Source organism: Pinus tabuliformis, chromosome 5_2 (assembly GCF_031772625.1).
Source record: "Pinus tabuliformis cultivar Carrire ecotype Pingquan chromosome 5_2, CPIR1, whole genome shotgun sequence".
Taxonomy (NCBI): Eukaryota; Viridiplantae; Streptophyta; class Pinopsida; order Pinales; family Pinaceae; genus Pinus; species Pinus tabuliformis.
The window spans coordinates 1013356387-1013428475 of record NC_142306.1 but is presented as its reverse complement, the minus strand read 5'-3'; the positions used below and the strand labels follow the sequence as shown (position 1 = coordinate 1013428475).

The following is a 72089-nucleotide window of genomic DNA, read 5'->3' as shown; positions in this document are numbered from 1 at the left end:
TGTTTTCTGATAGACTTGGGCTCTGTATCCTTATGAACATGTAGAGGAGTTTTACATTCCTCTGTTTCTTGGGTATTTGTGGCTTTAGGAGTGCCTTGAAATTTTTGATTAAACTGATCCCACTCCTGCAACAAACTACTGCATGTGACCTCTCAACTGACCTCTGTAGTCAGGGTTCTCATCACTCGTTTCTTAGCTGACTTCCTATTGGAATCAGTCATGTTGTCTGCATCTTGGGGCTTCCTTATGTCTAGTGTCTTCGTAGTGTTTACATGAGAGTCTACTTGAGAACTAGGACCTCCACTATCAACAATGATACTTGGTGTAGGCTTATCCTTGGGCTCTAATAGATGCATTGGGATCACCTGGAGCCTTTCATTTCTGAATTCCTGGAGTATTTAAAAATATTCAGGTTTCAGATTCGCTTTGCCCATTCGAACGCTTGTTCGAAGGATACAGCTGACTGTAACAAGTCTTCAAAATAATTATCTTCATGGTTGTATGGCTTGAGCTTTACTCTAGTAGTGACATTATATGCCACTTTGTTTGGATCAAATTGCCTCTTAGGCAATGTATGAAGCTTGAGGGCTTCCATATGTGTTGATTCCTTAGTAGCATGAACAAAATTCACTAAAGCAAAAGAACCACATTTGACAGGGAAAGGGGGCCATAATGACTTCTTGTCGTCTTTGAGAACTTTACATCAAGCCTCTTCCCATTATTTGATAGGAAATATCTCTTGCTAATAATTTATTAGAAACATATAAGGGAAGGACATGTGGATCAACTGTGCTACCAAAAGTCCTGATGTAGGTGAACCATTCTTCAATGAGATATTTGCCGTCAGTAACCAAGTCTGTTCCGGATTCTTGGGAAAACCTAGGGGATTTCTTATTGAAAATTCTTTGATGTAGGGGTAACACAAAAACATGCAATATCTTATAGAAGTGAGGTATGTAATGTGATTCCCATATTTGTTTATGACTAAGATGGATTGGGTAGGGGTACTGTAAGGTCCATTTCCAACCCATGGTTGGAAATGTTGTGCAAAAACAAATAGCATCCATAATGTAGGCACTAAAATAGAACAGAGGGAGGTTATTTGAAGAGGAGGCCTTCTTCTGTCAATATTCAGTAATGGTGGTGGCTAGGTTGTCAGATATGATGGAGGGCTAATTCATGATATGGGAATTAACACAAGCATGAATTAGAGGTATCCATTCTATTGAAAACTTAGTATTATTGGGTAGCCCATACAATCTACATAACATGGTTGTTGCATAGTAGTAGAGGTTTTCCAAAGAGGCTATAGCATACATACATGATTTGTCATATTTGAATTTGTTGTCCAAGACTCTCCAACCCTGAATTAGCTTGAAGGGGTCTGGGTTCTTCTTTGCAAAGTTAGCCACAAATGTGTTGTTGTAGATATCCTGCGGGTTAGGTATGTGGTACATTTTCTTCAAGCCCTATATTCTCAACGAGACTATGATCTCCATTATTGAATTCTTGAATTGCCTATCTTCAATGATAAGGTTTTCAATCACCCACCTGATCATATCTGTGTATTGGAGGATTTTAGCTCTTACTCCTATCCTATGAAGGAAAGAACAGGAAGCATCTCTGCATTGAAGTCTTGAAGGCCTTGTTGAGTCAGTTGTTGCTCTCATTTTCCTCCACCCTATTGTAAATCACTTCCCAAGCTGTTGCGCCTCCGGCAACATCACAAACTGTATCAGCGAAGATGGGAGCCATCTTTGTAAACTCGGATTCAACAATGGTCTATTTGCTCTGTTTCTGCATCACCTTTCTTAGTGACATGTCTTTTGTAGCTTGCTTGAAATAGACAAGGTATATTAGCGCAAACAATATCAGGTAATTAAGGCTGAAAGCTTCTCTAAAATGTCTTTGGATCATGAGAAAGGTTTAAGGAGATACTTGATGGGAACTACCCATAACCTAGAAAATGATTATCCTTCCTCGAGCCGTTAAATATTTATTAACCTATCAATTCATTTGTTTTGGTATTTAAAACGTAATTATTTCATACCTTTTACACTCTTAATCATGCATCACAATATTTAAAGGGATACAATATAGTGCTACGAGATCCATCAAGCGAAATGCGATTGCGGATATCACAATATCGCATTTCGCAAATCGCTAATAGTCATTCTAATGGCATGGTTAAGTTTCTTGCGAGCTCTGCGAAGTGAAAAATGCGATTGCAAAATGACAAGGTGTTGTTATTGGGTTATCGCAACGGGAGACCTAATTGAAGATCACAATTTTTAAAGGTGTTTTAAGATAGTCATGCGGAAAAGTGCGATTTGTTATTTGCAATGTGGATTTCATCCTTAGTTCATTTTGCAAGGTTTTGCTAGGTATTTTCTTAGAGTTAGGTATTATTATCCTAAGCCTAAAAATTTAAAAGGGTCCCCATTTATAACTCTAGCCTTAGCTATTGTTCTTTATGTTGGAATTATGATGAATGTGTTGTACTTGATGGCAACCTTCTTGTAGAAGAACAACTCACTTATACATGGTAACTAGTTGAATCTACAGAAGAGATATCAGATGTGACAGTATGTATGACAGTAGTATTTATAGATGTGATGAAATGCAGGGCAGCTTCAAGGAATTAGTTTAGAAGGCAACTCTCTTAGATGAAAGATCACAGTTTAGAATCACGGAATGAAGAAAGAAAGGTATATGCAAGTTCACTATATACCAAGTAGTGTATACACGCAAGTCCACTATATACAAAAGTGTGTATATCGTATACACGCACTTTCATAGAAGGAAATGTGCGTACATGTCGGAAAACTAAGTTTTGGATTGTGGTATTTGGACCATGGTATTTTGGCATTGGTCCATGGTATTTTGTCCGAGGTATTGACCCCAAGTATTGGGTCCAAGGTATTGGTCCTACGTGGTTTTGGACCATGATATTGAGTAAGGCCTAAGACTAGAAAAGGAGGAGAAGATCATTAGGTAAAGGGCATTCAGAAAGTCTTGAATATCTGATGAAGTATGAGATCTAGTATGCAGATTATGGGTTCATGATGCTCTACTTGATCAGAGCCAAGGAATCTCAGTGATTGATGGAGGACAAGATCTAAGGATAAATCAGGATCCAATGGCTTGGAATGAATCATCTCTATATGGTTTGATCATGCTTATTCTAGATCTATATACTGACGCATATAATGTTCTGTAAATATTATGATCTGGGTATAACTCAAGTTTAGAATAGCAGCAAATCATGAATGAATATTTACAGATGTATACGCTAGTTGACTATGATAAAATCATGTACATACGCAGGTTAGATACATCTAAATAGTGTATACCATATAAACTATGATGTTTGAAGTTACAGGTGGTTCTGGTTGTTGATACAAAGTTCTGAGTTCTGGTGACTGTTTACTGGTGTCAGTATTCTGCATATTCAGAGTGGTTGATTGTGTTTAGCTTTAGTGTTGATGGATGAGAGCTAATAATGGATCAGGATCATAATGACTCATCTTTATGTGATCTGATGGACTAGATGTTGTTGCTAACACACATATTATCCTTGTATATGTAATGATCTGGATATGTTTGAAGTCAAGAAGTGCAGTGAAGTTATAAGTAAGTAATTGATGACATACACGCTGGTTCGCTTTGGTAAAGTTGTGTTTACACACTGGTTCGGCTCTTCCAAGCAGCGTATCCACTCTGATGCATGATTTTTGATGATACAGTTGGATCTGAATATTGTTGCAGAGTTTTGTGTTTTTCTCTATGTTCTGGTGACTGCATTTTGCTGACAGGGTTTCAATGATTCAGTATTGGGTGATTTAAAGATTGATGATGCAAGTGGTGATTGATTTTGTTCTTCAATGATATTGATGGGTCCAGTATGAAAATTGGATGAAACGTGGCATTCAGATTATGATGTTGTGTTCCATGAGTATCTAGTCTGAAAATTTATGAAACGTGGTACCTAGAGGAAGAAAGAGAAGGTTGTAGCCTTTTGTAGGTCAGCACCTACGTACTAGTACATGAGCTAGTACAAGATCTAAGGGGGTTGTAGCTCCCTTCCAGGAGAGGCTGGAGAATGAGAAAATGTTGTAGCCTTCTATAGGTCAACACCTACATATTAGTACATCAGCTAGTACAAAAGCTAAGGGGGTTGTAGCTCCCTTCCAGGAGAGTCTGGAGAACGAGAGAAGGTTGTAGCCTTTTGTAGGTAGAAGCCTACATACTGGTATAAGACTGCTCCAGTACAGAAATATTGTAAAAAGAAGTTTCTTATTAAAGGAATATAGAGACGAATTGCAGTAGGTGGTTTTCACCCACATTGGGTTTCCACCTTACATCATGGTGTTCCTGTGTGCTTCTTGTGTGTGATGATCTGTTTTATTTTACTGAACCTGTTTACTATTCATATGGTTAATGAAGTTCTGATGCACTAACTAAAGATCAACATTTAATGGATTAATTGAATCATAAGTCTACTGGATATACGCTAGTTGCATTAGACACAGTTGCGTGTACACGCGGGTTCCTTTAACTGAAGTAGCGTATATGAATATGAGTATGGAAATGAAAAAATTATTGATTTGTTGAATTGAGGCTTCTGTGATCCATATCAAGTTTACGACAGCTTTTTCTGCGTAAATCACATGATATATCATTTTTCGATGTGTTTCGAACCAACCAGTGTGGTTCATCGTCGGGACAAGTGTGGTTCCTGATGATGAACCACATTAGTTGGTTCGAAACGCGTCAAAAAATGATATATCATGTGATTTACGCCCAAAAATCTCTCATAAAGTTATTGATTTAATAACACTAATTCACCCCCCCCCTCTCGGTATTATTTCCAACAATTGGTATCAGAGCAGGTCCTTTGATAGAAGCTTGATCGCTTGAAGGAGATCTGTAGAACAATTGGAAAGAAGCTAAAGAAGAAAGCACCTAAGAAGAAGAATAAATCTCAAAGGAACTATGATAGTGGGAGAATCAATTGATGTGGAAGCAACACTTCAAATTCAGAATCACCTCAGAATGAAGATGAACAAGAAAAATAACTATCAGGTATGAGTTTGTTATCCTCTGGTGATACATTTCTCCATCCATTTGAAGATGATGAAAGTGATAGAGAAACAATTGAGCTTTCTCTTATGGGTGAGGATGAAAGATATCAAATAGAGACAAAATTTAAAAGGCTTACGGACAAAATTAAAGATCAACAAGATCTATTGGACAAAAGGGAATGTGCCTCCAAAGAAGAAGCTATCAAACTAAAAGCTCAACTAGAGGAAGGAAACAAGGTAAGGAAGCTATTGAAGGAAAAGGAAGATCAATGTCAAAAGCTACAAGATGAAGTGACATCATCAAGAAATGAAGTAAATGAAAGGAGCACAACAATCAAGAAACTCAGAAAAAGATTCAGTTACTATGAAAGTCTTGAAGCTAAGATCCTCTCACTAAAGGAAGATCTTGAAGAATCAAATAAGTAGAATAAAGAACTACTCCAAGCTCTTGAAAAACAAGAAAAAGAAGTTCTTGAATTAAGACATTAGTTGGAAGAAGGAAGAAAAGCTGAAGGAATCATGAAAAAGCAATATCTTGAAAAGGAAGAGCAACATCAGGTTGAGGTAAATATTCTAAGTGATGAATTAGAAGAAAAGGATAAGCTCTTATGATTTCATGATAGTACTAAGATCTTGGATGATATTCTTAGTAGTCAAAGGTCTCCTGCTATCACAACTGGCCTTGGTTTTTATGAATTTGTTAAAGATGAATCTAGCTTTCAAGGTGAGGCAAGGAACTCTAATGAGAAATCTAAAATGATCAACAAGGAGCCAAGGAAAGAAATTCCTCAAAGAAAATCTTTTTCTCCTAACTGTGGAAGTGATAGACGGTTATTTCCTTTGATGAATAATGTTGAATGTTATGTATGTCATAATCTTGGATATGTTGTAGCCAGATGAAGAAGTAGCTTGGTTCAAGACCGTCACACAGAAATATCATCACGTTCTAGGTACTTTAAGGGATATTGTTTTACTTGCAATATGTTTGGTCACAAAGCCATTGACTGCTATAGAAGGAATATGAACCATATGAGATGTTATGCATGTAACAAACTTGGACATATAGCAAAAGAATGCAGGAACAAAGTACAGGCACCATACCAAAAGGAGAAAACATCATCGCACTTGAAGATATGGAAGAAGAAGGAAGTACCGTTAGAAAGATGTGGCACAGCACAATGTATAGACATAACAAACTGAGAGGGAGATGAAAGTGTGAAACTTCAGTGTTCTAAATCTCATACGCAAGTTTCATGAAGAGAAGTTGCGTATATACGCGATTTAGTCACTACACAATTGCGTATATGTTAGTTTGAGGAAAAGCAGTGGGATAGGCTCAGGAAAAAGGGTATGATATGATTCAGTCCATTATTTGCTCTATTTGATAATGGTTACAATCTGTTGATGATATGTGGAAATGTCTTGATATTCATAAGATTTTTAGAAGTGTTTTTGATCCTAACTTGATGATGATGATGCCTTGATACTTCTTGCTGATATATGCATAATCAGATCTAACAGTAAACAGATGGCACAGGTTCAAGGGGAGTTTATGCTTTGAATAATGCATTGTTGGAATTATGGTTATAAGTCCTTGGTGATGATGCTTATATGGCTAAATGATACATCTTGCTATGATATGGTTATGAGTTGACCATGACAAAATCTCATATGATTCTTGGGGTTACATGGTGTTCAGATCAGATTTGTGGTTGATTCTCTGATAATGCATATATGTTGCTTACATGGTAATCTTCATAAGGATAAGGAGAAATACAAATATTGAATACATAACTTCATGATGAGTCACTCATATGTTGTTGTCGTCATATGCATAAAAATCATATAATACAGTTATGATGTAGGATTCCTATAGTTATTGGCTCTCATACGATTGAGGATTGTTGTTGTTGATGATATCAAGAAGTCTTGACAAAAGATCTTGAGCTCAAGGTTTGCTAGATACATAGTGATATATACAGTATACTAGATACATGAAGTTGCATTGTTGGTTGGCCAAGATCATGGAGATCACATAAAGACATAACTATTTGAAGACATTATGATGATGAGTTATTGCGCATATTGATACTCACATATGTTTATTGATGCTTATCAAATGTGGGATGTTCCTGAGTAATGATGGTATAAAAGATCATGTAGATCTTGATGATGATGTGATGATATAATGTGAATGATTTTGTATGACATATGCAGAATTGATTCATGGAAGGTTATGACAATGCTCAAGATCAAGAGGATGAATTGATGCAGACATACTTTGTCACAGGTTGATGTTATCTACACTAATGGACAAATACAGGTTGCTGGTCTGGATGGTGATTGATAGATGCTGCTGATGATACTTGCTGATGACTATCATAGTCTTGTGTTAGATATTTAGTCTCTATGTCATGTATTTCTTTTATTATCAAGGTCATGTAATGACCTATTTTGTTTTCCTCACTATGCCTGGGATGGATGATGTAATGTTCTTGTTTTATCATGTGTAAAATTTTGGTGTATCCCCACTTGGTTGGGTGGATGAGTCAATCCCCACTTGGTTGGGAGATGGATGTATGTATGAGTCTTTGGTGGCACGAATGTCATTTATGATGTATAGAATCATGTATTTCTTGTAGAACATCTTTTTGCAGGTCTTACTTACAGTCAGGGGGAGCATGAACAACAAACTTCAGAATGTACTCAGAAGGAGCATGGACGGATTGGTACATATTGGCATGTACAAAGGGGGAGCTCAATCAAAGATTTCAGCATTTACTCGGGGGGAGTATGGACAACAGAATGTATATCAAGGGAGAGAATATCTTGGTCTGCCCTTTGCCCTTGATGTCAAAGGGGGAGAGTGACTTGGTGTTGTTGTTGCCATCAAGTCCAAAGGGAGAGATTATTGGCATTATGATGAATGTGTTGTACTTGATGGAAACCCTCTTATAGTAGAACAACTCACTTATACATGGTAACTAGTTGAATCTATATAAGAGATATCAGATGTGACAGAATGCATGTCAGTAGTATGTATAGATGTGATAAAATGCAGGGCAGCTTCAAGGAATCAGTTTAGAAGGCAAATCTCTTAGATGAAAGATCACAATTTAGACTCACAGAATGAAGAAAGAAAGGTATATGCAGGTTCACTATATACCAAGTAGTGTATACACGTAGGTCCACTATATACAAGGGCGCGTATATCATATACACGCACTTTCACAGAAGGAAAGACGCGTACATGTCAGAAAACTAAGTTTTGGACTGTGGTATTTGGACCATGGTATTTTGGCATTGGTTCATGGTATTTGGTCCGAGGTATTGACCCTAGGTATTTGGTTCAAGGTATTGGTCCTACATGGTTTTGGACCATGATATTGAGTAAGGCCTAAGACTATAAAAGGAGGAGAAGATCATTAGGCAAAGGGCATTCAGAAAGTCTTGAATATCTTATGAAGTATGAGATCTAGTATACATGTTATGGGTTCATGATGCTTTGCTTGATCGGAGCCAAGGAATCTCAGCGGTTGATGGAGGACAAGATCTAAGGATAGATCGGGATCTAATGGCTTGGAATGAATCATCTCTATATGGTTTGATCATGCTTATTCTAGATCTATATACTGATGCATGTAATGTTCTGTAAATATTATGATCTGGATATAACTCAAAATTGGAATAGCTGCAAATCATGAATGAATATTTATAGATGTATACGCTAGTTGACTATGATAAAAGAGTGTACATACGCAGGTTAGATACATCTAAATAGTGTATACCATATAAACTATGATGTTTGAAGTTACAGGTGGTTCTGGTTGTTGATGCAAAGTTCTGAGTTCTGGTGATTGTTTACTGGTGTCAGTATTCTTCATATTCAAAGTGGTTGATTGTGTTTAGCGTCAGTGTTGATGGATGAGAGCTAATAATGGATCAGGATCATAATGAATTATCTTTATGTGATCTGATGGACTAGGTCTAGTTTCCAACACACATATTATCCTTGTATATGTAATGATCTGGGTATGTCTGAAGTCAGGAAGTGTAACGAAGTTATAAGTAAGTAATTGATGACATATACGCTGGTTCGCTTGGTAAAGTTGCGTATACACACTGGTTTGACTCTTCCAAGTAGCGTATCCACTCTGATGCATGATTTCTGATGATACAGTTGGCTCTAAATATTGTTGCAGAGTTCTGTGTTCTGGTGACTACATTTTACTAACAGAGTTTCAGTGATTCAGTATTGGGTGATTTAGAGATTGATGATGAAAGTGGTGATTGATTTTGTGCTTCAATGATATTGATGGGTCCAGTATGAAAATTGGATGAAACGTGGCCTTCAGATTATGATGTTGTGTTCCATGAGTATCCAGTTTGAAAATTTATGAAACGTGGTACCTGGAGGAAGAAAGAGAAGGTTGTAGCCTTCTGTAGGTCAGCACCTACGTACTAGTACATCAGCTAGTACAAGAGCTAAGGGGGTTGTAGCTCCCTTCCAGGAGAGGCTGAAGAACGAGAAAAGGTTGTAGCCTTCTGTAGGTCGACACCTACATACTAGTACCTTAGCTAGTACAAGACCTAAGGGGGTTGTAACTCCCTTCCAGGAGAGTCTGGAGAACGAGAGAAGGTTGTAGCCTTCTACAGGTAGAAGCCTGCGTATTGGTATAAGACTGCTCCAGTACAGAAATATTGTAAAAGGAAGTTTCTTATTAAAGGAAGATAGAGACGAATTACAGCAAGTGGTTTTCACCCACATTGGGTTTCCACCTTACATCATGGTGTTCATGTGTGCTTCTTGTGTGTGATGATCTGTTCTGTTTCACTGCACCTTTTTACTATTCATATGGTTAATGAAGTTCTGATGCACTAACTAAAGATCAAGATTTAATGGATTAACTGAATCACAAGTCTACTGGATATACGCTAGTTGCATTAGACACAGTTGCGAGTACACGCGGGTTCCTTTAACTGAAGTAGCGTATATGAATGTGAGTATGGAAATGAAAAAGTTATTGATTTAATAATACTGATTCACCGCCCCCCTCCTTCTCAGTGTTATTTCCAACATTTTTAAATGGGGGGCTTGTTTCATAATACAACAGTTAGTTACATTTTTTGGTTTTATGTTGACTCCATTGCCTAATGATCGAGTTAGGCTACTAGTATGCGGTTTTGTTCTTGGCACCTTGCTAGGAGGCTACCATCCCCATTGGAGCCAATGTTAGGGTCAGTTGTTTTCATTTGTCGAATGTATTTCTAATTCTTTAATTTTCAATTTGAATAAGTCGAACTTATAATCACTGTCATTGTCATAAGTTTGAAAGTCACTATCCAACATCGCCATGAGTTTAGTCATTAAGTGTTCTAGTTAAAGCATGAAATAATATCGATTCATAGGGAGTCATGGTTACAAATTTTTTAATAGTTAGGTCATGGGGTATGTGTCAGTTATGTTTCTATCAGAAAGTTCTTTTGAGTTCATTACAATCGAAGTTATGCTGCTCAAGGAAAATGGTCTTTTTAGAATATCCTATTTCTTTTCCCCTTTCTAATCTACCCTTGTTTCCCTAATTCCATAACCTATATCTCCCAATCTCCCATTTCTCATTCATAAATCCCTTTCCCTGTCCCCTATTCATTAGTCATATGAATTTTATTTTCCCCATCCCATCCTAAACCTATTCCCTCAAAAGACCATAATTACATATTATACATGACATAACCCATATATTCCACCCCCTATCTAAAAAACGTATCTACCCAAGCGTTCTAATGATTCCTATGCACAAATCATCATATCACCCCAAAAAGAGTGCCCTATCACATCATGCTACATGAAAAAATAGGTGCCAATTCAAATCAAACAAAATGACCGCCATATCTCTTGCATAATGTCTACATTGCTGAGTTCAAGTTGGTTAATTATTATGGTTGAAGAAGAAGGATTGATTTTCAGTTAATCCAGTGATTGAGGATAAAGTTACAACCATCACAGAGTCATTTACTGTGCAATGGAGCTACACAGTCATCATTGCACAGAGCGCTACATAGTCACTCCACAACATCCTTCCAAATCCATACAACCTTGACACAACTTGGTTTTAATTTTCTAGAGAGTAAGGACGAGGGCGCAATAGATATTCAAGATCCACATCCTAGATCGTGTTATGAAACTAGATCACAAAAAGATAGAAAAGATAGATCAACGACTTCAAAATCTTCCTCTTCGTGGGGGCAACCTCCTTTACATTACAAAAGTGAACAATTCTTCGATGATATAAATGACAGGACTTCCTTTTTATATATAGGAGTCTAAGGGGTCCCAATACAATGAGAGCCTACATAACAATAATATTGTAGGGGCACAACAATAACAATAGTGGGCTTCTAAGGGGCATAATAATAACAACATGGGGACTATATGGGCACAATAATACAATAAGGGGGTTGCACTAATAAAAATAAGTGGTTACACCAGTAGTATGAGGACCTAACATTCCCCTCTCTTTCAAAAGTGTTTTTCTCAATGCTTGAGTAGTTTTGGATGCTTCTGTATAAAATTATCATCCTCCCATGTGGAATCATCAGCTGGTAAGTTCTTACACTTGATGAGATACTCTAAAATTGATCGATTTCGTAGCTGTAGATTTCTTGTTTTTGTGACTGTTGTAGATTCCAATATGATTTTTCCTTCCTCATCAAGTTCTGACCATATTGTTTGAAGTGAGATCTTCTCACCTATAACCTTCTTTAAGCATGAAACATGGAAAACTGGGTGCACTCTGGAAGATGCAGGAAGCTTCAATTTGTATGCCATAGTACCAATCTTTTGTAACACCTTGTAAGGACCATAATACTTTGGTGATAATTTATTATCCTTCTTATCTTGCTTGAGGTACATTTTTTGTATGGTTGTAGTCATAGAAATACCCAATCACCTACATCAAAACTTCTTTCATTGCGATGTTGATATGCCTGTTGTTTCATTCTATTTTACGCCAAAGTGAGGTTATCCTTTAAGAGTTTGAGAAATTGTTGTTGATGCTCGATGTGATCCTCCATTGCTTGAACCTTAGAATTTTCTTTTAAATATGATGTGATGCATTGTGGATGATATCCATAAAGTGCCATAAATGGGGTCATTTTTGCTGCGGTATGGAAGGAAGTGTTATACCACCATTCAGCCAGAGGAAACCACTTGACCCATTGTGTCTGTTTATCATATACAAAGCAATGAAGATATCTTTACAAACATTTGTTCACTATTGTATTTTGCCCATTAGATTTAGGATGGTAAGATGCGCTATGAGCTAACTGAGTACCCAAATATTCCACCTCTTGTACTCCAAAGAAACAATTGGAGCTTTTGGGATATAATTGTTTCTCCTCCAATAGTTTGAGCACCCTGTCAACATGTTGAACATCATCCTTCCAAGATTTGATGTAGAATAGTATATCATCAAAAAATACTAACACAAATTTTCTAAGGGTTTGAAAATGGAATTCATCAAACCTTGAAATGTAGAAGGTGCATTGGTAAGGCCAAAAGGCATGACCAAAAATTAATAATGACCCACATGAGTTGTAAATATTGTATTTGGAATGCCTTCAATCTTCATTTTGATTTGATGATATCCTAAACAAAGATCCAACTTGGTGAAGTAAACTGCTCCATGTAATTCATCCAATAATTCATCAATGACAGGAATGGGAAATTTATCTTTAATAGTAAGCTTGTTGAGCTTCCTATAATCTAGACACATGCCCCATGATCCATCCTTCTTGTGTACCAATATCACTGGAGTAGAGAAAGAACTTTGACTAGGTTGAATTATACCAACCTCTAGCATTTCTGCAACCATACATTCAATTTCACTCTTTTGGGCATATGGATATCTGTAAGGCTCGATGTTTGGGGGAACACTTCCTAGAATCAAATGAATAGAATGGTTATGATCACCAATAGGTGGGAGGCCTTTAGGAGTCTCAAATACCTTGGAATGATTGTCCTAAACGTTTTGGAGATTTGGAGAAATAAATGATTTCGAAGTGGGTACCTCTAGTGAACATAATTGTGTAATTTCACCTTTTTGTTCTTTCTTTAGAATATTTTTCATGCTATTAGAGCTGATTATATTTTTCGGTTTCCCTGTGATACCCCTTAATTCAACCTCCTTTCCTTCCCAAAAAAATTTCAAGAAAAGTTTTTGAAAATTAAAAGCTATCATACCCAAAGATTGTAGCCATTAAAATTCTAGTACAACATCCACACCACCCATTGGAATGGAAAGAATTGGACTATTCAAGACAGAATCTCCCATGGATAGCTTGATATTATGGCACTTTCCAGAGCAATTTATGGTTCCTCCATTTTCAACCATTACTTGACACGCTGGTGCTGGATATAGGAAGCAATTCAATTCTTTGGCTATCTTACAATGAATAAAATTATGGGTACTACTCGAATCAATAAACATTGTTACATTTTTCTTCTTGATATGCCCTATTAGTGCTGCTACATAGCTTCAGTTTTTGAAGGTCAGAAATGAGCTTGGTCCACTTGGTTATGCTTAAAGAGAAGCTCATAACGGTCACTTTCTCATTTCCCTTTGCACCGCTCATTCTCCCTTCATCAGTCCTAAAAGATGATTAATTCCTTTATCGGGTCCGGGTTTAATCGCTATCGCAAGTTGCATTCATGTGTGTGTGTAAAAGCTACACCCCTTTGGCTTCCACCAGTGTGATATTATGATGCGATCTGATCGCAATCGCATATCGTTATATGTAAAGGCCTAAAAGTTACCATAGAACCTTATCCGTATAGTCCCATGCGCTCATAAAACCTTCTTTAAATCACAACTGTTGATTTCCACCCCTCCCGATCCAATGAATCCCATCGCACATGAAAAAGTGACTTGCTCGATCGTCTCTCCACCGTCCAATCAGCTCTGCTAAGATTTGGCGGCCTTCGCACATTTCGCGCCCACAAAGCGACGGGATGTTAGCGTGCGATGGAGAGCAGTTTTTCTCTTTCTTTCGCTGGTACGTGTCACACGCTGAATGGAATTGTGCGCCCTCACCCTTTTACCGTCTAACGCCCAAAGGCAGTGTGATCGATATCGCTTATTTCTCAATCCTCCATCCCTACCCGATAACTGCCACACGCCTTCGCTCCCCGATCACTGTTGGATCTGTCCACCTGAGATCCAATGGCCCATGATCATCCCGCTCCTGCCTCTTCCAATATCCCTCGTCGAGCCATATCCGTCGTCTATTCTCCCGATCTGATGGCCGATCTTTCTCCCCCTTCCAAATCATCCACTCGTCATGCAATCCATGTCCCTTGACCCTTTCGTGTGCCTGAAGGACGAAGGTGACCGACCTACCAGTACCAGTCGCAGTTGCTCCTCAACAACCACATTTAACAGACAATATGGGCGAAGGGAAAAAGGACAGAACATGCACATGTAACTGCATTTAGCAGTTATGGAACTTCATTGATACGAATACTCCAGCTGCTTGAGAGGACAACAGAGCACCTGAAAATATTAGATTCATCCACTGAGGCAAGAAAATACACTTAGAGACTCCATCAGGCAGTTAAATGCAATTGGTGGTCAATTATGACCCCTCCATACCTAAATTGGCCAAGTGCTTTTGAAATGAAACTCTATATATATCCAAAAAATAGATATAATTAGGGTTGATGGTTGATGTTTTGATGTAAGGTTCAACTTCTGGAGACTACAACTATTTTGATACTTGCAACATCTCATCTTCATTTTTAGCTAATACAAGCTTCTTTTGTTGTTAATTGCTCACTTTCCATTTCTCCGTTGTTCCAAGCTATGCCTGATATGTTGTATGCTTGAACTCTTGATGTTTAGCATTAGAGTAGCTGTCATTCTATATCTATGTTAAAGACTTGTATGTATCATTGCATAAGCTATTCAGGTTTCTATCCATCTAGTGCCAGAGAGTTGTTATCCTGTCTATGTATTAGGAGATTAGATTTGCAGGCTTCTTTACCAGTTGGAGTTGGCCATCACATGGTCTTGTGCATCTGCTGGTGTGGTCAGTATTTTCCATATTCACCCAATCCTTAAATTGTGAGTAGTTGGTGGTTTAAATCCTTGTAGTCTGGGGGTGTTCACACATGTCTGGAGTGAAACAAAATAGAAGTGGTCATCTGGCTTGGACAAGCATCATTCCTTCCATTCATCCATTTGCAACTATAAGTTGAATTTTATATGTTACCAGACATCTTCGAGCTACAACCTAGGAGAGTTTCTTGGAATCCAACATAATTGGTGTCGTTGCCGGGGAGAGGAGATTGAAGCTCAACTTCCCTAGGAGAACAAAACAGATCCAACTTTGATGATAGACAAAGTCTGGACACATTTCGGGTTGTAATCATCTATCTGGCGACTCTACTGGAGGACCAACCTTTGGCGACTACACATTTCAATTTTGGCTTAGTTTGTGAGACATACCTAGAGAAATCCTCAGAAATCACCAGCTGACCCAGTGCCTGAACATGAGAAGATTGTCAAGCAAAGAAAAACATTGTAGAAAGGAGCATCAGGATCAGGTAATCCTAAGCAATTATATGTATCTTTGCAAGAGAGACTTGTAACTGAGCATGTACAGTGTGAAGATATAGAGCCTAGCATTGTTAGCGAAGAAATACCCTTAGAGATTCATAAAGCTCCTTGTCCATTAATTTCCCCTTTGGATCTCAGTCCAAAGAAAACCTCCCACATAGTCCATCATATTACTTTGTCCCTGTCATCCATCCCACAACTCTTTGCCTTTCAAACTGCCAGTACCCTTTCACCTACCCCAGTCATGGAAGGCCCACAAGCTCCTACTAAGATGGAAAGAATCATAGCTGTTAGGTATGGACCTCTGGTCCTACCTGTTCCTTTGAATGCCATGTCTGTAGGAGAATACCATAAATACATGCCTAAATTCGCTGGTACAGAAGGAGTAACAGTTGAAGAACACCTTGAATCTTTTTATAGTTATGTGGATAACCTTGAAATTAGTGAAGATGATGTGTGGATGAGAGTGTTTGTCCAGAGCCTTGATGGAGAGGCTAGAAAGTGGTTCAAAGAGTTGACCCCTAGGTCCATAGCAGAAATTGAAGCATTAGATGATGTGTTTTTAAAGCATTTGGGAGATAAGAAAGACCTGCTATACTACCATACTAAGTTTGGAAACCTTAAGAGAGAGAATGGGGAATTCTTGTCTTATTTTAATAAAAGGTTCAATCGTATGTATAGCAAGATACCAGCTGAGGTAAAGCCTACCTCCAAATTTGCAAAACTCACTTATGCCAATGCATTTGACTTTGATTTTTGCTTGCTGTTGACAGAAAGAAGATGTGCCACGCTATCCAAAATGCAGGATGCAGCCCTTGAGGTAGAATCTAATATCATGGCTATAGAAAAACTCACAAGTCATACTGGCAGAAGAAGGCAGAGAGGTGAAGCTTCCACCTCTTCTTCATCTTCAGAGCCCAAGTTAGGTAAAATGACTAAGGTGATAGATTCATTGGCTGCTGAGATATTTAAGCTGAAGGTTGAGCAGAATGCTAGGAAGGCAAGGCTGCCTAATTCATTTGCTCCTGGAAATCCAAGTTCCTTTAGAAAAGCAAATGATCAATTGCAGATCGTTTAGAGAGGAAAGGAGACTAATGAAGAACAAAGAGTTAGGACTCCTTTTCAGAACGTAGTCATGGAGGAAGAATAGTTCGATGAAGAGGATGAGATTCACTACATGGAAGACAAGGGCAGTGCCCCTTTCTTAACCAAGGCTGCCTACGAGAAGTCATTATCCAAAGGCCCTGCTCATAATTTTGTTGTATCTGCAGAACAACAAGCTTATAAGCAAAAGCAGCCAGTAGTAGACCCCATCATCTTCAAAGTTCCAGCCATAGAGGTAAGAGGCCTTGAAGGTCCCCCTTCTTCTTTAAGTTTTCAATCAGAAATTCAGAAGCCAAGAATACACATGCCTCTAATTGGACCAGTGAAGAATGAGTCCTTCAGGAAATCTATACTTGAAGAGCCTAAGCCTAAATCCAGCCAAGCTTCTAATGACTATGCAAATTTGCAAATTGACCAACCTGCTGTTATCCCCAGCCTAGTGATAAAAAGGGGTGAAGTCAGTTCCCCATTCCTTTGTCTGTTCAATAAACAGTCCCTCATAATTTCCCCATAGGCTTTGAGGCCAGCCACAACTCAATGCCCAAGGTTGATATTGGTAACCTCAGTCTTGATATTCTGAAGCCTACCTAGGTTTGGGACACCTCCATGGATGGGGCTAGTTCTAAGCAAGCTACAGAAGCTAGTGAAATCTTTGTGTCTCACACACAAGAATACATCAATTCACCATTTATATTAATTGTTCAGGCCACAAAGGACACAGTCGAGTACACAACAGCCCTTATTATTCAGCAGGTGTACAAAGGCTCCCACAAAGAACATCCAAGGATGAGAGCATACAGAGAGGGGGTGAAACATAAACCATCTCTACCTGATAAGGTCAAATTCCCTAAACTTTTTGAGGTAGGTGATCAAATCAACCCGATTTTGCAAGTCTTTGATGAATTGGCTGACATGCATATTGACCAAGAGATGGAGATCTTTCATAGAAAGGCAAAGAGGGTCAATCTTCAGTATGGTGATTGTTTTCTCCAATGGGATGCACTGAAGGAAAGGCAGGGAGATCCTGGTAAAATCAATGCTCTATGGACAGGATCATTCGTCATCGCACAAGTCCAGGGGAACAATACTTTCATGCTGCAAAGTATGGGAGAAGAGATAGTTTTGATGGCCCAGTTAATGGGTGATTTTTGAAATTTTATGTTGTCTAAGGTCTCCATGCCTTAATGAAGTAAATACGTTGTTTTTATCAGTTTTTAGTGTGGGCTTACTTAGACTCCATGCCTAATGGAACACTAGGAAATTTTGCTAATTTGGTTTTCACAGGAAAGGCAATGGTCTGCAATTCTTGAAACCTCACAGGGAGGATCTCATCCCTAGAAGGAGCCAATGTTAGCACTGCTACTTATCTTCAGTTTTTGAAGGTTAGAAATGAGCTAGGTCCACTTAGTTATGCTTAAAGAGAGGCTCATAATGGTCACTTTCTCATTTCCCTTTGCACCGCTCATTCTCCCTTCATCAGTCTTAAAAGATGATTAATTCCTTTATCAGGTCCGGGTTTAATTGCTATTGCAAGTCGCATTCATGTGTGTGTAAAGGCTGCGCCCCTTTGGCTTTCACGGGTGCGATATTGTGATGCGATTTGATCATAATCGCATATCGTTATATGTAAAGGCCTAAAAGTTACCATAGAACCTTATTTGTATAGTCCCGCGCGCTCATAAAACCTTCTTTAAATCACAGCCGTCAATTTCCGCCTCTCCCGATCCAATGACTCCTATCGCAAACGACAAAGTGACTTTCCCGATTGTCTCTCTACCATTCGATCAGCTCCGCCAAGATTGGGTGGCCTTCGCAAATTGTGTGCCCACAAAGCGACGGGATGTTAGCGTGCGATGGAGAACGGTTTTTCTCTCTCTTCTGCCGCTATGTGTCACGCACTAAATGGAATCGCACGGCCTCACCCTTTTACCACCTAATGCTCGAAGGCAGTGCGATCGATACCGCTTACCACTCAATCCTCCGTCCCCGCCCAATAACTGCCACTCACCTTTGCCGCCTGATCACCATTGGATCTATCCTCCTAGGATCCAATGGCGCACGATCATCCCGCTCCCGCCTCTTCCGATATCCCCTGCCCAGCCATCTCCGCCATTTATTCTTCCGATCTGATGGCTGATCTTTCTCCCCCTTCCGAATCGTCCACCCACCATGCAGTCCATGTCACTTGACCATTTCGTGTGCCCGAAGGATGAAGGTGACCGGCCTATTAGTACCAGTCGCAGTTGCTCCTCAACAACCACATTTAATAGACAGTATGGTCGAAGGGAAAGAGGACAGAACATGCGCATGTAACTGCATTTAGCAGTTATGGAACTTCATTGATACGAACACTCCAGCTGCCTAAGAGGATAGCAGAGCACCTAAAAAGATCAGATTCATCCACTGAAGCAAGAAAACGCACTCAAAGACTCCATCAGGCAGTTAAATGTAGTTGGTGGTCAATTATGACCCCTCCATACCTAAATTAGCCAAGTGCCTTTGAAATGAAACTCTATATATACCCAAAAAACAGATGTAATCAGGGTTGATAGTTGATGTTTTGATGTAAGGTTCAACTTCTGAAGACTGTAACTATTTTGATACTTGCAGCGTCTCATCTTCATTTTCAGCTAATACAAGCTTCTTTTGCTGTTAATTGCTCACTTTCCATTTCTCTGGTGTTCCAAGCTATGCATAATGTGTTGTATGCTTGAAATCTTGATGTTTAGCATTAGAGTAGCTGTCATCCTATCTCTGTGTTAAAGATTTGTATGTATCATTGCATAAGTTATTCAAGTTTCTATTCATCTAGTACCAGAGAGCTGTCATTCTGTCTGTGTATTAGGAGATTAGATTTGCAGGCTTCTTTACTAGTTGTAGCCGGCCATCACATGGTCTTGTGCATTTGCTGGTGTGGTCAGTATTCTCCATATTCACCCAATCCTTAAACTGTGAGTAGTTGGTGGTCTAAAGCTTTGTAGTCTGGGGGTGTTCACGCATGTCTAGAGTGAAACAAAATAGAAGTGGTTATCTAGCTTGGACAAGCATCATTACTTCCATTCATCCATTTGCATCTATAAGTTGAATTTTATATGTTACCAGGCATCTCTGAGCTACAACCTAGGAGAGTTCTTGAAAATTAAAAGCTATCGTACCCAAAGATTGTAGCCATTGAACTCCTAGTACAACATCCAAACCACCCATTGGAATGGAAAGAATTGGACTATTCAAGACATATTCTCCCATGGATAGCTAGATATTATGGCACTTTCCAGAGCAATTTATGGTTCCTCCATTTTCAACCATTACTTGACACGCTGGTGCTGGATATAGGAAGCAATTCAATTCCTTGGCTATCTTACAATGAATAAAATTTTGGGTACTACCCGAATCAATCAACATTGTTACATTTTTTTTATTGATATTCCCTTCTATCTTAAGAGTTTGAGGAGTGGTAATTCCTGTCAATGCATTACAAGATATGGTCAGATTCATTTCTTGTTTCTTTGGGATTGGTTCCTCATGTATATCCTCTTATTTTGATGTTTCTTGTTCCTTTTCTTGCTCCTCTTCCCCATCTAGGAAAATTAATTTCTTCTTGGTTGAAGGGAAAGTACCCCTAGGGTCCTTTGGGCTAAGACTCTACCAGACTGAAAATTGCTTATTCAAAGAAACACACACACACAACCATTCTTTTTACTTTTAAGCAAATTCTAATGTTAAGGGTACGTACCTAAGGTCCTACGTTCGAGAAGGCCTTTAGGGTCCAAACCCTTCTTGGAGTTCCCTTATTCTTTCTTTGACCTGCAAGACAAACAAATCAAAGAACACAACAGTACATGTACGAATACTTATGTATAAACCATCTTTATGCTATAAAGTTAGTTATAAAAATCTTTAAGTAACTACTTGCATAAGAATTCAAAACAAGAATCTCATAAGCATAAAGAAAGATTGTTTCGGGAACAAAGACGTGTTTCTTTATATATAAAGGCAAATATAGTACATATAACGGAAAGATATCACCTGAACATCTTCAGCAGGCTCCAAGCAAAGCTTCCTCCCGGATTCGTTCCAGCCTCAAGCCTCCAACAAGAGCTCCTTCCAAGTCTTACTCAATGACGATATCAAGGATGAATGATCACCAATACACATGGAAACAAGGGTTTCCTATGCAAAATGGGGGAAGTGCAGAAAGCACCAAGGACTTCAGACCTGGTCTAAGGGGAAAATCTCAGCATAATAATCTTGCTCTCCTTTCTCTCTCCCTTTGGCCTTCCCTTTGATGTCTTTTTATACCATCTCCAAAGTAGTTTTTTAGTTAGGAGTTGGTTGGGAACAGTTGGGCCACGGGCACTAACAGGTGATCCAGCAGGTAAAACCCGCGATCACCGCCCGAAAATAAGGAATTATATTTTTTTTTAAGTGTTTTAATACATACACGCGGGTTGGGTATACACAGACCCGCGTGTACACGCGTTTAACTCAGGGCAATGTCGCGTATAGGGAATAAAACACTGTTTTTTAAATTTTTGGACCAGGTCTGGAACGAGGGGTTGCTCTAGGCCATGAGTGCAGCATCACAAACCATAAGAGTGAGATTTGGAGCTATAACAGATGCCCCCTAATGTATGAGGTCAGAAGGGGAACATGATGGCCGAAATATATTATGTAAGTACAAGGAAAGGAACTCTGTCGAAAAACCGAGGAGGACTGCACCAGAATTCAGCCTGCCAAGCCACCGAAAGGAGATCAGAAAGAAACACTGTCTGAGGCGGGCATACCCATGCTCAGGAAAAGTAAAGCATGTCTGCATATCAAGTACAAGCGGATCCACTAAGTATACAAGTATAAAATGACTGGAAGATACATAATGGATCATCTGATCATAATAAGTAAGTACATGTCTGAATATCACATATAAAACTGTCACTGATGCTGAAAGATGCAATGGATCACTGATATCAAAGACTGATCCCAAAAGGTACCAACTGAACATGATGGAATAGGATGGTACTACACTGCAAACTCAGGTGCCAGCATATAGAATGTCGCCATGACTGACTGCAACATATAAGGTGGAGTGGTATCAACTAGCAGCAACAGGAGCAACTGTCAAGTGAACCAATGAATGCTGATACAACCTGAGGTCTTCACCGACCGCCGTGGTACATTTCTACACCATGGGAATAAATGATCTGAAGTTGACCATGTGAGAAATCGTTTGATTACCGGTCATTGATGTATACCGTTAACAAACGCGAGACTACTCACCGATAATGATAATGAGCGTCAAGGTACCCAGTACAATCTAACAAGTGTGAATAGATTAGCTGAAGTCGAACACCTGTAAGAATCTATCAATCAGGAGACAATGATGGTTTCCCACTGTCGATAGCGAAGGATCTGCCACTAATGACTGCAAACCCCAAGGTACTGCCAAATGGACTCTAGATCTTTGCCCCAGAGCAATGAGTCGGAGTCGATAGGGAAAGATCCGCTAGAAGGAAGGCATTAAGGCATCCTTCATCAATCTAGCACGAGTGTAACTCGTAGACCAATAATGTGGAAGGAATCGGACGAAAAAGATGTAGTAACCCAACCGAAGTACGTTTCCGGCGTACACAAGATGTGGCTAGCGCACGGCAGAAACCCTCTGAACCAACCAATAATGAAAGCCGACACAGAGGCGAGGTATCCACCAATAGGGTCAAATGGAAACCAAGGTACTGCACGAATCCCAATGTGTGATAATGTATGCTGATGTCGAACACAAGGGAAACCACTCAGTCAAAGACCCATGATACTGATCGATGATGAGCACAAGGTGACCTATCAATAATGAAAATAGGGCCAGGGTGCGGCTCTAGGCCTGTCCTCAGAGCAAGGTGTCATCGTCGATAAGGACAAGACCCGCCAGCAAGAAGTCAATGGGGACCTTCTCAAACCGGCACGAGTAAAGGACCAATATAACTGATGTGATGATAGACATGACACTGACAACCAGGGATGGCCGACTGAAAAATGAGTGAAGAGACACCGCAGAAAGGACGACTCAGGCTAACTTCCCTTGAACAAAAGCACGACTCAATGTGACTATGTGGCAGCATATGATGAATCTGTATAAGTTCGTCATGCAGGAGGCACGAACGAACCCCCCATATGATTGGAAGAGATAACCAATCGGGGGAGAACTGACTCGATAACAAGGTTATGGCATACCTAAGTCAAACTAAATCCCACCCATGCGGAGGAGACTTTGCTTTGAGTGCTTTGTTCAAGGGCGACATGACTGACTCTAGCTGCCAACAATAAATGGAAATAATGTCCCTGTTCCCGCTCTTTTTTTGGAATATTTAATTTTTTTGTCTTTTTCTGATAAGCCGGAAAAAGAATAAAAGAATGCTATGGTACAGTGGAAAGAACGAGTGTCGGTGAAACAGATGATCTAGTTCCTGGGAAAGGAACGTTCCTATGCTCAATGCAGGGAGGTGAAAATTGGTCAGTGACACTCAGAGGTGTGTTCCTTCCACGGATCTGGGTATGTCAAGTTGCAGAAGTCAAAGGTATGCAAGGCTGATTTTGCAGACGTCATGGTCAAAAGTTGGCTTAAACACGAGTCCAAGTGAAGCCGGCTCTAGGCCAAAAGGTGAAAATGGTCAACATGCAATGTAAAAGTACAACTTGACACTCATAGGAGCCTCTAGGGTATAAGGCCAGAACGAAGCGAAGAAGCAAAGAGGAATGAGTCTTCAACGCATAAGTCATGGCGGGACTACAGAGGACTCTCGAGCCTACTCAAAACGAAGCAGCATGGGCAACAAATGTCAGTGAGGTGCTAACTAGGATGCCCATGTAAAAGGATGGCTCTACCATCATGTCACGATTTAAAGAATCGGCGAGTGAAAATGGCTTACGAACCATAACATGATGGGGTCGACCCTATGGCAGATGTATCGGTCAAATGGAGGCTAGTATGCATAATGCAATGGAAAAATGGTGTCCCTAACTTATATGCCAGTGAGACCACGATACCTGCCATGACGGGTCAGCAGTCATGGAACCGTCTCGAACCATCGAAAAATGTCCAAAATGTCCTGAAAAACAACCCAATCTCGACATTCCAAGCTCCCAAGTTAAAAGTGACATGAAACCAAACAAAATAAAATTTTGAAAAAATTTTGCATTTTCAAAACTTATTAAAAGAAATTTTGGACTTACCATTTTCACCGTTTGACTTGGAGAGCAAAAATTGTGGAGCAAAAGGAGAAAACTTCCCTGTGACTTATTCAACCGTTCAAACTTGCCGAAAACTTCCAGGTAAGCATTAAACTTGTCTTGCAATTAATTGTGATAGTTTTTAGGAAGTTTAGTTGATGTTTCACTGTTAGATTTTTGCAAAAAATTGCTCTGCGGCGTACACGCGGGTTGGCTGTATCGAACTCGCGTATACGACGGCCCTACACGCGACTGTATACAAGGGAACCCGCGTGTGCGCAACAAACTAATCTTATACACAAAACTAACGGATGAAAATGATTTTTTCTTCCAGGATGACTCTCACATGCTGTGAAAGAGAGCACTCAGCTGTAGATAATGAAGTTATGAACAATGATGTGGCATTAGATGCCCTACGGGGATGCGGGTTGCTAAAATTCTTCAAATTGCCAAACATGAAAGCCAACACGCGTTTGCTCGAGAGACTCATCGATTATTGGGATGTCGATGAGGAAGCATTCATCATTGATCAGATGCCACTCAGGGTAGAAGTGGAAGATATATATTTCATCACGGGCCTTTCCCGAAGGGGAGAGGTAGTGCACTCCCGGGGCAGGACACGGAATAGCCTCAGTGTGGATGACTATGTACAGATTTACTGCCCGGGTCATCGGAAGGTCGGGAGCCAGATCTATATCCCACATGTGGCGAGTTTGTCACTCAGGATAATCTTGTTCACCATAGGTCGAGTGAACGGATCATCCTCACTACATCAGGCGTCACGAGTAAACATGAGCGTGGCAGTGGACTGTCTCACTACAGTGTTTGACTGGTGCACTCCTCTCCTTGCCAACATGAAGGAACAACTCACTTCTATCAGGAGGGGACAGACCAAGAACTTTGGGTTCGGCACCATCTTATGTACATTCTTCTTCGAGAAGGTTCCTGCACTCCGCCCTAGGGTAGCAGTTTCCATCAGTAGTCCACGTGATCCACGCATGGGCTGGTGGGCTGACTTGATGAAACGTCTGGGGGGTGGGGAAGTCCCTCGGAATGCATTCGACGATGATTTCTTTACTTGGTGGGAGCAGCAAATCATCGCCATAGATGATTACCCCTATGCCGGACTGGATTTCCGAGGAGATCCTGATCTAGTGTTACCATCGGATGCAGCATGGGGCGAGATTGGTAAAATTTTTGATTTTTATGATTTTATGATTTTTTTGGATTTTTCAAATATAATGACAAATTTTGAAAAAATATTTTTTGATGAGATTCAAATGACTAATATGATGATCATGTTCCAGACATTGGGCCCGTGCGACCAGATGGATTCCCGCGGCATGGACGGCGTGGCTGAGGAGCCGAAGAAGCGGCTGCGGATGCGGAAAGGACCCTCAACAACGTCCAGCGACACTTGGCAAGACTGAGCTGCCAAGTACCGATGGCCGAGATAGAGGATCTTCCTTCGGATATGCAGCGTCATGTGGTTGGGATGCCACGTGACTGGGTTCGCGTCTTTCGGCGCATGGCCAATGCTATAGTTACATATTTAGCTGCTCATCCAGAGCCGAGGCGTTAGATATGCCTGACATGATTATGGGCATTTGAGTCCCAATTTTGTATATTTTTGGACACACATATGTACACTCGAGACGCTTTGCGAGATATATATATATATCTATATATATATATATATATATATATATATATATATATATATATCTATATATCTATATCTATATATATATATATATATATATATATATATATATATATATATATATATATATATATATATATATATATATATATATATATATATATAGATATATATATATATATATATATATATATACAGTTTGACTTTTTGATGCATGATTTTATGATGATGAATGATTGATATGCCAGTCTAATGCTTGATTAGCGATAGAATCAGCTAACCAATTTTGAGATCTTGGAATGTGCAAATAATTAATGTAAATAAATGATCTTTGCAACAACCTCACTCTTAAATATTGGCGATATAATAATGGATCTCTAACCCGATAAATGTTATTTAACTGAGACACTATCAATTGAGAATCAAGATATACTACCAACGAGTCGATCCCATAAGAGATTGCCTCAGATAATAAATTGATAACAGTTGTATACTCGGCCATATTGTTTGAAGCAGGACCGATACACATGCCTCTCGATATCATCAACTGACCAGTTGGGTAATAAAGTACCCAAGCCGCGGAAGCAAGATTCCGAGTGTGCCGACTAGCACCATCGGCGAACCCAAAATAAACCAACTCATCCATCAACACCTGCCAAGGCAGACCAAAAAGTGCTGATATCAGAAAACGCTCGATAATATATGTACAAATATACATAAAATACAAAGAAGCCATTGCCTGGTAAAGCTAAGCAAAATACTTCTTTAAATAGAGCCCATTTCGGGGCTCCGCCAGCTTGTTTCCTTCGAAATCAGTTAACTCATACAATCCTTTTTCTAAGACTCGTTTGATAATGAAAGGATCGCACCACATAGGCTTGAATTTGCCTGCCCCCAAGGTGTCCTTATCTTGGTCATAGACCAAGACAAGGTCACCTTCAGTAAAGACACGAGGACGGACAGACTTATCATACTGAGTTTTGACCCTTTTCTTATGGGCCTCATTCATCGTGGTGGCATCTCGACGTTGCTCATCGAGATGTTCCAGGAGAACTAGGCGCTCCTCGAGACTCGAAGTCTCAGGAAGAAGCTCAACAGCCAATTTCAGAGATGGAATTTCACATTCGACCGGAAAGATAGATTCCATCCCGTAAACCAACTGAAAAGGAGTAAAACCAGTAGCCGTTTTGACGGAGGTTCGGTATGCCCAAAGAGCCGAATACAACATAATGTGCCAATTGGACCGACTTTTATCGATTGTCCGTTGGAGTATCGTCTTAAGAGTTTTATTGACCGCCTCAACCTGTCCATTGGCCTGAGGATAGTAAGGGGACGAATGCTCCTGACGGAATCCTAATTTAAGGGCCAATTCGGACATTAGCTGATTTTGGAAATGACTACCATGGTCAGTGACAATCTCTCTTGGGATACCGAATCTTGAGATAACCTGATTGAAAGGAAACAAAGCTGCCGTGTCACTGTCGTTCTTATAAGTAGGCATGGCCTCAGCCCACTTCGTGAAGTAGTCTACAGCCACGATAAATTATAATGTACTTGTGATTCGCTGTTGAAGGCGGATTACAAGTCATAAAATCAATACCCCACTTAGTGAAGGGACCGACGGTGACAACGGGAAAAAGGGGAGCTGGATGCGCGCGCATCTTGCGAGTAAAAATTTGACATGGGTGACAGCGTTTTACCGCTTCCACACAGTCCTTAAAAAGTGAAGGCCAAAAATAGCCAGCACGTAAGATGCGCTGGGCTGTAGCAAGCCCGGATAGATGACCACCACAAGCTCCACTGTGGCAATCATTAAGCACAAACTCTGCTTCCTCTAAGGTTAAACAACGTCGAAGGATTGAATCAAACCCTCGACGGTATAATGTGTCACCAATGATAACATAGTTTTTAGCTAGGTGACGTAACTTGCGTCGTTCATCCTTGGAGAAAGTAGAGGGAAACTTCGAAGTCTGGAGATAAACAATGATATCTCCATACCAAGGGTCTTGTGAAGAGATGAGGAATATATGTTCGTCGGGTAAACTTTCCTCATAAACAATATCCTCTCCACAAGGAAGCTCAGAAATTAGCTCCGCGAAGACCATAGATTTCTTAGACTTGGCGGACAAGAACTCGAGGTCGAATTCTTGTAAAATGACTATCCATCTATTATATTTGCCCCCAATCACTCGCCTACTGAGGACAAATTGGAATGGATTAACCGCCGCTAAGACAAAAGTTTTGCGTAGCAAAATATAATGACGGAGCCTCTGGACAGCATGGACAGCTGCCAAGGCCAACTTCTCAACCGAAGAATAGCGGAGTTCAGGGCCTATTAAGCCTCGGCTCAAATAATAGATCACGTGCTCGACAAGAGCATCGTCCTCCTGAACTAGAACCATACCAATGGTAGATTTTGCTGCAGTGAGATATAAAAGGAAATCTCTACCATAATCTGGTGGACTCAAAAGCGAGGCAGAGACTAATGCCTTTTTCAAAGCATCAAACGACCGCTGCGCAAAGTCGTCCCATACAAATGGAACTCCTTTTCGTAGCAAACGCATGAACCCTTTAGTGATCTCGGCATAGTTTGCTATAAACCGTCTTAAGAAATTAGCCTTCCTTTGAAGACTTTGAAGTTGACGGATTGAGGACGGGGGAGGAAACTGAACTATTGCCTCAACCTTGAAGGGATCAACCCGAATCCCTTCATTGGACACAATAAACCCTAGCAGCCGACCGGATGTAACCGTGAAAACGCATTTATTTGGATTCAACCGTATTTTATAGAAACGACATCGCTCAAAGACTAATCGAAGGTGACTCGGATGATCAGTTCTCTTTCGAGAGCGAGCAACGAGATCATCTAAGTATGCCTCGATGACATGTTTGATGTCGTGGAAAGCGTATGACATGGCCCGCTGAAAAGTGGCTCCAGCATTTTTAAGACCAAAAGGCATCTTTCGATATGCAAAGGTACCCCAGGGACATATGAAGGCTGTCTTATGTTGGTCTTCAGGACGGATAGAGATTTGATTATAACCCGAAAAATCGTCCATGAAGGAAAAAATTTCATTACCCGCACACTCGTCGATAATCTGATCAATGAATGGCGTAGGGTAATTGTCTTTTGGACAAGCCTTGTTTAAGTCCCTAAAATCGATGCATACGCGGATTGTTCCTTGCTTTTTGTCCACAGGGACTGGATTCGAAACCCAATCCGTAAGAGGAACAGGGTATATAAAACCCGCCCTTAGCAGCTTTTCAACCTCAGCTTTGATAGCCGCTGCTTTCCTAGGGTTAACCGGCCGAAGCCTTTGACGAATCGGTTTTGCGTTTTCGTACGTTTTGATCTCATGTTGGACTATAGAAGGATCAATGCCGGGCATTTCCTCACAAGACCAAGCAAATACATCACGATATTCCTTGAATAGGTCGGTGTAAATTTGAATTTCTTCAGGGGAACACTCAATTCTGATGAAGATATTCTCGATGATGTTAGGATCCTTAGAGATGTTTATAGGTATCATTTTTGAGATTACCGACATATTACCTTTGGCACGTACGTGTGTTGGAGCCAAAGGATTCGACACCGTACAAACATCACTATCAACGAGCTCGGAGAATCTAGATTCCACTTCCTGCAATGGAGGAAGAAAATATGAACGATGGTGTAAGTCTTCCCAAGGTCGATCTATACCCATAATTACTTCGAGGATTGCTTCTTCAGAAGGTAGAACCGAATCTAAGCAGTCCAAGGCAGAGTTAGAATCAAAGCTCCAAGCGGGGGCCACATGACCATCTAACTCCTCTTCAGAAAAAGGAGTAGAATGGTTATCTGCAGAGTCTACGATAGACTGATATCTAAGCACAGCTGCAGATATAGGAAACGCCATTCCATTCACTTGTCCTTCAACTAATGTGGTGGTAGGTGAAGGCAAGGTCCAAGGGTCGGAAAAATAATGAGTTCGAAAGAACTCTTCTCGAGAAGACTCCTTGGATGATGAAATAGCATTGATTCTTGAAAAAGGAGAGGGAAGATCAAACGTACCCATCAATGAGGAATACATCCCTACTCCTAAATTCTCAGTCGGCGGGCGAGGGTTATCCACCAAAGGAACAGTAGAGTCGGAGGTTGCTTGAGGATCGATTGGAGAATAATCCAATTGATCAACCTTAACGATTTTCCCCTCATGAGGAAAGCAAATGACACGAAACAGAGTCGATACAATGGCTTCCATCTCGTACACCCACTTCCTTCCTAATAGGAGATTATAGTCTAGGTTAGCATCTACGACTTCAAATTCGATATTAACGACCTTCCCTCCAACACATATAGGAAAGGCCGGGATAATCCCATGCGGCTTGTGAGAATGGCCATCAAATGTAGTTAAGACGGTTGGTGAAGGAACAGCCGAAGGTGAACCAATAGCCTTCCAACATGACATGGACATGACACATGTGGAAGCTCCTTCATCTATAACGGTGTGAAAAATATTGATTTTCCGGTATGTAGACTTTATCTGAAAAGCCATATGATGAGGGAGTCTCTTTTTGACATTTGACATGTCAAAAGAGAGCACTAAAGAGTTAGCTGGATCTACTGCTCCAATGGCGGAGAGTAAAGCACTTCTCTGAGACGGACACGACTGGAGAACCTCCAAAGTGGACATAGCACACGGGCTTTGAGCCAAATCCTCCACAATGGAGTAATTTTGGGCGGCCCTAGCATTAGGGTTAATCGTCGCGCGTTTGGCGGAACCTTTCGGTATCCTAGGTATAGTCTCAACAGGAGGTCGCTCAATATGAAGGTCATTACCTCCGGGAACAGTTTTATCCTTAGATGTTTCAGCTTCACCATAATCACGTGACCGAGTAGTCACGTTAACATTTGAACCCATCATAAAAACATTTGATGCTTTTTCCCCTTCCTGGTTGCCCCCTGAGGAGGTCCCAGGATTCGAATTCGCGCCAGCAAGAAGTTGCTGCCCTTGGGGAAACGGGTTAGTCAACACAGCTTGTGAACTAGAAGTCCCTTGCTGTCCTAACAAGCACTGAGCGTCTTCAATTCTAGGGTAGAGATGAGTTAGATGGTCCCCGCTGCATAACTTGCAAGGGAACTTAACTTTCTTTCTCGACTCACCTTTACCACCACCAGCGTTGTTGCCGGATTTATTTGCATCGGGCTTCCCATCCGAATTCTTCTTCTTACCACGTCCCTTCTTTTTCCCATTGGAATTTTGATTTCCTTTGGGGTTATCGGATTGGACGGCGTTAATGGAAGAATTTTGGGAAGCGGGAGGATTAGACAATGTGACTTGGTTGTTAGAAGCAGTTTGCAAAGACAACTGCTGCAATTGATTCAACAAGTTCACTGTAGATGTGTCTACAGACCCGACGATACCGTCCGCGTGCGGACCTGGCTTTGGCTTAGCTAAATCAACCTTAGACCCAGGAGCATCTGGCAAGTATTTTTGGAGGATCCCAGACTGAGAGTAAATCAGTTCTAACTGCTGGGCCCTGAAAATGGCTTGCTCCTCAGAATAGACCCCAGACATGGAGACATCCTTGGAGATCTCAGGTTGCAAAGACTTCAAAAACCACTCTAGACGGTACTCCGGAGGGACTTCGGCTTTGATGAGCCTCTTTCTCCGTCTCCATTCCTGAATGTGATCAGAAATGTGGGTTGCCTTATCCTGACGAAAGGTGGCCAGAAGTTCAGTTCCGGCATCATAGCGGACAGGCAACTGGAAGTGATTTAAGAAGATATTGGCTAAGTCAGCGAACGATGTAAAGCTGCCCCCTGGCAACTCTATGTACCATTTAGCCGCATTACCAGTCAAGGTGCGCTGAAAGAGTCTCAACCTAATCGAATCCTCGATGAGGGAGTTGGATGAGCACCACAAATGGAATGTGGTTACATGATCGCCCGGATCTTCACCACTCTTCCCTTCGAATTTTCGAATGTCTGAAGGGAGTTTGGTTGGGACCGGAGGCCAGGCCGGATTATACTTGATTGGGTCGTTTGTTAGCTTAGTGAGATCTGGCAAGTTTAACGTTGCCAGAAACGGAAGCCTAGGAGGACCTAGGGGATTCCACCCAGACTGGGCAGAACTCCCAAAGTTCTGAAAAGATTGTCCTGGGATTTGGGAGGCACCAGGCTGCCCGAAGTGACCAGTAGAATCGGCTGAACCAAAAGGCAAGCCTTGTGGCCCTGCAAAATTCAGAGTTTGACCAACTCCCCAGTATGGTCGCCAATTCTGGTTGAAGGGAAAGTACCCCTAGGGTCCTTTGGGCTAAGACTCTACCAGACTGAAAATTGCTTATTCAAAGAAACACACACACACAACCATTCTTTTTACTTTTAAGCAAATTCTAATGTTAAGGGTACGTACCTAAGGTCCTACGTTCGAGAAGGCCTTTAGGGTCCAAACCCTTCTTGGAGTTCCCTTCTTCTTTCTTTGACCTGCAAGACAAACAAATCAAAGAACACAACAGTACATGTACGAATACTTATGTATAAACCATCTTTATGCTATAAAGTTAGTTATAAAAATCTTTAAGTAACTACTTGCATAAGAATTCAAAACAAGAATCTCATAAGCATAAAGAAAGATTGTTTCGGGAATAAAGACATGTTTCTTTATATATAAAGGCAAATAGAGTACATATAACGGAAAGATATCACCTGAACACCTTCAGCAGGCTCCAAGCAAAGCTTCCTCCCGGATTTGTTCCAGCCTCAAGCCTCCAACAAGAGCTCCTTCCAAGTCTTACTCAATGATGATATCAAGGATGAATGATCACCAATACACATGGAAACAAGGGTTTCCTATGCAAAATGGGGGAAGTGCAGAAAGCACCAAGGACTTCAGACCTGGTCTAAGGGGAAAATCTCAGCATAATAATCTTGCTCTCCTTTCTCTCTCCCTTTGGCCTTCCCTTTGATGTCTTTTTATACCATCTCCAAAGTAGTTTTTTAGTTAGGAGTTGGTTGGGAACAGTTGGGCCACGGGCACTAACAGGTGATCCAACAGGTAAAACCCGCGATCACCGCCCGAAAATAAGGAATTATATTTTTTTTTAAGTGTTTTAATACATACACGCGGGTTGGGTATACACAGACCCGCGTGTACACGCGTTTAACTCAGGGCAATGTCGCGTATAGGGAATAAAACACTGCTTTTTAAATTTTTGGACTAGGTCTGGAACGAGGGGTTGCCCTAGGCCATGAGTGCAGCATCACAAACCATAAGAGTGAGATTTGGAGCTATAACACTTCTCAGCATTCTTATGATATTTAGTGTATTCTATATCACAATTGTAACAAAGCCCTTTTGCTCTTTTCTCTTCCAATTGTTTTGGTCTCAACCTTGTAGGTGGTGAAAGGCTAGGAGCAACAACACTTCCATCTTTATAGTTATGAGTGGTAGGCTTCCTTGTTGCCATAATTTTTCTTTCAATTTTTATTTCCAACATGCATGCCCTCTCCAATGAATCAGGTTCCCAAAGGTGAACCTCATGTTGAATGTTATCATTTAAATTCCCTATGAAGACATCAATCCTCTACTTCTCTGGAATATCATTTAACCTTATATTCAATTTTTTGAAGTCCTCAGTGTGCTCTGCCATTGAACCCTTTTGTTTGAGATTTATCAATTGGATAAAGAAGGTGTTGCTCTTTGTATCTTCCTAATGTGCTATGATTTCCTCTATGAAAATTAACTAGGTGACACGTGCTTTATGAGAACAAACCCCTTTATACCATAAAAATTGATTCGGTTCTAAATATAAAGATGCAATACATACCTTTTGTAATAGTTGCACATCATGTAGATCAAAATATTTTTCCATCTGTAGTATCCATGTTATGGGATCCTTGCCATCAAACTTCCTCAAATAAATATTTGGAATATGGTGGGTCTTCAATCCAATGTTAGATTCTATGAAATCATGATTAACATTCATTTTTTTCTCATCCTGAGTTTCCTCTACTACCTTTTCGTCATTAGGAGACCTTTCTTGTAGTAGCTTTGTTCCACCTTCCTTCAAACCTTCCATGTATTTATTCAAATCTTCCATACCTTTCTTCAAATTTGCTTCCCTACCATAGATATTAGCTTCCATGGAACATATAAAACTATTTATCTTAGCTTTGATCACATTCTTCAAATCATCCATCCAATTTTGTTTACTAGGTGTTTCTATTTTCTTGATTCAACTTATTCTTGCTCTTTCTTTTAGCAACTCGATCTTGAATGTGTTGTATCTTTGAAATTATGGATCTCCAAGGTCTAAACTTGCAACCTACAGTAGCCCTCTGTGTTCTCTTTCTAATGCCACCAGTCTGATCAAAATGGGATTCTCCAAGAAAGAGTTATGCCCAATCTCCCAAGATGACTGGATTAAATACTTTTTTAGTAGAGTGAACTTGTATGAAGTGCCACATCTCACTGTTTCTACCTTTGGTGAGCACTAGTATTGCAGAAATAATGCTGCACCTCCTGGGCTGCCTACTTTACTCTTATCATTACCCGATAGTTCGTAACAAACTTGGAAGTGTCGGTGTTGTATGTAGAAGTACTAGTTCTTACTGCAGGTTGTCACTTGGTCAACCAACGCAAGATCACCAGGGGCTCAAGCCAACTTCTATGGATTCCAGAAGAAGCTCTATATGTGATGAAAGGAGAGAAAGATTACTCTACAGATGCTACTCTAACTGCAGAAAGGAGAAATACTGAAATGTAAAGAAAACCTAGTAAACCCTAATTAACCAACTAATTTACTTTTGCAGAAAGCATTATGAAAACCATGAAAGGAATGCCATTACCTACTCAAGGAAGTAAACCACATCGAACTAAGCTATTTCTGGAAGTAAATAAGAAAAAAGCATCTTTTTGGATTTTTATGTATTTTTATGTGAAATTGACATGCATGTAATTTATTGTGTGTGAATGTGGCAGCGAATAGGTGGTGTTGAAGGGTCGTTTTGGGACTTGAGAAGATGTAGGATGGTGTGGATGGGTCCTAGGAGGTCTCAGGTGGCCTTCTGGAGGCTTTTCCCACACTTGGCCTTCAAAAAAAAGCCTATAGGAAAATCTATAGGAGGACAAAGGAAATCTACAGGAGGAAAACATGGCCACTACAGGGGGCCTACAGGAGGAGGCCGAGAGCAGTTTTCACTATTTTGAGGGTGTGAGAGTGAGTTCAAATGGTGGATGAAGGTTGGAATGAGGTGTTAGGGTGCTTAGGGTCTACCAAGAATCACCAAGAGAGAGGAAGATGATTGGGTTTGCTCAAGGAGAGAGGAAGAATTTTTATGGAAAATGTATGAAACTAAGGCAACATTGAGGTAAGATTTGGGTGACCTGTAGGGCATGGATTAGATGGAGGATGTGATGGATGATAAGCTAACCTACTGCTAGAAGATATCTGCTGCAAATGAACTGACAGTCAACCAATAAGATCAAACAAGTAATGAAAGGAGTGCATCTAGAAAAACAAAGTTTTGCATCAAACTAGTCTAAACTATGATCTATGAAAGGAAATGCTGCAAGAAAGAAAAGCATGAAAGAAGAATATTGCAAATAAAGAAATGAGCATGGTGAAGAATATTTGAAGCAAAGTAAAGCTAGACTATTAACCTACTAAAAGCTGCAAACACTGGAAGTCCAATGAATGAGGAAAATTTGTGTTTTTGGGGAAGCAAGAGGGTCTTTGCCTTAAATAATGGTCCCAAAGGGAGGAAGAGAGGCCAAGGAACTGTTGATAGCCTTTTCAATCTTCTCTTTATCATTGCTTAACCTGCTATAGAAAGCACAAATGGAAGAAAACTACTGAATCATCAAAAGAAACCTATTCTTAACCATAAAATAAATACATCTAACAACAACCTAATCTACAAATTGAAATAAAACATACAAATACAAGTAAAGAGGAGCTTGGCTACTTGGATTGGGCCCTAACCCAAGAGCTTTAGCCCTTTGAGGTAACTCTGTGCTAGCTCAAAAAGGATTCCATCTTTATTATCAAAACAATAACAAGACTACATGAAACTGTCACAAAATAATAAACTCGACATTGGAGCAGAGTTTACACAAGAAAAAATCCAACAAAAATCCGACCCTAGTGAGGCCCTAGGCCTCTCTACTTATATAAATGAAGCTACCAACAGCTTCCTTAAAATTAGAGAGGCTTGGCTCCCAAAACTCGAGATAATCATCAGTCATCCTCTGCTTGCTCGGCTACCTTCTAGTGCATGATTCGACTTCTTGTACTCCGAGCTGAATGAAGGGGAATTCGAAGTGAGGAGTAATAAATGAGGGGGATTCCCTCCTATAAGTCCTCTCCTTTGTCCACTTCGAGTTATTGCTACCATTTGTCCATTGGATCCTTGACTTTGACCTTAAAATTCATCAGTAATCTGCATTAAACACATGTTAGACCACATGGCATCATAACTAACTCAACTCACTCCATAAGCATAAATATAATCAGAAAATCATACAATAAGCTAAGAGAATGGTTGATTAGACTAGGTTAGGAGGTAAAATGAGCCCATATAATTGCCCATTTATGAGTCTCATCATCACCCCCTACTGAAGGTGTTGCTCATCCTTTGAGCAACTTTCCATGTCCTCATCCTTTATGGCCCTGGTGGCCTCCCTAGCATCCTAGGCTTCTGATGTGGTCTGCTCTTCTTTGTCATAGAATCCTGCCTTCATATCTATCTCTTCCCACTGCTCCTCCTTTTCTTCTTCTCTTCTTCCTTCTAGCATGCCTAACAGTAGTGGGGGACTCAGTTTGAGTCCAATCCAGTTGACCTTCAGCCTCTGCATGGAGCGCTTGTACATTGGAACCCTTCTTAATGCCTCCTTCAGCCTCATGGGGGAATGATATTCCCTGATATGCAGACTGTGTGGTAAGGTGTTCCATCTCCTCATGCATGCATGCACACAGTCATCCCCAAGTAGCCTTTGCATATCCTCAAAGTGTGCAATGGCTTGTGCTTGATCATTTATATATCTAGGGGCAATCTGAGGATTATTGGCAAGTAGGTTGTGTGTGCTAATGAGTGCCATGGGATCTGATGGCTTAGCTCTTATCATTAATGGCTCATTCTGCTCTTTTATCATCAATCTTTTTATTTCTACTGCCCTCAACTCTTCATGGTTCATCTATGAGGCCATAGCCATTAGTTGCATGTCCCCTAGCCTGGCATTGGGGTCTCACACATTCATGTCTGTGAGGGCCATGTTATGTAGGTAGAATTTTGCCATCTTTTCCTTATCCCCTGATGTGTTTTGGTCACACAGATCCATAAACTGCCTGTAATATTGGAAGGGCATTGTGCCTCTTTGTGCCAGAGTCTTTACCTGGAATTGTAACCATTGGTCCTTGAGATATAGGCCATAGGATTTTGCTGGTGTTCTACATTACAATGCCTCCATGGATAAGCTAGCCATGCATGCCAGCTAAGTCTCTTTCTCTTGCGGCCACCTCCTTAACAATTCATTTTCAGTTTCAAGGTGGCTTCTTCTAATTTCTTCCCTGTCTCTGAGAGCACTCAACTCTCTACCCATTTCTTTGAGTTTGTTTTCCATATGGCCAATATCCTCAACTCCTTTGGATTTGGCTATTTGCATCCACCTATGTGTTCTTATTCTTTCTTTCTCTAATTCAAAGAATAGTGGAATTGCAAATTTTTGTGGGATTATCCTTCCTCCCTCAAGTAGGTTGTAATAGGAGGCAAGACTAGGTTGGGGATCAGGTTCTTGTAGCTCTATTGCTTCCTCCTTCCTCTGTGGCTGTTCTTCTATCCTCTTTTCAAGTTGTTGGGTTTCCTGTAGTTTTGACAATGTCTCCTATGGAACTGTCTTAGCCTCTTGTAGGACTGTTTTTGGGTCCTGTAGTTCTACCTTTTCTTTCCATGTGGAAGATCTAGGATTCCCCCTTTCATATGTGATAGGTGCCTTGGAAGGGTATCCTTTCCCTTTGGCAGAGGGTGAATCTTCAATTGTAATTGGTATTGTCGAAGAGGGCTAAGGTTTGCCTGCTTTGATTCTTGTGCTCTTCCTAGCCCTGAAATACATGGAGGCCTACCTTTTCCTCTTTTTCTTTGGCTTGACTAGTGTACTGAGGGCAGTGAGGGCAGCTATTGCCTCCCTTTCCAGAGTCTCAGGGGACCCTTCTCCTTGTTCTGCCTTTTCTGCCTCTTTTTCTCCTCCTTTTGTCTCTTTTTCTATCTCTTTTTGCTCTGTTTCTTCCTGCTCTGTTTCTTCAGCTTTCTCCTCCTCTATTTCAGTTCCTTCCTCCTTCCTTCCTTGTTCTGCTAAGTCACCAGTGGCTTCACCTTCTCCCCCTTGCTGCTCTTCCTCCTCACTGCCAGTAGGACTGACATCATAGGTTAGGGCCTTTATGTCATCCTCAGCTGTCATGTTTCAGAAGACTTCCCATGGTATAGGGAGTGTAAATGTATAGAGGGATTCTTCCACTAGGATTTTGATTAACCCATGGTGAACTAGTTGCTCTAAATTTCCTACTTGGACCTTAGTGCTGGAGTCAATGAGGTACTGCAGGATGAAGTAGGGGATGCTGAGCTTCTGAGGTGTTGGAGTGTCCATGCCATACCTTAATTCATGGAGGATTCTAAAGTGATAACCATAGATAATGTTGTACCTCCCCTCATAGGAAATTTATTTGATTATTTGATAGCTAACCTCATCCCAAGGGTATGGTATGCTAACCCTTCTAATGCCATTTTTATCCTCTACAGGGGTTTCATTGTTTTGGAAAACGTTTTTCTTGGCAACTTGGCCAATTGGTTTCTCATCCTTACTCCAAGGTAGCCCAAGAGGAAGGGTAGTGACCCTACTGATAAATTCAGGGGTTATCTCCATGGAAAGACCTCTAAAGGTGGTAGTGGCATGCATTCTTATGTGAGGGACCAAAGAGTGGGAAAATTCTTGGGAAATTTCCTCATCAAACGCTCAGAATTTCTCAAAAAAGTTCATCCAATTTGCTCTTGTGAATATGTTGTTGGCATTATGATTCTGGTATGGCTTTATGATACATATGTTGTACTTGATGGCAACCCACTCATCTCAGATGATAAATTATAGTGCAGAAAAGTTCACGCACTTATATGCAGAGAAAAGCTTATTCTATGTAGAGAAAAGTTCACGCACTTATATGCAGAGAAAAGTTTATTTCATGTAAAGAAAAGTTCACGCACTTTTATGCAGAGAAAAGTTTATTTCATGTAGAGAAAAGTTTATTTCATGTAGAGAAAAAGTTCACGCACTTTCATGTTGGAGAACTTACCTTTGGTCCATGGTAGTTAGTCCTTGGTATTTGAACCTATGGTTTTGGACCATGGTACCTCGTCAAAAGTGTGTATATGTTGGAGAACTTACCTTTGGTCCATGGTGGTTAGTCCTTGGTATTATTTAGCCCCATGTTTTTGGGCCCCTTGTATTGGTTATCTATGGTATTGATCCATGATTTTAGGAAGAAGCTTGCCTATATAAAGCAAAGGAGATCACTTGGCTAATTCATTCTTGCAAATCGAATATCTTAAGATCTGAAATATTGGGTTATTGTTTTAAAAGTTTGATCTATGAAAGGGAAGTTGAAAGCGAATCTGTGAAGGGTGATCTCTCGAGCGCTGCAGCTGCGGAAGTGCGGAGGTGCCACAGAAGGCGCAGTGCGGAGGCGCCACAGAAGGCGCAGTGCGGAGACGCCACAGAAGGCGCAGTGCGGAGACGCCACAGAGGCGCCACAGAAGGCGCAGTGCGGAGGCGCCACAGAAGGCGCAGTGCGGAGACGCCACAGAGGCGCCACAGAAGGCGCAGTGCGGAGGCGCCACAGAAGGCGCAGTGCGGAGACACCACAGAGGCGCCACAGAAGGCACAGTGCAGAGGCGCCACAGAAGGCGCAGTGTAGAGGCGCCACAGAAGGCGCAGTGCGGATGCGCCACAGAAGACGCAGTGCGGAGACGCCACAGAAGGCGCAGTGCGGAGGCGCCATAGAAGGCGCAGTGCAGAGGCGCCACAGAAGGCGCAGTGCGGAGGCGCCACAAAAGGCGCAGTGCGGAGGCGCCACAGAAGGCGCAGGTGCGGAGGTAGTACAGATATCCACAGATCTATACCAGTGAAGTTGCTATCCCTGCTTAACATTTGTTTTAACTGCCTTTGACTATTCTGCAGGGTTTTGGGTTCATAACTGATGTTTGGTTACTGGTATTGAGTTCAGATAACAGCATGATTAATGACTTATCTTTATGTACTAGATCTGGTTGATAACTCTCATAATATCATTGTATATGTATGGATCTGGTGATTGGGTGATTCAGAAGGTTGTTTGATTATGAGCTTCAATGTTGTTGTTGGATCCAGTTTGAAAATTTATGAAAAGTGGTCCTTGAAAGAAAAGAAGTAGGGGGTTGTAGCTCCCTTCCAGGAGAGACTGGAAAATGAGAGAGAGTTGTAGCTCTCTGCAGGTTGCAGCTTGCGTACTGGTAAAGGACTGCACCAGTACAAAATCATTGTAACAGGAGTTTCTAATTTGAAAGAAGATAGAGACATATTGCAGCAGGTGGTTTTCACCCACATTGGGTTTCCACGTTATATCTGGTGTTCTTTGGTGTGACTATCTGTTTTTCTTGTTCATGCTCATTATTTTATGGTACTGATATGCAAAAATAATTCAAAGTGTAAATAAGGAAGATTTGTTAAAAGAACTTGATAATAATGATTCACCCCCCCCTCTCAGTATTATTTTCAACATATGTGCACTACTCGGGGATGTGCATGGAGCCTCATGGAGATAGTGGACTCCTTTCTCATAAACCCTCCTATCATTTTGATGGAGACCAAAAATTTTGAGAAAAATAGAGAAACAGAGGAGACTGTGTGTTTTTTTTTTTAAACAGATTTTTTTTTTTGTATTTTCTCCTCTCCTACAGACTTTATTTCCTCCTCAAACTGAAACCACTTCTTGCATATGTTGATATTCAATAGGCGGCATGCATGAAACCTACCTCCTCAGACCAGAAATCGTGCTAAAACTTGTGTTTTCTTCCTTCAAAACAACTCACTGCCCCTCCTGTAGAAGCCTGCTGTCCCTCCTGTAGGATTCCTGTAGGTGATCCTATAGAAAACACTGAGAGCAGGGATATGGGAGAGATCAATGGAGGATGATGGTTACAAGGCTGTGGGGGCACAAGGAGACTGTTGTAGCTGAGTTACGAGGAGAGAATGAAGGAAAAGGTGGTGAGAATGCTCAGGGAGGAGTACTTATTACCCTTTATGGATATTTTCGATGATGGGGGGTGAGCTGGAAATGTATATGCTGGCCATATTCGGACCATTGGTCCCCACCTACCTTGTCATCATGGCCCCTCCTCATGATTGCATCAGAGTTCACACTTCCTCCACTACCTGTTCTTGACATCTTTCTTGAGTTGACTATGTGCACGTGTGGGTGACATCTCGGATGAGTGGAGTCAACTAGACAAAGGTGGCCAAGTTAACTGGCCACCTTTACCTCGTTCAACCTCAACCATCTCATTTCTTCTGCATGACTTCTAATTACACAAATGAAAACAGAGGAGCGGGTTAGTTACTTACCTGTGATCTGAATGTATTTGGTGTGAGGTACTGTAGCTCTCTCTCTGCTACATGTCTTTATTTCTTTTGATGCATGTTGTCTGCTTGCTGATGTGTGGCTATGTCTTGTGCAGGTTCTTCTCTGGCTAGATCTGAGCTTCAAGTGTCTTCTCAACCTTCATGTTTGCACTCTCTTGCTGCTGGTGCTGGATTTTAATGGGATCAGCTGCTACAGGAATTCCTATAGGAGCTCCTGTAGCTGCTTCTCCCCTTGAAACTTCAGCTTCTTTCCATTCTTGTAGCTTTGAGGATGATGCCATAAGTGTAGATAGAGATGGAGAGGTAGTAGGTAGGCTTTAGGTGAGGTGGATGGTACTGCTTACTCTCTTATTTTTTGTTTTTTGTTTTTTTTTCTTCTGAAAAATTGTTTTTTCTATGTTTTTCTTGGATAGGAAGAATAATGATTCTTGGGGTTGTGATGCAGGCTTGGAAATGATGGCAAGGAGGTTTGAAGACTATAGGAGGGTTTATAGGTTATTGACGAAGCTTCCTTATCCCTAAAACTTCATTTTATATTCATTTCTGGCTCTCTGTAATTCCTACAAGAGCCTCTTGTAGAAAACATAGAGCCTCTTGTAGAAAACACATTTTTTGAAAAAGAAGCACAGTGGGGTGAAAGAAATGCCAAAAATGATGGAGAAAAGTGTGCAGAAGATAGAATAGGTGTTGGTGTGGATGTCAGGGTTCCTTTGGCACCTTCTTTTACTTCCTGTAGTCCTCTTGCAAACCTGCAATGCGAATGAAAATTCATTTTTCTTTTTCCCTTTTTTTTGAAAACAACTAAGGTGCCTCAGGGAGGTTTTCACCCTAATTGCCTACCTCGGGCACCTCCAAGGGATGTTTTCACCCAGCGATCTTATTATTTTTCTCCTTTTTTTTTTGACATCATTGGGCCACCTCATAAGAGGTTTTCAACCCAATGATGGGACTCAAGCGCCTCATGGAGGTTTTCACTTGAGTCCTTATTTTTATTTCTCTTTTTCTTTTTCTTCAGTGAGTGGGTGAAGTGGAGGCTAAGACATGCTCTACTACCATCACTGTCTTATTCATATCTTCAATGAACTCTTACTTGGAGAGGGGTTTCTTGTAGACTTTCAACCGATGTCCATTGACAAGCATGGGGATGGCTTCATCATCAATGGTTCTGATCAGAACTGAACTATTGTCATTGCATTTCTCCATAGTGTAGGGTCCCAGCAATCTTGTCCTCAGCTTGCCTCTGAAATCTTTGTATCTTGAATCATAGAGTAGTGCCCAATCTCCCTCATGGAATTGCTTCTCCTTGATATTTTTGTCATGCCATATTTTCCTTTGAATGGAACAGAAAATGCCTGATACGCAGAAATTTATATATGTAAATATTTTATTAAGAGATGAAAATTATAGATGATGATGTTTACAGTGGGTTGCCTGGCTTATATACCGCCATGGACACCCTTTAGGAAAGGGCATGATCTTATGATCGTGCCCTTTCGCCTAACTAAACCTAAATTAAATAATAAACCTAAAATTAACTATTTTTTTACATAACATTGCCTTCCTCTCGAAAGAATGCTTTGTCCTCAAAGCATACGTAATGATGGATGTTGTTGACAAAATGCTTCATTCTCCCAAGAAGCTTCTTCTTCGGGCAAGTCCTTCCACTTGATCAGATATTCCTTGATAGTACGATAACGAAGCTTTCTTTCTCTAGTAGACAAAATACCTTCTGGTTCTAAAATGACTCTTCCCTCATCATCTAGGGATGGAAGTGTTGTTTGCGCTGTTTGATTGTTACCTAGGGCCCTTTTAAGGCAAGATACGTGGAAGACGTTGTGAACACGACTTGTCTCTGGAAGGCTTAAACCATATGCAACTTGGCTAATCTTTTTGTTGATCTGATAAGGTCCATAAAACTTTGGTGCCAATTTGTTTTTTCCTTTCTGTTTTAAGGATAATTGTTTGTATGGTTGGAGCTTAACAAATACCCATTCTCCAACTTCAAACTCTCTTTCGGTTCTGTTACGGTCTGCTTGTTGCTTCATACGATTCCTTGCATTATTTAGATTTTCTTTTAATATTTGGACGATTTTCTGGGTTTCTTCTAGTTGATCTTTAACAACAGGTAGATTTTTTTGGACAATAGCTAGATCTTTCCATTTCGGGGGTTCATACCCATATAGGGCTTGAAATGGCGTCATTTTCGCTGATGTATGATAGGTGGAGTTATACCACCATTCAGCAAGGTGTAACCATTGAGCCCATTTATTTTGTTTTTCTGTAGCGTAGCAACGTAGGTAGACCTCCAAACATTTATTGACAACTTCCGTTTGTCCATCTGTTTGCGGGTGATAAGCGGAACTCATATTTAGGTAAGTTCCTATATGGTTGAACAATTCCTTCCAGAAATTACCTTTGAACTTGGCATCTCTATCACTTACGATGACTTTTGGAAAACCGTGTAACTTATATATATTTTTGCAAAATATTTCAGCGATTTCTTTTGCTCAGTATGACTTCCTTATTGCCATAAAGTGAGCATATTTGGTGAGTCTGTCGACTACTGCGAAAATCTTGTCCTTGCCTTCAGATACTGGTAATCCTTCAATAAAGTCCATCGAGATTTCCTCCCATTTCTGATTTGGAATGTTTAAGGGGTGAAGTAATCCTGGTGTCGCAATATTTTCGCTTTTATTCCTTTGACATGTATCACATTCTGCTACATGCTTCTGAATATCACGATTCATTCCCTTCCAAAAGAAGGATTGACGTGCATTGTAGTACGTCTTAAAGAATCCTACGTGTCTAGCTGACGGTGAGTCATGTAATTCCTTGAGTATCTTAAACTTAAACTTGGAATTTGTACTTAGATATATTCTTCCCTTATACCATAAGATATCATTCTTCCACTCAAATTTTGAGTTATTGGGAAGGTTATTGATTATTGCTGTTACTTCTGGATCCTTGGCATACTCACTTCGAATTTCGTGAAGCCACTCAGGAACAACAACCGACATTGCAAGTAGTGTTGATTCTTCATCTTTCCTGGATAAGGCATTGGCTACTACATTGTCTTTACCTCTTTTATGTAGTATTTCCAAGTCAAAAGCGGCAATTTTTTCAATCCATTTTTGTTGTTCTTCGAAAAGCGTTTTTTGTTGAAGGAGATGTTGGAGACTGTTATGGCCTGTTCGAATAGAAAACTTACTTCCCAAAAGATATTGCCTCCACTTAGCTAGTGCGTGCATGATAGCGAGCATTTCTTTGTTGTATGTGGATTTGAAGCGCTCCCTTTTATTGAGCTTCCTACTTTCAAAAGCTATGGGATGTCCTTGTTGCATTAGTACTGCACCTATACCGAATCCAGAACACACTCAATGATAAATGGTTTAGAAAAATCTGGTGTTGCTAATACGGGAGCATTAGACATAATTTCTTTTAATTTTTCAAAACACCTTCCTGCTTCCTCATCCCATAGAAACGAATTCTTCTTTAAAAGATTTGTTAGAGGTGCAGTTATATGTGCATAGTTTTTAATAAACCTTCGGTAATATCCTGTCAAACCTAAGAACCCTCTTAGCTTGGATATATTAACAGGTTTGGTCCATTCTTTTATGGCTTTGATTTTGTTAGGGTCCACCTTTCCACCTTTATGGGATATAATGTGTCCAAGGTATTCTACTTCTTCCTTTCCGAAGGTACATTTGGATTTTTTTGCGTAAAATTGGTGTTCTTTAAGTAGTGTAAGAACCTTATCCAAATGTTGCAAGTGCTCCTTCCAAGTTTTACTGTAAATTAGAATATCATCAAAGAATACTAATACAAACTTTCTGAGATGTGGGCGAAATAATTCATTCATAGTTGCTAGAAACGTTGCTGGTGCATTGGTTAATCCAAATGGCATTACTTTAAATTCATAATGACCTTCGTGTGTTCGGAATGCGGTTTTTGGTATGTCTTCTAATCTTATTCTAATTTGATAGTAACCTGATCTTAGGTCCAAGTTTGATAAATACCTTGCGCCATGTAGCTCATCCAACATTTCGTCGATAAAGGGAATTGGAAACTTATTTTTAATTGTTATTTTGTTTAATCCCCTATAGTCAATACATAGCCTGAATGACCCATCTTTCTTCCTTACCAACACCACTGGAGCAGCGTAGGGACTTTTACTTTTCGAGATGATTCCACACCTTAAGAGGTCTTGGATTAATCTCTCGATTTCTGTTTTTTGGTGATGTGGATATCGGTATGGCTTGATGTTAACCGGGTCTGATCCTGCCTTGACTTCTATTGTATGCTCAATTTCCCTATTAGGCGGCATATTTAGAGGTAGATCTTGAAATACTTCTTCACGTTTCCTAATTAGTTCTTGTATCTCTGGTGACTCTTCACTGGTCATATTTGCAGATAACATTTCTAACTGATGACATTGTACTACATAAGCAGGTGCTCCTCTTCGAATCATCTTCATCATCTGAGATGATGATACAATTTGATTTTCTGGTGCTTGGAACCCATGTAATTTGTACTTTTGACCTCCCCATTTGAATTTTATAAATTGTACTTGGTGGTTAGTGGCATAAGTACCTAAGGTTCATAACCACTGGACACCTAAGACTACATCTACTCCTCCTAATGGTACTGTGAAAAACGAAGACTCTAAATTGAAGTCTTGAATTTGCAATTTAACCTTATGACATTTCCCCACTTTTTCAATCCTCTTACCGTCTGCTACCATTACCTTCATGCTTGGTAAGGGAAATGAAAAAATATTAAGTCTCTTGGCCATGGTTGCATCCAAAAAATTGTGTGTGCTACCATAGTCAATGAGAACCACCACGTTTTTATTCTTAATGTGTCCCTTTAATTTTAGAGTCTGAGGTTGTGATATACCTGTCATGGCTGATAACGAAACTTGCGGAATACTTTCGTCATCTAATTCTGGTGAGAATTCTGGGGCATCTCCTGTTTCTTCTATGTCAGAATCTTCACTGTTTGAGTCATTGGTTGCTTCACAATTATATAGGTTTTTTGGTTCTTTTCCTTTAGCACACCTATGTTTGGGATCCCACTTTTCACCACAACGCTTGCATTTACCCTCCTTTATCCTTTGCGCTTCCACATTAGATTTTTCATCTTCACGACGATGTGGTGGAACATATCTTGTATTTTTTGCGTCTGCATACTGAGGTGTTCTTCGTCTTGAATATGTTTTTTCGGCTTTTGACCAAAATATTTGTTCGAATTTCTTTTCGGCTGTTTTTGCTTTTCGTCTTGCTACTTCTATTGATGAAATGTCATGCATCTCAAGTTCTACTTGTAAATGGGTTTTAAGTCCCGAGATGTATGACTGAATTAAACGAGATTCTGATAACCCAGGCACTCGAGTTACTAAGGTCTCCCATTCTTGAGTGTATTCATCCACACTTCCTTTTTGTCGTAATTTGATGAGTTTTGAAAAGAACTCTTCTTCCTTTACACCTTGGAATCTTTTGAAGAATGCATCTTTAAATCTCCTCCAGCTAATGACGTGTGTTGTCTTTTTCCACCACATATACCAGTTATATGCTTCTCCCTCCATTTTCATGGATGCATGTCTGAGCTTTTCGTCATCGTCAGTGATGTCATATATCTCAAAGTATTCTTCTGCTTTATTTATCCATGCAACATTGTTTTTTTCGTTCCCATCGAATTTAGGCATCTCAACCTTTACCCTCTTCTGGTATGTGGCTAATGGTTGAGCAAAAAAAGGGTGTTGATTATTAAGGGTATCCCAAAGTTGCTTGTTTGTAAAGGCAGTGTTACTTGCTTCTTGGTGGGGTGCCGCTGATTTTCTTGGGGATTCAACCTTTTCATGAGAATTTGTTGACTTTGTTGAATCGGATGAGAGATGTTCTTGATTTTCTTCACCATCTTTTAATAGCTCTTCGGGTGTACAATTCGACTTTTTACACAGACTTTTCAGCATTGTTAAGACTTCTCTGAAGTTTACTCCTGTTTGGACATGTTGACTTTCCATCTTTATCTCTATTCGAATTGTCGTATCTTCAAGATTTTTGATTTTGTCCGCTTGCTCCCCAAGCTTGCTCTCGACTTCATTTAATCTTTTACTGACCTCGTCGTGGTTGTTATTTATCTTTTTCTCTGCATCCAACAACCTTTTTTGGAAATCCGCCATTGTCATTGTCGACATTGAGCGGGTTTGCGGAGGCGTGTATTTATTTGCCAGCTAAAATATTTTTCCTTCCCTTTTTTTTTTTTTAAATAATTAAATTAAATTAATTTAATAATTTAATTTAATTAATTAATTATTATATATATATATATATATATATATTTTTTTTTTTTTTTGAAGTTGGTGTTATATATATATATAAAATATAATATAATTTGATAAAGTTATGTAATATATATATATAACATAAATGAGTTAATGATATAACTATATAATATATGTATATATAAATAAATTATATATAATATATGTTATATAATATATAAATATTTAATATAATTTAGTTATATATATAACATATACGTTGAAATGAAACGGCACAACCGGTTTAATTGAAACGTTACGCCGAGATCAATGGCCACGCTGATTCGAATCGAGGGTTTAATGATTTGATGCGGACGGCGTGCAGGGAATGGCGTACAGCGAACGACCGACAGGTAGAACGATGAGCGGAGAGGGCGGACAACCGGGCGGCTGTGGACAGTAGCGGATTCGACGGGCAGTGGAAGGGATAACACAGCGAAGGAACAAGAGGGAACACGACGAGGGGCAATGGAACAGTGAAACAGTTGGGCAAATGAGCGATGCGGTGGTCGTGGACGGTGAGGGACAACAGTCGAGGGCAGCAAAACGGATTGCAGGTTGAAGGCAGCAGAACAGCGATGGTGTGCAAGTCGAGGGTCGTAGGGCTCTGATACCAGATGGAACAGAAAATGCCTGATACGCAGAAATTTATATATGTAAATATTTTATTAAGAGATGAAAATTACAGATGATGATGTTTACAGTGGGTTGCCTGGCTTATATACCACCATGGACACCCTTTAGGAAAGGGCATGATCTTATGATCGTGCCCTTTCGCCTAACTAAACCTAAATTAAATAATAAACCTAAAATTAACTATTTTTTTACATAAAATTGAAGCTGAACTACATTTGTATGGAAAAGGGCCTGCAATCTGTCTTCATCTAGTCCATTGAGCTAAAGTAATCTTTCTTTTTGTGCATGGCTGAGGTCTAGGTCTAGCTGAGCTGCCATCCTTAGGGTATTGAATTCAAATTCTATTGACAAAAAAGCCTTCTTCCCATAGACCAACTCATAGGGTGTGAACCTTGTGGTGGTCTTCCATGTTGTGTTGTAGGCCCAAGTGGCCTCAACTAATCTGTTCACCCAATTTTTTTTGTTGCTACTCACTACCTTGGTCAGGATCCCTTCCAATGTTCTGTTAGTGACCTCCACTTGCCCATTGGCTTGTGGATGGTAAGGGGTGGAAGTCTTGGGCTTGATTCTATGATGTGTGAGCAGGTCTTCAATCAAATTGGAAGTGAACTGGCTACCTTAATATGTGACCAACTCTCTTGGATACCCGAACTTGTAGAATATGTTTTCCCTCAAAAACTCAGCTACTTTTTCCTTTATCGCTACTTTGATTTCTTTTGTCTCTGCCCACTTTTTTAGGTAATCAGTGCAGACAATGATGTATTGTTTTTTCTTTGAAGGAGGGCTAATAGGACCCACAAAGTCCATGCCCCACTTCTCAAATGGCTTAAAGGTCACTTGAGGTTGCATGGGAATATCATCCTTTGGAGTAGGCTTCCCCATCCTCTGACACCGATCACACTGGCTGATATATCTCCTCACATCCTGATGAAGAGTGGGCCAGTAGTAGCATGCTTGCAATATCTTGAAGGCAATTCTTTTTGCTGCAAAATGACCTCCACAAGGCCCATCATGACAGGTCAGGAGGATGTCAAAGACTTCCTCCTCCCTGAAACACCTTATCAAGATATGATCTGGGCCAAGTTTGAAGAGATTGCCCCCAATCCAGGTGAAAGGGGCGTTTTTCCTTACGATCTTGCTCTTCTCTTTTGAGGACAGGTGTGGTGGGAATTGTGCTGAAACCAAGTATTTTGCTATATTAGCAAACCATGGAGAGAGTACTGAGATAGAAAACAAATGTTCATCTAGCATTTGATCATCCACCATTCCTTCTTCACCTGCAGGCAAATTTACTCTAGAAAAAAAGTCAGTAACAACATTTTCTTTACCAGGCTTATCAATAATGCTCAAATCAAACTGCTGCAGTAAAAGTAACCATCTAATAATGCGAGCATTTACATCTGGTTTGTTCATTAAATATCTAATTGTAGCATGATCAGTGTGCATAGAGGTTTGATAGCCTGTGATATAATGTCTAAATTTGTTTAAGGAATGCATGACAACTAGGAGTTCCTTCTCAATCACTGTATAGTTTAACTCTGCCTTTGACAAATTTTTTCTTATAAAGTATATGACATAAGGTAAAATTTCATCAATTTGTCCTGAGGCCACTCCTATTGCTTTGTTCGAGGCATCTGTGTGAATGTGGACAGGTAGGGCCTAGTTTGGGCCTCTCAGAATTGGGGTAGTCACGAGCTTGCTCTTCAAGGTATCTAGGGCTTCTTGATAGTTTTCCGACCATATGAACTTGATATCTTTGCCTAAGAGGCCAAACAAAGGAGAGGCTAGCTTGCTGAAATATTTAATGAATCTCCTGTAATACCCAGCTAAGCCTAGGATGCTTCTGACATCTCTCAGCTTTTGAGGAGGTGGGACCCTTTGGATGATGGTAATTTTGTTGGGGTCCACCTGCAGTCCTTGCTGAGATATTGCATGACCTAACATGGTCCCTTTAGTCATAAAAAATTCACATTTCTCTGGACTAAGGGATAGGTTCATCTCAAAAGCTTCCTAAAAGTTAGAACCATAAGGAGTAAAATTATCCATTTATATTTCTACTGCATCATGAACCAGTTCAGAAAATATACTCAATACTGCTCTTTGGAAAGTGGTTGGAGCGTTGAACAAACCAAACGAAAGGACCCATTATGCAAACGTACCCCAAGGACAAGTGAAAGTGGTCTTATCTTGGTCTTCTGAGCTGATTTGAATCTAATTGTACCTGTTAAACCCATCTAGGAAAGAGAAAATTTTTTTCCCTTCCAGACCGTCTAACACTTGATCTATGAAAGGTAAAGGAAAATGGTGATTTTTAGTGGTTTTGTTCAATTCTCAATAGTCGACATAGATTCTCCACTTACTATTTTTCTTTAGCACTAGCACCAAAGGAGAGACCCATTCACTGTCAGAGATGGGATAGATGAATCCTGCATCAAGAAATTTCTGCAGTTCTTCCTTAACAATATATTTAAGTGCTAGATTCATCCTCTTTTGAGGCTACCTGACTGGCTTGCAATCCTCCTTGATGTATATGTGATGAGTACATACTGAAGGGTGCACTCCCTTCACCTCCTTATAACTCTAGGTGCGGCATCTAGGTGTTTTCTCAGTAGGCTACACAGTTCCTTCTCCTGGGAAGTGGATAGGGATGGATTGATTTTCAAGGTTCTTTCTAGCCCGAACTCTATATTCTTAACATAGAGAGAAGTGGAGTCGGCCGCACAGAGATCAGTTGAGGGGTTGTTTTGGGTTTCTATTACTATGTCCTCTAATTATGATACACTGGGAGGTGGATTCTGAATCAGATTTTCAATCATATCATCCTCATCTTGTTGTTTCCCCCCCATGGCGATTTCTAATGCACAAAGTGGTGTAAAGTAAACTTCATCCTCATCTTCCTCCTCCAACCAAATAGTTAGATCATTTTATAGCAAGGGTTGGGCAGGAGGATATAGGATTAACTGCTTAGACATGTTCTCGTTCTTTATGGTCATGTTCCCAGCTCGACAGCTGATGTAGGCATCGGCGGTAGCCAACTAGGGTCTTCCCAGAATGAGAGGATACCTAGTGAGCTTTATCTTTGGCTGGAGAACTAAGAAATCAGCAGGGTACTCCCAAGAATCAATGGAGACCATCACATCTTCTACAATCCCCTCAGGGGTCACGGTGGAGCGGTTTGCTAGCTGTAGCATGGTCATGGTCTTCCTCAAGGAGCCCTGGAGGTTAAGTTTGAGCATTGTGTCCTTTGTCATCACATTAATGGTAGCTCTGAGATAAATCAAGGTATGTGAGATCATGGTGCCATTGATGTGAACATCAACTACTAGGCTTCCAGGGTCCAGATATTTTGGACAGATTACCTGCCCTAACATCACGTCAGACAGTTGCCCTATGACATTGATGGTTGGGGCATCTCTCTTGCACCTTCCTGGATGCCTAAAGCACTTCTCTTTGATCAACCTATTGTAGATAGGTACATCTTTTATGGCTTGGAGAAGTGCTATCTTCACACATAAATGTTTCAATTCTCCCAAGAGTTCAGTTTCTTCTGGGGTAGGTTGGACTGTCACGGATAGTCTCTCAGGAAAGGGTGGATTTGCTTTAGGTTCACTTTCCTCTTTATCTTCCTCAACATCCCTGGGTGGAGGCTAGCTATCTGGGAGAACTTTCCCGGATTGCAAGTTAATTTCCTGAATCTCCACATCATAAGTTGGGCATGATGGCTCCCCACTATACACTTGCTAAGCCTGTCTATTGTTTGGGTTCAGATTTGGCTGGGCAGGCATTTGGGGTTTCTTTAGTGGAGCAGAAGGTAACGGTTGTGGTTGGGTAGGTGGTGAAGGAAAAAGAGCGGGAGGAGAGTTGTATTGGGGCCTCCACCCCTGATGAGATGCATTCCACTGAGGTTGCGGTTGAGCATAGGATTGAAATGAATGGGTGGCTGGTTGGGCATGATAATGAGATGTGAAGGACCAAGGAGGAGGTGTGGACTAGGAAGGATGAGCAGGGGGGCCAAGAAGGTATGGAAGTGACTTGGTTGGGGTTGTAGTATGCTTGAGATGTCCCTTGCATCCCCTGCTGGTATGGTCTAGGTCCATGCGACCTCCTTTGGTTTATGTAATAGAGCTATTCAGTGACTCCCTTAACCCCTTGATATATAGCTTTAAGTCTAGGCAAGGAAGGGCACATATCTGTAGAATGATTCTCTTCACAGACTGAACAAACCTCTATAGAGTTCAATGGGCATTCATTCCTAGGATGCCTCCTGGTGCATCTAGGGCAAAGAATGGCCAAAGCCCTCTCTTCTTCCTCTTGTTTCCTTTTGATATGTAAGGTATCCATTTGCATGGCAAGAGTCTGTAGCATCTCACTCTTGAAGTCTTCCAGCATGTTTCTAATTTCTCCTTTAATGGATGAGTTAGAGGAAGAGGTACTGGCTATGCGTTGTCTCCCCCTACCTTTCTTTCTAGTTGGTCTAGAATGGTTTCTAAAAACAGTCTTTATGTCCTCATAGGATAGTTGGTAGATGTCTCCCATAGCCAGTAGATGGAGGGTGTCTAAAATATCTTCCCGAATTCCTCTGAGCAGGACCAACTTCATAGACTCAGGGTCACGTGTACACCTGACCCTTTTGTAACTGAGCTGGAACCTATCTTCATGGTCTTCCAGGGACTAATCACTTCCTATGTGTTGGACACCTAATCTTCTATGGGTTAGTGTGGAAGCAGAATAGACTAAGGAAGTCCAAGAGACCTTGAGATGTGGAACTCAACAGTCACACCATGTACTATAAATGTATATCATTTGTTAATAAAAAATGTACTCTCATGTTTTATCTTTCATACTCTTTCTGCCATGTGTGTGTTTAAAATGGTATCATAGCGGGCTATCTCCTGCCCTGATCAAGTGTGAGCCACCTATTTATGTGGCCTTTGTAAACCAATGCTCTCCTCCTCATTATACTTTTTTGAGCATTTCTTAGAATAGAGCTTGTTACCTCTATCAGCGCTGCCATTCCTCTGTTGTGAGCAGTCCTGGCCCTCAGCGACTTAAATTCTCTATTCTGAAATCCTATCAGCCATATTTTAGCTGCATTCTCTGTGCACACTAACCCAAATAGAAAATCCTGGCAGCTCTCACACTTCCACTGACCTAAACACATCATTATTCCCGTGCGACTCAATATTATTCCATTGGCCTGTTCCTTCTGCTAGGCTGCTCCTATTGCTGCTCCACTTGCATACAAAATGCTACTCTCTGTCCATTATTCTGACATGGTCAAAATTAATACATTGCACACATCTCTTTTGAAGATTTTCTCTCTAGTCTTATCGTTGCCTGGAGGAGTCTTATTTGTTGTACTGTGTTGAAACACTATTAGAATTGAAGAAGTTGTTTGATGCAAAAGGGTTGCTGTCAAAATACACTGAAATGTGGTTGCGTAGGAGGATGCAATTGCGGTGTGAACCTTTCCATTGTTCTTGAATATCTAGCTGCTGAGGTTTTGGAACTTGCTGGTAATGTTGCCCGGGATAACAAGAAGAATCGTATAGTTCCAAGACATATTCAACTTGCCATTTGCAATGATGAGGAGTTGAGCAAGTTGTTGCATGTTGTAACCATTGCCAATGGAGGAGTCCTACCTAACATTCACCCAGTTCTTTTGCCTAAGAAATATAGAAAAGACAAAGGGGAGATTTGATATGCTTCTTAGGAGTTCTGATCTCGTGGCATATTGTTGAGCGATTTAGAATAGTATTTTTATTTGTAAATGATTGGTCGAACAAATCTATTTACATATATTTTTTTATGAAATATGGTGAATGTCATGAGCGTGGAATAATGATGCTGCTATTGATCGAACAACTGACCTACGATGTGGCATTTATAATTACCTGCTGCCTTATAATCCTTTCAGACCTGCTGCAGATACAATTCCTTGCTTGATAGCTTCGTTTTTTATTTCATCTAATCTTTTTTATTTTGGACATTTGAACTATCGCGTTCGTGGGGTGGCTGCTCTGTTGAACGCTCCAAGTAACACGCTAGTGGTGTTTGAATAGTGTATACAATGCTTTGGATGGAGGATTATATATTCCTCACAGCGACAAGCATTTTTCTGGCTATAACAAGGAAAGCAAGAGCTCACCTAGCCTAACATAATATCAGATTCTCTTCGAAATTCATTGGGTTCTATACATTCAAAAAATGTGAACCTCTATATTATGCATTCAAATCCCTTGGAGCTACATTGAACATCCTATTTGAGAATTGGTTCATTAGTTCTACTATGCGTTGAAGGCGTATGGAGAGAATTGCTTGTAAAAGGAGCGATGTTGCAAATGAAAGGACTTTTGACTTGTGAAAGGAGCATTGTTGTCATTGTGCGTAGAAAACTTTTAAAAAAAGGCCTAGTTTGAATATTGTGCATTGCAAATGCTCCTGCATATGGTGCGTTCTCTAGGAAGAATTTTAAGTATATTGCAATGAGTTCAATATGTGTGTAAATTCATTTGTGAAAGCACAATGTGTTGAGGTCTGTGGTGGTCGATAACATGTGTTGAATGCATATTCTATCAAAACCATATATTCAATTCAATATAAATCGTGTGCGCTCCTAGCTCTGTGTTAACCCATGTTTTGAATTATCTATTATGTATGTCACCCTAATTAAAAAGGACAATAGTGTTGACTGCGTATAGATGGTTTTAAATGTGGGTGTTGTTTGAAGGTTGATACATATGCATACTTCTATGGAATATGAAGCAGAAATTCTTGTGCCCTCGCTGTAATTCAAAAGGTTGAGTCATTCTAGATCTAAAGGTTTCAAGAGTTGAGTTATAATAGGGAGAGAGTCGCATTATTCTAGATGCATGAGCAATAGTCTCAAGAGCTTAAGTGGATCAAATCATCCGCCATCACTCCATGTCTATTGAAAGGAGATAATTCATCTAGCCATTGGAGAAGCCATGTTGCAATATTAGGATCAAAGGAATCAAACTACAACTACTAATGTTATGATCTGATTTCTACATGCCTGTAGCAGTGAGTTTATGAGAGGTTGAGCTCGTGTACATGTTCTAGATTTCATGTGCCTATAGTAGCTTGTAATGTGCATGCAACAGTATATCAATATCTTGTGGTTTATTTTCTTCGTAAAGAAAGGGAAGATCTAGAGAAAGAGAGCACTTTACTGGGTTCACGAGAAAATTGCATTGAAGGCTATTGTGCATGGATGTTAGTATTATATGGTGTATAGTCGATGAAATATAGAAGCTAATCTCATTTCTGTTGGGGTCTTGTTATTGCTCGAAAAGAAGATCCTGTGGGCTGTAAACCTGTCAAGCTAGACATTTTGTTAAAACAACAATATTGGGATTGATGTGTAGAAATTGAGGCATAAGACATTGTGAAGTGAGAACATGAGTAGTGCAAATTAATTCGTGTTGAAAAGTTGGCAAATTAATTTTCTACAACCATTATTGTTTCTACAAGTGCATTTTTGGTCATTTATTGATTTGATTGTTTAAATAATGGAGAAAATTCATGGATTATTGAAGTTATTAAGCACTCTAATCTTATCTACTGGTGGAAGCACAATTAAAGTCAGCAAAGACACTCCCAGAGATATTCAAACATCTTTACAACATGCATAAGAAAACATTGATTTTTTGCAGCTTGAATCTCAGCAACAACGAGGAGAATTAAAATAGAGGAGTCATCATTCTGAACCTATTTCTATTTAGAGCATTGAAACAGACTCCCATAAGCAGCAAGTTGATTCAGATCCAGTGCTCATTTCAAAAGCAGATTTGCATGCAGATGTAGAAGTTCAGTTTGCACTTCCCAAGCCCAACATCAGACCTTGGGAACAACTTGTCCACAACAAGCACAAAACTGGTCTTGGATATGACAATGACATTTCCTTTCATATTCCAAACTACTCCAAGCCAATCCAATTTTAAAGTGTTGGATTTCTTCAAGACGGTTCATCTTCACCTGCTCCTCATGACAGTTCACCTTTAGCGGTTCCATATTCTACCCCTCTTCCACAACAAAAAATTGTGAAATGCCAACACTGTGGCCGTGTTAGCCATCTGAAAGATCACTATTTTGATCTTCATCCATGTAAGCACTCTCATAAAACCAGTCATTCTTCAAACATTTGCTTCAGAAAAAATCCTCCTGCAAGAACAAAGATTCATCTTGGATGGATCGCTTCTTGGCAATGGGCATCAACAACCAAGAAGATATTTTAGTCACATGTCAGAACTTGTTCAAGCGTATTGAACAGCCTTGCAATTGAGTTTTCTGCATCATCTCACCTTGTATCTGACATAGGGGGAAATGATGTTCATCTACAAGCTTCAAAGCCACATCAAGCGAGCTTGAGCCACAACTTGCCATACCAGATTTAGAGTTCTAGCCAGAGACAAAGATGCCCATGAGCATGCCTTTAGTTGATAATTTGGGACACTTCCTCTAGTAGAAGACTTCGGCTTCTTGCCAGTGTCGGAAGAGTTCCAGGAAAGAGAATTGGGGACACTTCCTCTAGCAGAAGACTTCATCTTCTTGCCAGTTTTGGAAGAGTTCCAAGAATTTCATTAAGCATTCCAAAGTTGGTGGTAATCCTTAAACCATCACAGGTTGAGACTTCCCTTTTCAGGTTGAAGTTCTCCCTTTTATGTGGGGTGAGACCTCCCTTTCATAGTTGAAGGTTTCCCTCTTCAAAACAATAGGAGCACTTCCTCTAGCATAAGACTTCAACGTCTTGCCAGTTTTGGAAGAGTTCTAAGAATTGCACTAAACATTCCAGTGTTGGTGGTCATCCTTAAACCATCGCCCTTTATACCAACATTTTAGAGAGCACATTCAGCCTAGTGCTACCATGCATTTTTTGCACATTTTGTATTAAATCTCTCTTCGTGGACTCATACATAACCCTTCAGATTAAGGTGGGGAATGTTGGACACCTAATCCTTTATGGGTTAGTGTGGAAGTGGAATAGACTAAGGAAGTCAAAGAGACCTTGGGATGTGTAACCCAACGGTCACACCATGTACTATAAATGTATATCATTTGTTAATAAAAAATGTGCTGTCATGTTTTATCTTTCATACTCTTTCTGCCATGCGTGTGTTTAACACTATGGTCATTTGGAAAATTTCTTCTTTAGTATATTTTGACCTACAATAGTCTTGATACTTGTTGTTAAAGGCTTGCTGCATCTGAACCCAAGTTGTGATGCTATTGCCAGGTAATCCCATGAATCAGCGCAGTGCTGCATCTTCTATAGTCAGAGCATGGAAGTGAGGTAGGGCAGAAGGGCTTATATTCTTCATTTTGGTGTCCCCATTGGTCTCCCAAATGGGAAACGTACCCTCTATTCTCTCTCCATTCCCCCTAGCATTTCTGTTTAGAGCCATTGGCTTCAAAGGAATGTTTTCTTCTTCTTTCCCTATAGGTTCTTCAAATATGTCTTGTTGTTCACCTAAGGGTTCTTCTTGATTGCAGCCGGCGAAGAAGAGAGAAGGCTGGCTATGTGAAGTAGTGGGGATGTTGGGAAAAAAATTTCCTCAGTTATCTCTATTCTTACTAGGCATGAAAGGAAATCTAGTTGGTTTTTGTTTCTTTTTTCCCCACACTGATAGTACCTGCAAAACCGAAATTGATTGAACAAAACAAATTGCAACTAACTGAAATGAACTTGTTGAAATGAAATTTGTAGAATTGAAGAGGAAATCAAGGAAATGAAGAACTTGAAGGAAAATAAATGACTAGTCTACTCTTGCTGAAATGAAATTTGCAGAATTGAAAAGGAAAGCAAGGAAATGCAGAACTGAAGGAAAAGAAAGGACTAGTATACTTTTGCTGAAATAAACTATGAGCAAAATGTTGCAATAGAAAATAGAAGAAAGCAGTAATTAGAGAATACTCTAACACTTCCCTGGCAATGGCGCCAAAGTGTGGTGAGCACCAGTATTGCAGCAATAATGTTGCAACTCTAGGTTTCCTACTTTACTCTTATCAACCCGGTAGTTCGTAACAAACTTGGAAGCGTCGATGCTGTATGCACAAGTACTAGTTCTTACTGCAGGTTGTCACTTGGTCAGCCGACACAAGATCACTAGGAGCTCAAGCCAACTTCTATGGATTCTAGAAGAAGCTCTATATGTGATGAAAGGAGAGAAATATTACTCTACAGATGCTACTCTAACTACAGAAAGGAGAAAGACTGAAATGTAAAGCAAACCTAGTAAACCCTAATTAACCAACTAATTCTACTTTTGCAGAAAGCGCTATGAAAACCATGAAAGGAATGCCATTACCTACTCAAGGAAGTAAACAACATAAAACTAGGCTATTTCTGGAATTAAATAAGCAAAAAGCATCTTTTTGGATTTTTATGTGAAATTGACATGTACGCAGTTTATTGTGTGTGAATGTGGTAGCGAATAGGTGGTGTTGAAGGGTGGTTTTGGGACTTGAGAAGATGTAGGATGGTGTGGATGGGTCCTAGGAGGTCTCAGGTGGCATTTTGGAGGCTTTTCCCACACTTGGCCTTCAAAAGAAAGCCTACAAGAAAATCTACAAGAGGACACAGGAAATCTACAGGAGGAAAACAGGGCCACTACAGGAGGCCTAAAGGAGGAGGTCGAGAGCAGTTTTCACTATTTTTAGGGTGTGAGAGTGGGTGGAAAAGGTGGATGAATATTTGAATGAGGTTTTAGGGTGCCTAGGGTCTATCAAGAATCACTAAGAGAGAGGAAGATGATTGGGTTTGCTCAAGGAGAGAGGAAGAAGTTCTATGGCAAATGTAGGAAACTAAGGCAGAATTGAGGTGAGATTTTGGTGACCTGTAGGGCATGGATCAGATGGAGGATGTGATGGCTGATAATCTGGTCTATTGCTAGAAGATATCTACTACAAAGTAATTGAAAATCAACCAATAAGATCAAACAAGCAATGAAATGAGTGCATCTAGAAAAACAAAGTTTTGCATCAAACTAGTATAAACTATGATCTATGAAAGGAAATGTTGAGAAATGATTCAAGAAAGGAAAGCATGAAAGAAGACTACTACAAATAAATAAATGAGCATGATGAAGAAGATCTAAAGCAAAGCAAAGCTGGACTATTAACCTACTAAAAGCCACAAACACTAGAAGTCCTATGAAGGAGGAAAATCTATGTTTTTGGGGCAGCAAGAGGGTCTTTGCCTCAAATCATGTTCCCAAAGGGAGGAAGAGATGCCAAGGCACTATTGATATCCTTTTGAATCTTCTCTTTATCACTTCTTAACCTGCTATAGAAAGAACAAATGGAAGCAAACTAGTGAATCATCAAAAGAAACCTATTCTTAACCATAAAAGAAATACATCTAACAGCAACCTATTCTACAAACTGAAATAAAACATACAAATACAAGTAAAGAGGAACTTGACTACTTGGATTGGGCCCTAACCCAAGAGCTTCAGCCCTCTGAGGTATCTCAGTGCTGTCACAAAATAATAAGCTCGAAGTTGGAGCAGAGTTTACATAAGCAAAAATCCAACAAAAATCTGACCCTAGTGAGGCCCTAGGCCTCTCTACTTATACAAATGAAGCTACCAACAACTTCCTTAAAATCAGGGAGGCTTGGCTCCCAAAACTCGAGATAATCATCAGTCATCCTCCACTTGCTCGGTTGCCTTCTAGTGCATGATTTGGCTGCTTGTACTCTGAGCTGAATGAAGGGGAATTCGAAGTGAGGAGTAATAAATGAGGGGAATTCCCTCCTATAAGTCCTCTCCTTTGTCCACTTTGAGTTATTGCTACCATTTATCCATTGGATCTTTGACTTTGACCTCGAAATTCATCAATAATCTACATTAAACACATGTTAGACCACATGGCATCATAACTAACTCAACTCACTCCATAAGCATAAATATAATCAGAAAATCATACAATAAGCTAAGAGAATGGTTGATTTGACTAGGTTAGGAGGTAAAATGAGCCCATATAATTACCCATTTATGAGGCTCATCAACCTTCAGACCTGAAAGAAATGCACCAAAACGTACAGTCCCTCCTCTTTCTTTAACTTCTTACAAAATTTCAATCGGATGTGCAAGGAGAATATTATGACGATTTTCCCAAGGTCACCTTTTTGGTATGTAATTTGGGAGCCTGCAGAAACCATAAATGTCTTGGACCATATCTCTGAAAATTTAGTGAAACAAGATCTAAAATTTGGGCTTGCGCTTCACCACGATTTCCACTCAAATGGGTTTTAATTTCAGAGTCTGAACGTTCGTATAAAAAAATTTATAGAGAAAATTCCACAATGACCTGTTTGAGATGGAATTCTGGAGCTTGCAAAAACCCTAAATTCCTCAGATCATATCTCCTAAAATATAGCGAGACAATATATGAAATATGGACCCGACGTTAAGAAATATTTCGAATCAAATGGTTTTTTTTTCGCTTCAGAGAAAAAATTATAGCAAAAATTCCACGATGATCTGTTTGGAGTAGAGAAACCCTAGAATTCAAAGCTGTGATACCAAATCTTATGAAACTAGCTCACAAAAAGATAGAAAAATAGATCAACGACTTCAAAATTAGCCTCTTCGAGGGGGTAACCTATTTTACATTACACAAATGAACAATTCTTCTATGATACAAATGACAAGGCCTCCTGTCATATATAGGAGTCTAAGGGGTCCCAATACAATGAGAGCCTATATAACAATAATATTGTAGGGGCACAACAAGAACAATAGTGGGCTTCTATGGGGCATAATAATAACAACATGGGGACTATATGGGCACAATAATACAATAAGGGGGTTGCACTAATAATAATAAGGGGTTACACTAGTAGTATAGGGACCTAATAATATGGCTCTGAAGGTATCATAAATAATCCAAAAACTTCCATTTAGAAATGATGAAAGTGGAAGCACAGGTCGCTTGTCACAATTGCATTAAAGGTGCTTACAAGTTCACAAGGAATACTAATTGTGTGGTCAAAACGAGCGAGAAAGTATGACTACAGTGTCACTTTAGCAATTTTTTTGGTGGAGACTCTAAAGTGCGCATTATCGTTGATTGCTCTGCTTTAGACATGGGAAAGAGAAGGCAACATAAAGGATAACAAGTAATATTGAAAGGCTTGTTTGATTAATTGAGTACCACATGGGATGAGGTCAAGGTATATCCCATTCCAGCAGCATTATATCTTGTTAAAAATCTATTGCAGTACTATATATTTTTCTATGTTGATGTGCCAAGCTACTAGATCTTGAAGAACTTGAACATTATTAGTACAGATGTATTGTATCAGATTATTTTAAATAGAAAATTAACGGAGATTCAATGGTCAACTTATAATCTCTTCCTTGTTGGATACACAACTGCATAGTTGAATTCATCATCAGATCATGTTTTACAAACTCCCATATAAGGCTAGTTCATGGCTATTATCATGGCACTACTCAGTGGATTTTTTGGAATTTACATTGAGTTTATCATTAAAAAGCAACCTTCGAGAAACATCAATGTGCAGAATTTCTGGTTGTATATATTTGGCATGATTTTCAATATTGGGGCGATGTTCACACAATATTATGATGAAATTATGAACAAGGGATTTTTCCACGGTTATTCAACGATCACTGTACGTATGATTATCAACCATGCACTTAGTGAAATTGCAGTATCTATGGTGATGGATATCATATGCTAAGCTGGTCTTGGTAAAGGTTTGTATGGTTGTGTAATTTTCCAGCAATCTTTGAAGGTGTCAGTACGCCCTTGTCCTCATTGCGCAGTGTGTATGTGAAACACACCCTATTGCCATTGCTGTCCAAAAAACAGAGTCTTCTATTGTTGTTATAGTCCACGTAGCTCACCACGAAGGTCCAAGAGAGCTTGCCATGTGTACATAGGTAGATGGCTCCCACTGCAAGAAAAAAGGGAGGGGATATTGTATGAGTAGAGCCAAAAATTCTAGCCCCAGTCAACTATAATCCAACGATTAGGGTGGCATTTGTAAACTTGGGTTGTATCCTCTTCTATGAGAAAATCCAAGTAGTAGGTCACCATGTGAAGTTGGCCAATTTGTTTGCCTTGAACCTCAAGGAGGGAAAAGTAAAGCTAGGAGACCGGGAGATGGTTATTTCAGAGAGATTTATTGTTTATGCCATAGGTATCCCTACAGATGGAGAGAAATGGTTCAAGGGAGATGATTTAAATGTTTCATTCTTCAAAGAGTTTGTTAAGCCACAGTTTAAGAATTAATTTGATACAACTTTCCCTAGCACATACCTTTAGAATCAACATCCTCATCATCCTACTGTTAGATGGAGTACACGTGAGCATGCCTAACTGGATTGGCTACACCATTGTTTTAGTTTCTATCATACATATCTGTGCTTTTTCTATTTTGCAATTAGTCTACAAATTGGATTATGAGAATTATGGATAAGTTAGATAGGACTGGATGAATAAGTATTCTAAGATATAGATAAGTTTATGGTTTCAAGACTAGTTTGTTAGCTTGATGTATAAGTTTTGTTTTTAGTGTTTATCCCAAAAAGAACAAGATGTTTCTAAGATTGATGGATAAGGATGTTATGTATCTAGTCACGATGATCATATTCTAAAACTTGTGTTTAATCTAAAAGAAATATGAAGAATGGGTTCAATTTTGTGAAAAGAGGACTCCACATATGTGTTGTGCAAGTTGGTTTCTTTAATCTTAGAGATTTTTGTGGTATATTTCTTTCAAGTTTGTTTTCCTTTGTGTTATCTAAATATCCATTTCTAAATATTTTATCTTGAATTCATTTTGAGATGCTCAGGGTAATTGTGGAATCATGCATGATGGAATTCTTCATTGCTCTGTCATGGTTCTTCTAGTATTTGGTCATTAGTTTATGCTGCAAAATTCATTATAATATGCTTTGCTGCTTGTGATCAGATATAATTGTGTCTCTTTCCATTCCCCACTATACTTCAACTCCTATCATCTTGGAACATATGCCTACCCTGCCTCTGTTTTTCTAAAGACTCATGCATGCCCTGATATTAAGATTATGTTACTGGCTTCATACCTTAGTAGTCTTTTCCCGAAACTCTCAACCATTTCATTAAGTTTTATATCATCTTTTCCATATCTGGTCTTTGTGAGCTTTAGTGTGTTTATCATTAGAGTTTAATAGTGAGGGAGCCCCCTCCAGTTGGAAAGGACCATTTTCTAGCCCATAGTGGTTTGTGGTTACCCTTGTAAACCTCTCTTAGCATAGAGGTTAAATTATAGGGTGCCAACAAGCTACGTCCACAGAGAAATAACTAGTCCTTCCTTCTATTCCATCTGCATACATGAAGGAAATAAAAACTACAATACATCCAAAACAACCTCTTGTTCCCTCTATCTTAGTCTCCTCCCTCTCAATTACAATGTTCTCTTGATAATACAAAGCCATAAGACAATTACCATATAAATAAGATTTCGAGGGAAAACAATATAATATAACATCTACTGTTAGATTTGTAACCTAATGATGAATAGTCTACATTGACTATGAAATTGCAATATATTACAAGGAAAATTACCCAAAAACTTCTCTTCAGGGACACGGCTCCCAAAACCCCACAAGGGGGGGCATTAAATAATTGTCACCACCCCCGCAAGGCCCCCTATATATACTAGTTCGGGGGGGCTTATGATTCGTTGTTACGAACTGAGGTCCAAATGCAATTAAAAAGAAACACGTTTTAATCAAAAAGGTATTCAACCTTCAAAAGAAAAAATCTCCCACTTGGAGACTAATTACATCAAATACATTGTTATTGCACCTGCTGGATTATGATTCAATTTTGGACCTAGCTAGAATCTCATCTTCATCATCATGCATGAAGGCCAACACAAACTGAGTAGAAATTTAATTTCTCCTTGGTTACTGACATTGTTAACATGTATGTAGGATTCACAATGGTATGTATCTTTTCGATCTTGAATATTGGTCCCTCTTCCAAAATTAATCGTATGAAATGGTACAAGAGTTACATATGCTTAGTAATAGAATGAAAGCCTAAGCTCTCTACAAGATGAATGCCACTCTCGTTATTAATGCACAACCTGTTTTTCTCTTACTTCTTTCCTAATTTCTGCATGAACCTCTATGATCCATATCTTGGGCCGCCCCCAAGATCTGAAATATTGAAATGCCAAAAAAAAGAACACACAGGAAACAAAAGCATAAAGAAACTTGTTATTAAAACAAAGAAGAACTATAACAACTACATTGTGGCAGACAATCTATCCTTTTACAAAATGAGGCTTGTTACTTATAACCTTTTATGAGTTACAATAACATGGGTAAATTCCATGGGTGGATGAATGCCATGGGAAGATGAATGCCATCGGTGGATTCCACTTTCCATTTAGATGATTCCTCCCCCCTTAAGAAGCAATGGTCCCCATTGCGTTAATTTCTCTCTTGAGAAGAGTTTGTTCAATATGAAGAGCCACTAAAGAGAATGGTTTTGTGTGGTTGACCCATAATCGTCATGAAAAAAGATCCAAGGATAGAGATACCTTGTAATACTTGTGACCAACTATGATACTGATAGTGTGTGGCCTAACAAATGGACTTCGATGACAAGGGTTTTGTGTAGTTGACCGATAATGTTGGGTTTGCGGGTGACCCATAACCATGATGAAAAAGGGTCTGAGGATAGAGATACCCTATAATGCTTGTGGTCCAACTGTGAGACTGACAATGCATGACCTAGCAAATGGGCCTCGAGATAATTTTCTTGTCAGACTACTTGGTGGCTTACCTTTGTAAATTTTGACAATCCTGAATTAGTTTTTTAGACAATAGAGGCAACATAAGTAGAGGATTTGAAAGATACTTACAATGGCTTTGAGTTGCAACATTCTCTTTAGCTTTGGATCCCATAACAATTATGGCATATCATTAAAAATGGAAGTGGAGATGGAGAATATTGAAGCTTTTATTGCAAGCGTTCCTTTTACTTTGTCATGGGAGTATTGTAGGTGCAGGACCTACTCTTCTTAATGGTATGCATTTCTTAGCAAACAAGCTGTAGATTCAAGTCTCCAACTGCTAAGTAAGGCCATCTCTTTATGTGAAGTTTCATATATAGAACGAAAATAAATCATACCATAAGTTGCTAGATTTCTGTGGGAAGCATGCAATGCTCAAAAAGACACAAATGACAAATTCAAAAACTATTGGAAGGAAGTCAATGCGAGTTGCAATATCAATAAAAGATGTTATCAGATAAAATCAATAACATTGGGAGATAGATTTTTCTATGGTGAATTCTGAAGCAAGTAACATGTTGGAAACTAGAGTGGAAATAGGCAAATGATTTGTAGAGGATCAGTTCCACCAAACTTTGACAAGCTTCATATAAACTCTCAATGAAACCCTCATGCTTCTAAATGAGCCACCCGTTCCATTAGATAAAGTACCATGGCATTAATGGAAATTTAACCTAAAATTGGCCTCCTAAGGAAAAAGAATAAAGTAAGAGTTATAAATTTTGGAGGGAAAAGAAGAAAACTACTTTTTTTTTGGCTTATCTCCTTATAGGTTTACTCAAATTTCAAGTGTAGACACTTGTTGGATACAAAATTAAATTCCATATCCAATGAGTACCCATTATGCATACTTTTGAAAAGACCCACATTGATAAAAAATGATGATACATTTAAAAAGTGTGTTGAACACGATTTTTTACTATATATTCAATTTTTATCAATGAGGGGTCTTCTCAAAAGTATGCATAATGGGTACCCTTTGGATGTGGAATTTAATTTTGCATCCAATGAGTGTCTATACTTGAAATTTGAGTAAACTTATAAGGAGATAAGCCAAAAATACTATTAAAAAAAAAGTAATTTTTCTTCTTTTACCTCCAAAATATTTACATGTAATTCTTTTTAAATTTAAAGGATTTTGATTGATTTACATATTATGACATGGAAATTACATGAAAATTTCATGGGCACTTTTAGGCTGAAATTTTCTCTAATGATTGACATGAGGAAGTAGGGAGAGAAAATAACAAAGCATGCCACCACACTTGGCACATTACGGTATGGGAAAAAGTTGACAATGACAACATCCTTTCTTCTTGAGGCTCTTAGGATGAATATTAACATCTTCCACTGCTCAAAAATTTCTATAAGCCTCTTGGAAATATAATTGCCACATCTAGCCAATGAATTCCATGTAGCCTTCATCCTATTTTAATATTCATTGGTTGTGCATAATACATCTTTGTCTCCTTCTTCATTGCCTCGAAAAAGGATTTTTCAAAGCTAAAGGATTTCTATAAATGTTTGGCTAGAATCTTGACAATTTCCTCTTGGAACTTGTTCATGGCTTTGTTCACCTTAGCGTTGTCATTCTCCTCCTTATTCTTTAGTGAAAAGAAAGCCTTCTTCTGATCATTGAGTTCATCCATGATTTTCTTATGCTTCAAAGAGACATCAGAGGCCCCCTAACATTCCCTATTGAGGTTTTCAGGCATATGAATTCCTAAAATGCTTTGTGGGTGGTCCCATTAGTGAGAGACTTGTAAGTGGTTTGGATCTTCTGGAAGAGGGAAACCACATTGGGCCATCGACCATTTTGTTAGGATAGTAGGCAAGGTCTCGACTCTATCCTCTATTTGTTGCAATATTTAACAATTTTGTTCTCTATTGTGGACTTCCATGCATATCTCAACCACCAAAATATTTGAACCCTCTCAGAGTAACTATCCTCTATCAAATCTGTCCTCTATCTGTTTCTGTCATGGTTAGTAGGAATGTGTTACTCAGAGGGGACAATGCTAAAACCATGTCTAATAGGAACAATAGGCCAAACACATGATTCAAAAGTGCAAAAGATTATAATGCAAATAGATATATAGACTGTCGTTGACTCTTTAGGGGCCTAATTCATAGAAATTTCCAATTATGATAGAGCAGTCGAGAATTCCTTGCTGCCACAAAAGAATAATAATATAAAAAATTTGTTTTCTAGAGCATATGATCTTGTAGTATGCCTTGCGGGTACCAATAACTTGATTTTGTGGGGTTGGAGGCTAGAACCTTGGAGAAATAACATATGGAACTTGCCGACAAATGTGCCATGTCAACCCACAGGAACAGTCTACACCTTTTTGTGATATTTAGGATGCTTTTGAGGATGAAAATCCACATAATATTTAGGCAAATATCATCCCATCTCATAATTGACTGAATCCTTTAACACGGCCTTTTTACAATGCACTGCTCATCTTTATTTTCAGACTTATATTTTTGTGTATGTTTCGGAATTGGCATATGACTCAAATGAGTGTGTATTGTATGTTATCATTCCTTAGTGAGTTTGTAAGAGCCGTGATACCGTTGGAACTTTCCATGGTCATTTGTTATGTGGAATCAAGAGGATGAGACTGGGATGCGTAACAATATATAACACTATATGCACCATCTCTGCGGGTATAGTCATGCTTCTCAGAAGATAAATCCAAACCGTTAGATCTTAAGAACAATGTATCTTCTTGCAGTCTTCATATTATTCTATTGGATACTAGTGTTCGAGAAAAATCTTGCACCACATTCACTAAAGAAGAATGGTAATCCTTGACCTTGAACTCATAATCCACAGGCCAAGGGATCAATCATCGGGTTGGAGCCACCATGCAATTCTAGCCATGAAGTATAGATATATGGATGATGTGGGGCTGGATGTCAAGAGGGTTTGTTTGGTGTTCGTGTGGCACTAGTGTCGCGAATTTTCCAACTGTGGTTGTATCAATGGCAGAGAATTTGGAAATATTAAGTTGAAAAATTTGTTCACAGGTTAGTAAGCACCTAAAATTTAAAGTACCTTAAGACCCTTAAAACTCTGATTTCCATGGAGTCATAACCCACTTTGATAACACTGATCTAGATCTTAGGGACCCCCCAAGATCGGAAAATATAAAATTCATAAAAAGAGGAGAACGCACAGGAAATAAAACCATAAAGAAACTTTTTATTGAAACAAAGAAGAATTGTAACAACTATATTGTGGTGGGAATCTATCCTTTTACAAAATGAGGCTTGTTACTTATATCCTTTTTTGAGTTACAATACCATGGGTAAATTCCATGGGTGGACAAATACTATGGGAAGATGAAGACTATGGGAGGATTCCACTTTCCATTCAGATAACTCTATAACCATATCATCTCCTTACAAGCTCTATAACAACAACATACTCGAAAGTGCAACAACCCTTTGCAATTTTGAAATCCTATTTTTTTTTGTTCCACCTATAGTAAAACAAAACGTTGTAGTACTCCGATAACTATCTATATAACTTTCCATATCTAAGTGAACATATCATTTTTTAACATGTTTGAACCTCCAAGGAATAATTCCAAAGTAGTAGTACCTCTCAAATACTGAGAATCCACTTCACTTCCATACACTACTCTTTACCTGAATTATTCATATACACCTTCTCACAACTCACACTGCATGTGAAATATCCAGCCTCGAGCACATCATCACATATATCAAGCTACCAACCACTAATGAATATGGAACCTTAGACATGTAGTTTATCTCCTCATGTGTCTCGGGACACATCTCCTTAGTCAATTTGAAATTGCTAGCCAAAGGTGTACTAACTATGTTTACATCTTTCATTTTGAATATTTCCAACACCTTTTCTATGTACTCACTCTAAGAAAATGTTAATTTATCAATTTTCTTGTCTCTTATTATTCTCATACCAAAAATTTTCTTTACAACACCCAAATATTTCATAGTAATTGGATAAGCTAATTTTATTTTGAGAAAATTTGTATGTTGCATGTTAGACCCCACAACAAGCATGCCACCTACATACAATAAAAAGGTAATATAACTACCATTATATAGTCTCTTAAGAAAAACCTAATGGTCAAATTGTTTTCTACTATAACCTTATTCTCTCATAAACCAATCAAACTCAAAAACCCACTACCTTAGAGCTTGATTTAAAACATACATGATCTTATCTATTCTACATACTACTTTTTCTTTCCCTTTGACCTCATATCCATATGTTTGTTGCATATAAATATCATTCTACAAGTACCCATGGAAAAAAGCTATAATTACCTACAACTTCACAAGATGCAAATGCTATATTATCACTTTATTTAAATAGTTCTAATTGAAGTCATTTTGGCAACAGGAGAAAATATTTCATCAAAATATATACCTTTTCTCTATGCAAACCCATTTACAATAAGAATGTCCTTATACCTCAGTTTGCCTCCATCTTCTTTCTTAAACATATAAATCCATTTTTTCTCCAATTCTTTTTTACCTACAAGAAATGGGATAAATTCCCAAGCATGGTTATGTACCAAAGAGTCCAACTCTTCTTTCATGCCTTGCTCCTATTTTTTTTTTTAATTTCTACATGAATTACTTCTTCATATCTTTCTGGTTCATCATAATTAGTCAATAATACATAATACAATGAAGGATAATATCTTTCAAGGGATATACTTAACCTAATTTATCTTCCAACAACACTTTTAGGAGTTTGAGGTACCTATTGCTATTATTGTCATTGACCATTTTGATTTTCTAATACCTTTGGATTTTTTATTTATTTATTTATTTTTATTTTTTTATGATTTCATCAACCATTGTATATTTAGAATTTTCCTTTTCTGGTTTCTTTCTATACAATTGATCTCTGTAAATTACCTTCTCATTAAATACCACATCTCTACTCCTCATAATCTTTTGATTTTACTATTAACATAAGTGATATCCAAAATCATTAACTCCATATCCAATAAAAGTAGAGTTCCTGGATTTTTCCTCAAGCTTTGTTCTATTTTATCTATCAATATGGACAAATGCTTCATGACCAAAAGACTTTAGAAATGATTAGTCTACCTTTTCACTATCCACACTTCCTTTGAAATGTCATCATCTAAGTAACTTGAAGGCCCTCTATTTATTAAGTAAACAACAATATCATTAACATATGCCAAAAACCATAAGGGAAATATTATATGCAATCTCACACTCCTTGCATGATCCATGATTTCCATGTTCATCCTTTCTAACATATGATTTTATTTTGGTGTTCCTCGAACTTTCTTCTCTCTGTGAATCCCATGGTATGAACAATAACTATCAAACTCCTTGTTACGATATTCACCTCCATTATTTAATCTGAGACATTTTAACCTATTATTTATCTCATTCTCAACCAAAGCTTTGCATTTCATAAAAGTATAAAAGACATCATATTTATTTCTAATGCAATAAACCCAAAATTTCCTAGTTGCATTATCAATAAAAATAATATAATAATAAGAGCCATCAGTATATGATACTTAAGCTAGTCCACATACATATATATGCACAAGCTCTAACTTTTCACTCTTTGTTTCCTTCCTAACTTTGATAAATATGACTCTTTTATATGTTCCATAAACACAATGCTAATAGAAGTCTAAATAAACCTTCACAAATATGGAAATAATTTCCTTTAGTGGAGATTTTTATTTGTATTTTTTTTATGATTTCATCAACCATTGTGTATTATGAATTTTTTGTTTCTTGTTTCTTTCTATACAATTGATCTCTGTACATTACCTTCTCATTAAATACCGCATCTCTACTCATCGTGAATTTTTTATTTTTATATTAACATAAGTGATATCCAAAATCCTTAACTCCATATCCAATAAAAGTACAGTTCTTGGATTTGTCCTCAAGCTTTGTTTTATTTTGTCTATCAATATGGACAAATGCTTCACGACCAAAAGCATTTAGAAATGATTAGTCTAGTTTTTCACTATCCATGCCTCCTTTGAAATGCCACCATCTAAGAAACTTGAAGGCCCTCTATTTATTAAGTAAACAACAATATCATTAGCATATGCCAAAAACTAAAAGGGAAATATTGTATGCAATCTCATACTCCTTGTGTGATCCATGCTTTCCATGTTGATCCTTTCTAACATATGGTTTTCTTTTGGTGTTCCTCAATCTTTCTTCTCTGTGTGAATCCCATGGTATGAACAATAAATATCACACTCCTTGTTGCAGTATTCACCTCCACTATTTAATCTTAGACACTTTAATCTATTGTTTATCTCATTCTCAACCAAATATTTCCATTTCGTAAAAGTACCAAAGACATCATATTTCTTTCTAATGCGATAAACCCAAAATTTCCTAGTTGCATTATCAATAAAAATAATATAATAATAAGATCCATCAATAGATGATACTTAAGCTAGTCGTCATACATATATATGCACAAGCTCTAACTTTTCACTCTTTGTTTCCTTCCTAACTTTGAGAAATATAACTCTTTTCTATTTTCGATAAATACAATTCTCATAGAAGTCTAAATCAACCTTCACAAATATGGAAATAGTTTCCTTTAGTGGAGAATTTTTTTTTCATCAACCATTATGTATCCTAAATTTTCCTTTTCTTGTTTCTTTATGTACAATTGATCTATGTACATGACCTTGTCATTAAATACCACATCTCTACTCATAAATTTTTTATTTTTGTATTAACATAAGTGATATCCAAAACCATTAACTCCATATCCAATAAAAGTACAGTTCTTGGATTTTTCCTTAAGCTTTGTTCTATTTTATCTATCAATATGGAAAAATGCTTCACGACCAAAAGCATTTAGAAATTATTAGTCTACCTTTTCACTATCCATGCCTCCTTTGAGATTCCACCATCTAAGGAACTTG

The 72089-nt window shown here is 39.3% G+C and overlaps 1 pseudogene; it reads left to right on the top strand.

The window, feature by feature from the left end:
- The first annotated feature begins 16631 nt into the window (after positions 1–16631).
- LOC149162706 (CMP-sialic acid transporter 2-like) lies at positions 16632–62022 on the top strand (annotated as a pseudogene).
- The last annotated feature ends 10067 nt before the right edge of the window (positions 62023–72089 follow it).